The sequence below is a fragment of the Tamandua tetradactyla genome, chromosome 8 (assembly GCF_023851605.1).
Source record: "Tamandua tetradactyla isolate mTamTet1 chromosome 8, mTamTet1.pri, whole genome shotgun sequence".
Lineage (NCBI taxonomy): Eukaryota > Metazoa > Chordata > Mammalia > Pilosa > Myrmecophagidae > Tamandua > Tamandua tetradactyla.
This window is the reverse complement of record NC_135334.1, coordinates 122,147,758-122,218,610: the sequence shown is the minus strand read 5'-3', so window position 1 is coordinate 122,218,610 and position 70,853 is coordinate 122,147,758. Positions and strand designations below refer to the sequence as shown.

At 52.0% G+C, this 70,853-nt stretch overlaps 2 long non-coding RNA genes across 2 annotated transcripts; one reads left to right on the top strand and one right to left on the bottom strand.

The window, feature by feature from the left end:
- The first annotated feature begins 47,889 nt into the window (after window positions 1–47,889).
- Window positions 47,890–57,302, top strand: LOC143644909 (uncharacterized). Its single transcript, XR_013156966.1, has 3 exons — window positions 47,890–47,957; window positions 53,005–53,098; window positions 54,078–57,302. It is a non-coding gene; the product is annotated as an uncharacterized LOC143644909 (long non-coding RNA).
- On the bottom strand, window positions 57,261–59,081 carry LOC143644908 (uncharacterized). The gene is made up of 2 exons (XR_013156965.1): window positions 58,944–59,081; window positions 57,261–57,605 (listed from the first exon to the last, which is right to left on the bottom strand). It is a non-coding gene; the product is annotated as an uncharacterized LOC143644908 (long non-coding RNA).
- Window positions 59,082–70,853: the final 11,772 nt, after the last annotated feature.

Here is a 70,853-nt window from a genome sequence, read left to right as displayed (position 1 = left end):
CAAGACCCTGTTGGAGAGGCCTTGTCAGAAATCCGCTTCATGGAGACAGACAAGTCGTTTCTCTTAGAAAACAATATGCAGCGAAATGGTACCTGGCACCCTGCACACTGCGTTTCCTGTGCCGAGTGAACCAACCAGAGATGTCCTGGCTGGAGGCGTTTCATAGAGTGAGACAGACCGCAGCTCCGAAGGGAGGACTGAGGCACTGTCATTAATGAGAGCCTTTCCATGGGACAGACATGTACTAAGAACTTTATTTACATGCATAGGAGAAAATGGAAGATTAGAGGGGAAATTTATTTGCTCTAAGCAGCTAGTAGCTACCAGAGACAGGATTCACACTCAAAGCTCTTCCACTCTAGGGTGGGAGAAACCTCCCTGGAGAGGTGAGAACTTGGATGCCAGGCCCTCCACTGCCTCTCCCCATGGGGACCTGAGCCTTAGAAGAAGGAGGATCAGCCCCTCACCCCCCTTTCTCACTGCTGCTTTGAACTCTACTCCCACACGCTGCACTGAGCTGAGCCCCGACGTGCATATGGGGTGCCGCTCATTGTGTGAGCCCATGGGGCTAAATGTACAAGGCTCAGAGAGGCCCAGATATTAGCTCAAGGTCACACTGATATTTGGTGCCCAAAATTTGAATCCAGGTTTCCAGTAACTCAGGTTTTTCGGAGTCCATGGAGCTGTCCCTGGTGCTGACTCCACACCAGGCTCTGTAGTCTGACAGCATCTCATCTGGCTGGGTTCCTCCCCACAGGGTCCTTAAAGCCTCTGTTGATAGAGAAAGACACGGTGCTGCGAGGAGAAGTGATTGTCCAAGGCACACGGATGATTCCTGTGCCACTGGGGTTACCTGGTCATGCACTTTGCTGTCTCTCGATTTTGCATTTTAAATTGACATTTGAACTTTTCTTGTTTCCTGAATTCATCTCAAACGCTGTTTGAGGCAGACTCTATGCCTGTCTTTGTCACTGACTACAACAGAGTAATAGAAAGAAAATGTCTTACAAATGTATTGTATTGGTTGACTTGTATAATACTTTGAATTTTTTAAACAACCTTTTGAGCAAGACAGGGTGGGAAGTAGGGGTGAGACATACGAGACTCCAGGAGGGTAAGTGACTTTCTTAGGGTCCCCCATAGTGAGTGGTGGAATCGAGACTGGAAACCAGTCCTATTTCCTTGTCCTGATGCTCCCTGAACCTCTCCCATACGACTTTGCTGGCCAACCTGGAAGAAAGTGTGTTGGGTGCAGATCTGTCCTTGACTGGACACAGCTCTGTCCGCACCTGCTGCCCAGAGCCTGCCTGGTTCACCCGGCCTGGGCAGGTGCCCACTTCACAGCCCTGCCGGGAATGGCAAAGCAGGCAGACTGTGCACAGCCACCCGCCCCGCCACTGAACCTGGACGGGACCCGTCTCAGCAGCACAGGCCAGGAAGTCACGTGCCAATGGGCGGGGGCCACCATTTGGCCAAAGAGCCCTTCACAACTGGACACCTAGCTGCGGCCTGAGAGAAAGGAGGCTGTGGGGGCAAGATGAACTCGTCGTGAAAGATGAGCGTCAGCCCGTGCTTCCTCACCGTGGGGGCGCTGTCATCAGAGGCCATGACCCCGAAATGCTCCCGTACTCTTTCACAGGGTGTGTGGAGCCTCTTTTGGGCTGGAATACTACGAAGATATCTGCAAAATGGTTGTTCACAGGTAGTCTGACTCTTCACCACAGGTCCCTGCCAGGCATCATAGATGTCTCTCTTTCTAATCCTCATAGCTCTTTTCCTCCATTAATGGCCATCACCTCCCAAGGTGGGATCAGAGGGAATTTCCAGTGGCTGCTGTCTTTATGGGGGTGTGCTTGCATGAGTATGGATGCGTATCAGCCCACCCTTTCTCTCTTTCTTCTCTCTCTTGATTTTATCTTTCCCCTCTTATCCTCACCCACCTAATCTCTTAATCCAAGCAGAGGTGGGTGCAAACCAAACTGCCTGGTGTCCCGGGGTGGGGGGGAGCGGAGGGGGTAGGGTGGGGGAGGGCTGGGAGTGAGGAATTTCAGCGTGACCTTCTCATCTCATCCAGTCAGGGGAGAAGAGAAAGAGCTACCTCTTCCCTCCCGGCCCCTCATCCCACCCTTTATCTGTAATAAGCTCGCTTTTCCCCGAGGGCCACAGAAAAGAAGGTGGAAAATTATTCTTGTTCTGCTCCTAGAAAACCTTAAAATGCTATCGCCATGGAAACTGCTCTCGAGCAGTCATAGAGCATGCATGCGGGGGGAGGGCAAGGCAAGGGGGGGATGCTGAAGTCGGCGTGAGATGCTCACAGGGACTCCCCCTCTGCCTCCTTCGGTGCTTTAGGTGGCGTGTGATAGGACCAGGCACCTAGTCTGAAGCGTCTCCCCAAGAGGTTAGTGGGCACAGCGTCCAGCCTGGGCTGGAGGGCACTGGGGTTACTGGGGATGGCTCAGCCGCCCACCGCAGCCCACACATGCTGAGCCCTGAGTGCGTGAGTGTGTGCAGCCCTGTGGGCGTGGGAGAGAACGGGGCAGATGGACAGAGCTCAGGCCCGACCTCTGCCCTCAAAGCAACTTGCAAACTAGAGGGGCAGAGGGAACGGACACTTCTTCGGAACTTACTGCCCCCCCCCCCCTCGCCCTGCGCTTTACAAACATTTCCTTCTCAAAATCTTTACATCGACCCTGTCGAAAGGGCATTTTACCTCCAGAGGAGGGAACTGAGGCGCAGAGAAGCCACGTGACTCACTCAGGGACGAGCTGGGAGTCAGTGGCCGGGCCGGGGTTTGAGAATAGTCAGTCGGGTTCCAAAGGAAAGTGGCAAGTTACTGCTTCTGGTACTGTGCTAGGCACACCACAAACGTATACTTTTGCAGTCTTGTGAACAGGGAATTTTTACCCCCAAAATTCACAGAGGAGAAAACTGGGGCTCAGGGAGGTCGGTGCCTTTTCCCAAGGCCACACAGTGAGCAGGTGGCACAGCAGGTGTGTCCGATGTTGAAACTGTTTGTGGTCCCCCCCACAGCTTGCAGGCAGATAGTATACAAGAGGGGGGAGGGGAGAACTAGAGGGGTGGCCCAGGTTAGCCCCTGGCCCTAGAGTCCATGCAGAGTGCTCCAGTCACGGGGCAGCTTTCGTGCCCTGTCTCTAAGGCCCAGCTAACCCTGGAGAGTTGGGCTCCGAGGTGGGGGCTGAGAAGGCTCACGGCCCAGGGAATCACCTGCCTAGGGGCATGGATGGTGGCAAGGACCCTGCCCGCAAGAAAAGGCAGGGGAGTGCGGTGATTGGAAGGTGGCACAGAAGGAGCAGATTGCAAAGGGTAAAACCCCCGTAGCTTAATTGGAACAAGGGGAAGGGAACATTGTATCATTTGGAATGGGCTAGGTTAGGCTGCAGTAGTAAACACTCCCAAGTATCAGTAGCTTAATACCCTGTATCAGTCAGCCCTTTGCGGGGTAGCAAAGCACTCCAAAACAAACAACAAATATTTAATATTCCTCCTGGTTCTGTGGGTTGCCCAAGGGGTTCTTCTGGTTTGTTTCAGTTCAGACCCACGAGGTGGTGTAAGGTGGCCTCACTCACTTGTCTGGACACATGTTGGGACAGCTGAAAAGTTGGAGCCTCTCTCTCTGCACGTTCTCTCCTCCTCCAGGAGCCCAGGCTTATTCGCCTGGTGGCAGAGGCGTCCCCATTACAGAAGAAGGCAAGCCCCAACGTGTAAGCACTTTTCGAGAATGTTTGCATCACTTTTTCTAACATCCTGTTGGTGAAAGCAAGTCACGTGGCTGAGCAGGTTCAAGGGGGTGTAGAAATGAACTCCATTTCTGCATGGGAAAAGGAGCAAAGTCTTGTGCAAAGGACTTATTCATGGCACGAAATCACAGTGCAAAGTGGCATTGCAAAGAAACGAGAGGAATTATGCAGCCACCTTTGCAATCCACCATGTGCATCTCTCTCGAGGCCTGGCTGGAGGGCTCTGCCCGTGTCTTCTTGTTGCAAGCCCCAGACGGGCGGAGGCTGTCCTGTCGGGTCAGGCAGGGAAAAGCGAGTGCAGTGGATTGTACACGGGCTAGGAAAGGTCCCATCCAGGAGTGACACTGCACTTTCGGTCTCCTGTCGATGGCTAAAGCAAGTCTCAGGCTACATCCGATTTCAAGGGTGCGGTAAGCAGGGTCCTGAAGTGAGCTTGGGAAGGGGACCAGACATTTGGGGAACAACGCTAATGGCAACAAGTGTGCTTTACCTGAGATTATTGTCATGACACCTTTATGAGGTGGGAGCTATTACCTCTGCGTGCAGCTCACACGGCACCAATGCACCCGAGGTCAGGCACCTGACCCCCAGGGTGATGTGCTCCCCAAAGTGTCATGTCCCCTTCTTCCCCCCTCAGGAAAAGGACAGAGGGTGCTCCACAGACGACCAGGCTTCCCGCAAGGAGATGGGTGTGGTGACTGCATGTCATTCATTCATCGAGCCATCCCTCCACTCCATACTCAATTGTTCAAATGCTGCCATGGACAAGAAGTGTGGTGAGCAAGATGGGGCTGTTCCCTGACCTCAGGGAGCTTATGGTTTGGGGCACCCATCTGAGATCTCCACTGACCTCAAAGCTCAAGGGTCTGTAGAGTCCCAGCTTTGGCAAGGGGGCAGTTTCCGAGCAGGGGCTCCCCAAGAATCAGCAGAGCTGGGGGCACCACCTCGGCACCTGGACTGCCTGGGGAGCTGGCAGCAGCCCTTGTGCAATTCAGGAGCTGCAAACATGCTCAGTGAGGGGCAGCTGCTGAGGAGCACACCCCACGCTGCGGGGACAAGCCTCTCCTGGCTGCCTTCTCCCTCTAGAGTGGTTGCTGGGCTCAGGCATGAACCACAGCTCCCAGGGTCCAAGTAGGTGAGCTCCCTGGGTGTGCGAGAGCTTGGGAAGGAATCGTGGTCTTGCTAAGTCACCCATGGCCGGGGAGCCCTTAGTCCATGTCACTTCTTATCTATACTGGGACCAAAAGAACTCTGGGTCTCCTGGCTCAGCCTTCTGCCTTGGTCCCACCACCCTTTACAGCTCAAAGCTTGGCTGCTGCCCGCCTGCCACATGGCCATCCTGCTCCCCTGGGAACGTCTCCAAGCATGAGGAGTTCACTCTCTCCAGAATCAGCGTGTCCCAAAGCCCTCTATGATTACTCGGCAACTTTGGCCAAGAGCCCACACAACCCACACGCCACCCACCATGTGGAGCCAGCACCTGCCAGGAAGCTGGTGTCCTGGGCGCAATGACACCCCCTGCCCGTGGGGAGGGGTGCTCTGTGAGCACAGGCCTGGGCAGATGGGCCTAATCTGCCAGGCTGTCTGTCAGAGACGCCGAAGCCGCCACTCGCTCTGGCTTCCAGCAAGTACAACTATTTATAAGAGACGAGCTCTGCCAGGGACAGGGAGCTGCTGAGACATCTGCTCCCTCTGCCAGGGTGGTCAGCATTCATCGTAGGCCCCCCAGCTTCCGCAACCTGGTGGGGGAGACACTCTCCCTTCCAAACCTCTAGCCCCACCAGCGTCACCTTCCTGCCTCGCCCACCCCGCCGGGACCAGCTCGGGGAGTGGGTGGGGCTCTCCCCAAGGTTGCAGCTCCCTTGTTCTGCCCCCTTCTAAACCCAGTGTGACCATGGCCACCTCCTCTGGGCACAAAGTCGCATCTGTTAATCCCTTACAGAGTGGCCCCTGGTCACCTTCCTTCCCCTCCGAGACTGGGGCTGCGTTTGGGGCAGAGGCCATGCAGGTTTGTTTTCTGACCCCCCGAAGAGTGGCCCTCAGGGTCCTGCGCAGAGCGGGAGCCACAGAGGGCAGTTTAGAGCAGGTGGGGTGGGGTGGGGGCCTTTGGAGCAGGTGCAGAGGCCTGGGGTTGAGTCCTTGCTCTCGGGTCATCTCTGAGCCTCGATTTTCTCATTCGTAAAATGGGCATGAAAGGAATCCCTGCCTCTCGCGATGGCAGCCACACTGCCATTAGCTATGATCATACTTTTCACTGTTGAATGAATGGCTGCCTTCTGGTCTGTGCAGTTAAACGGGTGGAGCTCCCTGCGGCAGCTTCCTCACCTGTGCGGCGGCCGAGCAGTGGCGGCATCTGCCCCGCCTGCCGCGGGGGGGTGCGGGGGCCCCGGATGGGGTGTGCAGGGAGCTGTAAAGTGCTCTGAGCATTTGTTCCCATGATGGTTGTGCCAGGGTGTGACCCAGGAAGCGACATTCCTGCGAAACGGGAGGTTGGAGATGACGCGCTCAGCAGACCTCAGGAGACGCGTGAGCCTTGTGGGCACAAGGCACCTAGGGTCTGCGGTCTTCGGGGTAGATCATCTGAGTATCGCTTTTTCTTATCCATAAAAAGGAACAGCAACGTTTCCTCAGCAGGTTTCCTGGTCATCCTGGAGGCGAAGGAGAGGCTGGAGGGCCTCCTGGCAAGCTGCTTCCCGAGGAACGAAGGGTTGATGGAACCATGGACGCGCTCGTTGGTGGCTGAGCCTCTTCTCTGCGCCCTGCCCGCAGCTCATTGTATTATTTCCAACACAACAGCCCGGCAATAAAGATACCGTCGTCTTCACTTTATGTTTATCTATAGTCACAAGCTTGGCAAGTGGCAGACGCAGGATCGAACCCCCATTTTCCTGGGACCAGGCCCTGGCTTCTGTGGTCACGTAATATTCACAGCCCCCTCTAAGTTAGGACCTCAGGGCGTGTCCAAGAGGGCGAGGCCGTTTCCCAGCAGGTCAGAGGGCTGTCCGGGAGGCAGCTCCCCAGGCTGAGGTTGCTAAAGACTCCTTCGGCAAAAACCAAAGAGATCTGCCTCAGAGGCGGTGAGGAGGGGTGCGGCGGGCAGGGAGCCGGGGGGGGTGGGCAGGAATCTGGCCAGCACTTGGCAGCCGGCCTGGGGGCTGAGGAAAGGAGGGGCGGTCCTTGGAGTGGGAGGGGGAGGTAGGTACCGGCAGGTGTGACCGTGCCACCCTCTCTGCTCTCGGATGCTGGGCTTGTGGGGCCAGCCTTGGGCCTAGAGTGAGGAGGAGAGAAAACCAACAGCGGCTCAGGCCCCTAAATACTCCTGCAGCCCTGTTATCAGTCGTGCAATCCTGCACAAGCCGTGGGTCAGGTCCCTAAGGGGCGGGGGATCAGCCATGTCTCCTGTTCTATTTCTTGGCTCACTAACTGTGTCCATGACATTGGAGAGGGTTTTCTTCCTTTAGACACTCACACTGGGCATCAGGAGGATGGAGGGCTGGTCTCCTTTCCTGGTGCTGCAGTGAAGGGGGGTGGGAGGTGGGAGAGAGGGGAGGGGGTCCCAGGAGAATACTAGCTCTTCTGCAGCTCCCAGGACCAGGCTGAGGTGGAAGATTCTTGGCCGTGAGAGCTGGCTTCTGAGATTTCAGGAAAATATGATCATTATTTGGAGGAAGGGAAGGAACGCTCAGATCCTAAACAGGCACATCTACGGGGTGGTTTCTCAAAGGGGACCTTGTTTCTCTCCAGAAGTAGAAAGAAGCTCCTGGATGCAGGTAGGCGGGACTCTGGTGGGTGCCACTGAGCGCTGGATGGGACAAGGGTGCTCTAAGCTTGAGCCAGGTGCTCAGAGATCCTGGCTGATGGGAGAACTGGGACTGCTGCCCGGCCCTGAGACTGAGACTGGGCCCACCTCCTGAGACGTTTAATGTCCAAGGACAGGGAGGGGCCCTACGCATTGCCCCCAGTTCTCAAATAACCCTGAAGTGGGGTTGGGACGGCTTGAGAAGGGCCTTGGAGATTGAGTTGGGCAGCTTGAGTGCAGACAGCAGGCACAGTGAGAACAAAAGTTACTGCTTCAAAAAGGTATTTCTGGAGGCGGGAGGGCGCCCACCCCGGGTAGGGCTGGGGATGTGGGTTGCAGCCCAGTGAGGCCGGGCCATGGGGTGGTGGGTGGACGGGCGGGTGGCACTCACTTCCGCGGGCACTGTGACGCCCGCTGCGGCCGGCTGCTCACCCTCTCCTCATTTACTCCTCAGAAGAGACATGCAAGGTAGAGGCTCGCCATGCCATTTTACAGAGGAGAAAACGGAGGTCCTGACAAGTTAAGTAAAGTTCTCAGCAGTACAGAGCAGCTTGGGGAAGCTGCCAGACCCAGGTGAAACCACATTCTGAGGGATTTTGAGAGCAAGTTGAGGCAGAGGTTCTTGAACTTCAGGCCACAAGCACTGGGGAGCCGTCGTGGGTGAGCAGTGTCGGGGCCAGCAAGCTTTGGAGTGGGGGCGCAGCTGGGGTGCTGTCCGGTGCAGTAGATCAAAGAGTGGCTGCAGAAGTCCCCGTCCACCTGGAACTCAGGATGTGACCTGACTTGGAAACGGTGTCTCTGCAGATGTAGTTAGTTAAGACAAAGCCATCCTGGGAGTGCCTGCCCTAATCCGATGACTGTTACACTTATAAGAAGAGAACACCCTTGCATGGATGTGCGTGCACACACACACACACACACACACACACACACACACAGGGAAGACGGCCCTGTGAAGACACAGGCAGAAATGGGAGTGATGCAGCCACAATGTGGAATGCCAAGGTCTGCTGGCAGCCGGCAGAAGCGGGAGGAAGGGCAGGCTGCTTCCCCAGAGCCTCTGGAGTGGGCAAGGCCCTGCTGACACCTGCAGGATGTGAGACATAGAAACCTCAGTTGCCTTCAGCCACCCAGTTTATGCCACCGTTATGGCATCCTGGGACGCTGATGAGGGAGCCATGCAGGCTTTTTGAAAGGAGCGTGGCACGATGAAAGGGAAAGACAAATAATCAAGTAACACTCGCCATCAGAACGAAGATCAGGAGCATCCTTCCTTCCTCATCTGGCAGGACATCTGCAGGTCCGTCTGGAACGGGGCAGGCCCTGATGGAGAGGTCATCGGGCAGCAGGGAGGGAGGGAGCTGAGGGCATCAGTGTCTCCAGGTAGAGAAAGACGGGAAGACGGGCTTGAAGGGGAAACCCCGGGGCACGGACTTTTCTACCAAAGCCAGGGCAGGGGGAGAAAGGCAGCCAAAGGGCCAGGCCTGGCTTGGACACTGTGCAGCTGGGTCACACAGGGCCGAGCCCAGCACTGCTCTGAGCCCCCATTTTCCTCACCTTTGCTGTCCAGAGACTATGAGCCAAACCACGCCGGCTCCCTTCCATCCCCTGCCCCAGCTCTACAACCTTAGAGGCAACTGCCACCAGGGAAGACAGATCCCTCTCTCCAACGCTTTCCTTTGAAAGGGACCTTTGTACTGACCTTGAAGGCAGATGCAGCAGCTAGGAAATGGCAGGAAAAGACATTCTTGGCAGAGGAAGCGGCATGAGTAAAGGTGCAGAAACAGGGCAGTGCCCAGCTGCTGAAGACCTGCCCCTGTGGGGCCTGTAACTGCCACGCCCCAAGTACCTGGTGACGCCGGTACTCAGAGAACATTGACAGGTGGGGGCTGCACCCATTTCTTGGTTAAGATAAGTTGAGGCAAAAAGGACAGGATGTGGCAGCCCTGTCAGTGCTGCCGGTGGTACTGGAGCCATCAGGGCCAGGCTGGGAGGGTTGGGTTTGAATGCAGACACATTACTTTTGCTCCCAAATTGAAATTAAAGATCATTTCAACTCCAGATGCTGGAAATGCTGGGTTCATTACTTCCCGGAATTTTGTCCATGCTCTTGTTCTCAATTCAATTAGAGCAATTTAAAGTAATTAATTAAATTTGTTATTTGATTAATAATGATAGAATTTCAGCTAAGTTGCTGTGAAGGAGTTAGGCATGTCAGGATTTGTGAACTGATGCCTTAAGGCAGCTCCTTCCCCCTTCCTCCTCTGCCCAGCTCCTGCCCCCACTGGCCCCACGGGCCGTCTAAGGACCCCGTCTCAGGGCTGGCAGCCAGGACCCTGTGGATGGTCCTGCTCTAGAAAGCTAGAAAGAGCAGGGGTTTGGGCAATGGCAGTGCATGGTCCCAGGGGAGAAGGAGGCAGTGAGGGATAAAGCATTACAGCAGGCTGCCAGGCAGGGGCTGGAGGCTTGGAGCAGGCTGGGCAGGAGCTGGGCAGGGCAGACACGAAGGGCTCAGGAAGCGGCAGGAAGAAAAGGCCACACTTTGGAGACAGAGGCAGATGTCTGGCCAAAGCCAGGTGAACATGTCCAGGGGAGACTGGGTGCAGGCAATAGGGAAGCATTGCAGTGGATCAAACCAGGAAGGAAACGTCAGGCCAGGCTCCAGCATGAGGAGTTAGCAGGGACCAAGGTTTAAAACTCAGAGGGTTCCTAAGTAACACAAAACTCAGAAATCACAAAATCTGGGTCAGTAAATTTGATGAAATAAAAAGCTGCATGGAAATAAATACTATGAAAGAGTCAAAAGTTAAATGAAAAACTGTAAAAAACACTTAAAGCTCATATCACAAAGACTAAATTCCTTAATATATAAAGAGCTCCTACAAACCAATAAGCAAAAGGGGGAAAAAAAAAACCCCAGTAAAAAAAGAAGCCAACACTTAGGAACAGTCAGTGTGTAGGACAGGAAATACAAATGGCTCTTAAACATAGACAGCATTGCTCATTCTCTCTCCCTAGTCAAAGAAATGTAAATTAAAACTAGCCAGATACCTTTTTATTTATCAAAGTGGCAAGGCTCAAAAACATGGTAGCATAACTGAATGACAATTGTGTAGAAATAGGCCCTCTCAAACACTGCTGTTACCACCTCTATGGAGGGCAATTTGGCACCATCAAAATTACAAATGTACATTTTCTTTGACCTAGAGATTTAACTTCTAGAATTTATCCTATAGATAATACTGTGACAACCTGATGATAAACAACTGCACAGCCCATCGAGAGGAATGATGGCATATCCAGGCAATGAAGTACGTGTCTCGCCACGAGAGAGGACGTGCCTTCACTCCTGCTTTGGGAAGATCACCAAGACAGGCTGTTGGGGGAAAAAAGCGGAGCAGTGTGTCTAGCATGCTGCTGTTTATGTGAAACGAAAAAGACTACATAGATAAGCATGCTGTTTGTCTTGTAAAGGCGCAGACGATTCTAGAAGGATCCACCAAGGCCTGGGAGCAGTGGCTGCCTCTGGGGAGGGGAACTGTGTGACTGGGAAACAAGAACAAGGGGGCTGTGCTGGTTTGAAAGGATGTATGGACCCTAGAAAAGCCATGTTTTAATCTAAATCCCATTTTGTAAAGGCAGAAAAATCCCTATTCAATATTGTATGTTTGAAACTGTAATCAGATCATCTCCCTGGGGGTGTGATTTAATCAAGAGTGGTTGTTAGGCTGGATTAGGGGATGACATGTCTCCACCCATGTGGGTGGGTCTTGATAAATTCCTGGAGCACTATAAAAGAGGAAACATTTTGGAAAATGAAGGCGATTCGGAGAGAGCAGAGAATGTTGCAGCATCATGAAGCAGAGAGTCCATGAGCCAGCGATCTTTGGAGATGAAGAAGGAAAATGCTTCCCAGGGAGCTTCATGAAATCCGAAGCCAGGAGAGAAAGTTAGCAGATGATGCTGTGTTCGCCTCCAGCTGAGAAAGAAGCCCTGACTGTTCGCCATGTGCCTTCTCACTTGAGAGGGGAACCCTGAACTTCATCGGCCTTCTTGAACCAAGGTATCTTTTCCTGGATGCCTTTAATTGGACATTTCTATAGGCTTGTTTTAATTGGGACATTTTCTCAGCCTTGGAATTGTAAACTAGCATCTGATTAAATTCCCCTTTTTAAAAAAGCCATTCCGTTTCTGGTATATTGCATTCCGGCAGCTAGCAAACCAGAACAGGGGCTTACTTTTCTTTGTAGATACTCTTTATTCCTTTTGAATTTTCTAACACGTATATGTGTTTCTTATTTAAAGGGATAAGTAAAATCACAAAAGAAAGACCAATCCAGGCAGGCAGTGGCATGTAGGGATGTGAGAAGGCTGGGGTCAAGGTCAAAGTGATCTTTAGGTACAAGGGAGGTAGAGAGGGGCTTAGTCGAGCCGGCTTCTGGGTGAAGCTGCAGATGCTGGCCTTCTGGGAGCTTCGCGGACAAGGCGTGCGCTCACGCTGTCTCATTCGTCCTTGAACAGCCCGGGGGGGAGGCACAAGTATTCACAGTTTGGGGGAAATTGAGGCTCAAGGCAGGGCTCAAAAACAGGTGGAAAGTATCTACATGTATAGGTTCCCGGGGCTTCCATACAAATTATCCCCAAACTGGGTGGCTGCAACAATATAAATTTATAAATTTATCCTCTCCCAGTTCTGGGGGCTTCAAGCCCAAAACCAACCTCGGAAGGCTCTAGGGAAGACGTTTCCTTGCCTCTTCCAGCTTCTGGCGTTCCTGGCTTGGAGATGCTCCGCTCCACCATTGCTGCCTTAGAGCCGCCAGAACCTGCAGTGACCTCGCCTGAACTAACCGCATCCACCAAGACTATTTCCAGATAAGGCCCCATCGTGAAGTTCTGGGGGGGCGTGAGCTTTTGGGGACACGATTCACCACTGCACTCAATAGCCCCGACTGCCGTCCCCCCAAACCTGCCAGCGCTGATGGTGAGAGTGGGGTGGGCTTCTGGGCCCCATCCGCTCTCCATCCCCCCTGGGCCTGCATGGCTGCTGCACCCCAACTTCGCCTTCGAGTTTGGGCGCTGAGCTGGGTGCCTGTGGGGAAGGTCAGGTGGGTGGATGTTTTGGTTTGTTAAAGCTGCCAAATGCGATACACCAGAAATGGAACAGCTTTTAAGAAGGGAGTGAGTTAAGTGATGTGTTTACAGTTCTAAGGCCATAAACATGCCCAGACTAAGGCATCCAGGTAAGATACCTTGACTCAGGAAAAGCCGATGGGTCTGGAGGCCCTGCCAGCTGGGAAGGCACGTGGGTGGTGTCTGCCGGTCCTTTGGCTTCTGGTTTCAAACAGTTTCCCAGGGGCATTTTCTTTCTGCATCTCCAAACATCTGAGTTTTGTGTGGGCTCTGAAACTTCCAAAATGTTTCCTCTTTCAAAGGACCGCAGTAAACCAATCAAGACCCTCGTGAATGGTGGAGTCATATCCCCCTCTAATCAAAAGGCCGCACCCACAGCTGGGTGTGTCACATCGCCATGGAAACAATCCCATCACAGTTTCCACCCTTAATAATAGGGCTGGCCCCACAAATTTGGATCAGGATCAAAATATGGCTTTTCTGAGGGGTACATAATGGTTTCAAATTGGTATAGCAAGCAACTTGGATTTCCCTTCAGAGAGAGGGTGGCAGATCTTGGGGAAGAGGCACGTCCCAGGACGGCCTCCAGGAGGGTCTCTGGGCTGAGCTGACCCTCGGCCCTTCCCCAGGGTGGGCAGATGGCCAAGTGGACATCTGGAGGGAGGTGGTGCTAAGTGTGCAGGGGCTGGAGGCCTGGGAAGCACCCCGCAGGAGGGAACCCCATTTCTGAGCACTCCAGGGGTCCTCTAAGCCTGGAACACAGGAAGATGAACTTTGGATTCTGTCTGGAAGATGGAATAATTTCCCCTTCCTCTGATGACGGAGCCGGGCCCAGGGAGTTCTCTTCAGCATGTGGCAAAGCCGCTGGTCACCCCAAGGAGGACAAGGGCAGCTGCTGACATGGTTGGAGGGACCCCACAGCCTCGCAATCTCAGCTGTTCCCTGCGGGGCCGTGTGGGAACTTCACATTCCTTTCAACAGGGGTGATTTCCAGGCGCCTCTGGGCTCAGCGGCTTCACCCTGACCCAGAACAGGAACTTACTGGCCAACAAAGGAGCAGAGAGTAGGTGCTGTCCAGCAGTGGACAGGGCTCTGAGGGGATGCGACAAGGGGTGGGCTTTGATGGCATGATGCGGTGGAAGTACCTGAGTCTGTGAGGCAGGAGACCCTGCTCCAAGGCTGGCTTAGCACTCCCTGGCTGCTGGATCCTGGGCAAACCCCTTTTCTCTGGATCCCAATTTCCACATCTACGAAACCAGCCGTTTAGGCCAGATGGCCCTTTGAGCTGGGGGGAGAGGTGCTTAGGGGATTTCATCCAAACTGAAGGAGTACTGCAGCTGGGGTGTCAGGGGGACAAGCAGGACGGCTGCCTGGGATGGATGAACTCATCCCCTGCTCTGCACAGCGTTTGTGGCTTACAGAGAGCCTCTCAGCTCTTCCCACTGGGGCCGTGCAACAGCCCAGCACACCACACTACCCCTTTTCCAGACAAGAGCTCAGAGAGGCTGAGCAGCCTGCCCAAAGTCAAGCGCCTAGAAGGCAGGGGTCTGGGATTCAGACCCAGGTCTGAATGGCATCAGAGCCCAGATGCTTCTTTCCCTCATGCCACAGCACCTCCTCTTTGCCCATTTTAGTTCTTGGTGGAGCATAAAGGGGCCTTGTCAAGCCCCACCTCTGGGACGTAGATCTCATCTCTCAGCCCTTGCTGTGTTGATGGCTCATCAGGGCGGAGCTCGGTTGGACCCTCCAGCGGCCATTTCCAGCTCACGGGGTTCCAGGTGGTGGCAGCACACCCCCTTTCTGCTCTGGCTGAGAATCATCCCTGCAGGGCTTGGGATAATTCTAACTTCAAGTGCATCCTTCTTCCTCCTGGGCTCTCATGGCAACCTCAGGGTCTCTTATGCTGGCTTAGGCATGGCCGGGCCAGCCACATCCCTTTCCCCCGATTCCAGGCTCTACAAAAGGGTGCAGATCTGTCTGGGAAACATTTCTCCTGCCCACAGCCTGTTCAGTTCACAGTGTGACCTCAACTGCCATCCTTTCCCATCACCTGCTGTATCTAAGACAACCGACAGCTCCTACTGGGCAGTGAGGGGAGGGCGAAGGGAGCAGGCGGGGCCAGCCCAGCAGTCCCAGCTCCCTGGCTGAGGGAGCCACCTGTTCTGTCTGAGAATTACACGGCGGGAGGGAGAAGGTTCGGCCTTTCACAAAGCACAGGGAGGCTGTGGAGGGCCAGCAGACAGAGGCACTGGAGAAGACGCTCCTTCACAGGCCAGGGCCCCGGGTTCTGGCTCTCCCAGTGACCGTCACAGAGTGGCAGGCCAGTGTGGATGTAGAATCACGAGACCTGGTTTGGACGGCCTCCTTCAGCTCTAACTAGCCACACGAAGTTATATAGGTTCCTTCACGTCCCTGAGTTTCTGCACTGATTGCTTGGTGGGCTCACGGGGGGCTGAAATGGAATTAAATGTACTTTGTAAACACTGAAGCTTTAGTGTTGGGCTCTATGGTGAGAGAGGTTGGATTTGAGTCCCAGCCCTGGGGGGAGACGCGGCCCGATGACTTTACCTGTCTGTGCAGGCTGCTTTGCTGTGTAACCAACACCTCTCAACTCAGGGGCTTAATGCAACAACCATTTATTTAGCTGCTGGTTTTGAGGGTCAGCAAGTATAGCTGGGCTCAGCTGAGTGGTCCTTTGGCTGGCCTGGCCCATGCATCTACAGTCAGTTGGTGGGACCAGCTGGTTCACTAGCCTCACCTGGCGTGATGGGAGCTACTGGAACCACTGGGCTTCTCTCCGCGTGGTCTCTCAGCCCCCAACGGGCAAATCTTGTTTATGGGTGGTAAAAACAGCTTTAACAGCAGCGAGAGAACAAGCCCCAGTGTGCAAGCACTTCTCAAGTCTCAGCAGGGATTCTGCTTGCTTCTTTCTTACTGCTCAAGCAAGTCACCTGGCCAAGACCTGAGCCAGAGTGGACCCAAGAGTATGGCTACAGGGAGGCTTGGACAAACTGACGGTCATTATCACAACCTCTCTGAGACTCAGTTTCCTTGTCTGTAAAATTAGCATAATATTGTCCTTTCCTTAAAGGATCATTGTGAGAATTGAAATGAAATGAGCTAATGGATGTAAAACGTACAGCACAGCTCAGAACCTGGGAAGGTGAGCCACCAGCGGAGTGAGCCGAAGTTAGTGTTGCTTTCAGCAGGAGCTTTGAGTGAGGCTATTTAAAATGCCATCCAGCAGCCTCTGGGCTTATGAAGCAGCCTGCATCCTAGGAGACAGCTGGGGACCTGCTTCTCCACTCAGAGGAAGTGAATGGCGCTGTGGAAAGGGCCAGCACCCCCCCTTAATCCCCAGGTTGCAGGGGAGAGGGCAACCGTGCAGCCCCTGATGGAGATTTGGGCTTTGGATCTTTTCAGAGGTGCTTCTTTGGATCCTGCAGCTCCAAAGAGACAACTCTGCCTTCCCCCTCCTCCTGGGCTCAGGGGAGAAGGTGGTCTGGACATATGCCCACCTGGGGCGGTCAGTTCCGGGAGAAGCTCCAAGCACCTGTTAAGCTGGTGTCCCAAACCCTTTCCCCACCCAAACCCATTGCATCATTAGATAACCCTACACTTTGTGTGCATTGCAATATTTTGTCAGCCAAGACCAACATTTGCAGGGAACAAATAACCTTCACATGTTGAATATGTGCCATTTGGGTACGGGCAGTACCTGGCATGCTGTCTGGAAGGGGGCTGGGGTCTGTGATGTCACCAACAGCCAATCAGAGTCCCTGGACAGTTGTCATGACTCTAGACAAATAGAAGGGTCTACCGTCTTGGTGAGCAGTTTGTCCCTGGGATGGGGCGTTGACTCTGTCAGACAAACTATTGCAAACACAGGATTCTTGCAATTGCTTCTCAGACCCCAGCTTTGAAACACAGGTCTGGGTCGACCGCCTCACTTCTATGGTTCTGCGAGACCAAGAAAGGTGGGGGGTCATTTCTCTATCCACCTAGCCATCACCCTCCCCTGTGTGTTAGCCTTTGTCATAGACACGGGCACTAAGACGCGAGCCAAGTTAGGTGCAGCCCTGCCCGCATGGAATTTATGGCCTAGGGAGACAGGGATGAATTGATCACAAGAATAGATGTAAAATTATATGACCAGATGATTTTTTCATTTTGAAATATTCATCTTCCTTCCCTCTCTGGTATTTCCTGTTCCTTCACAGGGCAGTTGAACTCAGAACATTCATTGCCTCGGGGGAGAGATGACCCAGTGGAAGTCAGAAGTCAGTTCTTGCCTTTTGACTGTGAAATGGAAAGAACCAGGCAGGAAACCAAAGACTTGGAAGATGCAGGGTGACCCGAGTCCCCAGGTCGGATAAGATCCCCTGGCTGGCAAAGGGAGCGATGGAGAGGAAGAAGTGAGCGGGGTCGCAGGCAGACCCTGACTCCCCCCCCACCCCCAGGGTGAAGTCTGGGGAGACCCCAAAGAGCCCAGCACGCCCCAAGGCAGCGGGCACAGCCCCAGAAATCACTTCCGTGTGGCGTCCCCAGGTGCGGCTCTTAAGGTGGCCTTGAGCCTCCTGACGCCAGCCCAGGCCTTCCACTGCCTTCCTTGAGCCCCACCCAGGGGACCCCGGGTCCTGGGGTGACCAGTCCCTACTGCCCCCAGCAGCTGGGCCTGTCCTGAAGCACTGGCCGGCCTGCATGACTTTCGTTTGGGGGAGGAAATGTTCCTTTGGATTTTCCTTCTTCTTTTTTTTTTATAAACACAAGCACATTAGTCATTCTGGCTTCTTTAGCTCCGCAGCACCTGGCATTGTTTTCTGACAACCGGACATGCCATGGCTGCTGCTGCCCGGCCTCCTGAGCCTACCCACGCTCTCGCTCCCTGCAGCGCCCAGGCCAGGTACCGGGAGCGGGGATGGGGGCGACTGCCGGCGCTGGTTTGACTCTTTTTTTTTCTTTTAAATATTTTTATTGAGAAATCTTCACACACATACAGTCCATGCATGGCGTATAATCAGTGGCTCACAATATCATCACTTAGTTGTGTATTCATCACCAGGATCATTTTTAGAATGTTTGCATCACTCCAGAAAAAGAAATAGAAAGAAAAGAGAAAAAACTCATACATCCTATACCCCTTTCCCCTCCCTCTCATTGACCACTAGTATTTCCATCTACTCAATAGATTTTAACCTTTGTTCCCTCTATTATTTGTTTATTTATTTATTTATTTATTTATTTGGTGCATGGTCCGGGAATCGAACCCAGGTCTCCCACATGGAAAGCGAACATTCTACCACTGAACCACCCGTGCACTCTGTTTGCTTTTTTTTGTCCATATTTTTTCCTCATCTGTCCCTACCCTGGATAAAAGGAGCATCAGACAAAAGGTTTTCACAATCACATAGTCACATTGTAAATGCTATATCATTATACAATCATCTTCAAGAAACAAGGCTACTGGAACACAGCTCTACAGTTTCAGGTGCTTCCCTCCAGCCTCTCCACCACACCATAAACTACTAAAAAGGGATATCTGTATAATGCATAAGAATAACCTCCAGGATGACCTCTCGACTCTGAAATCTCTCAGCTGCTGACACTTTGCTTGGCTCGTTTCTCTCCCCGCTTTTGGTTGGGAAGGTTCTCTCCATCCCGTGACCACAGGGCCCCGCCTGCCTGAGCCGTGGCAGGCCTGGCCGGGCCCTGGACGCGTGTGGGCAGTACTGTTCCCACTGAACGGGTTCCCTCCTTGGTAGAACAGGGACAGGTCAGCAGGGTTAGTCCACAGCACGATGAGAGGAGGAGCAGAGGACAAAATCTCATCCTCACGACCATGGCCGCGGGTCCCTGTGCCCTCCCGGCCACGCGCGGACCCTCGCTCAGCCTCCCACCCCCTCGGAGGCGGGCACGACTGTTATCCCCGAGGAAACTGAGGCACAGAGGGCTCAGGGGAACTGCTGAGGGCTGCACAGTATTCGGCAAAGCCGGGTGGCAGACGCAGTATCCTGCCTCTGCAGCCTGCCCCCAGCCTCCCTGTAGCCCACGAGCGCCCCTCGGGGAAAGGAGCCGAGGCGCAGGAGGGGCGGGCATGGGACGTCACAGCACCCGGGCTCCGAGACAGGAAGCACCACGGACGTGTAGTCGGGGACAAATGGGTCTGAATCCGCAGAAAGAGGCGCCTGAACTTACCCGAATGGGGTGCTCTCATGGATAGCAGGTCTTGAGGGGCTGGGGTGAGGGGAGGGGAGGCGAGGGGCAGGGATTAGGAGCCCCTCGGAGCTCGGGGTGCTCCAGCCCGAGGCCACCACCACTGCCCACCAGTGGCCTCAGCAGCGGATCTGAACCTCTGCCTTGTCCAGAGAGGGGTTTGGGCCCTTGGAAGCAGTCAGCCGCGCACGATGCAGGGTGCTCGCTGCAGCGCTGTTTCCGAGACTGAAAGCTGCAGCAACACAACTGCCATGGAAATAGAGGGCTGGTTAGGCACGCCGGGGCTCTGCTTGACTCTGGAACGGAAGGTGGCCATGAGATTGGCATTATAGAAAAGCATCTAATGGTGCGGGCAGATGTGCTCAGGGGAAAGTTAAGAGGAAGAGAAAAGCAGGTTGCAACATACGGTGTGCCATTTGACCTCAATTTTGTAAAAACATTAAATAGCCTGTGCATACCAGTTAACTCTGGGATGGGGGATTATAATTTATTTCCATTTTCCTTACGCTTTCCTGCATGCAGTTCCTGAGTTTCTTGTAAGAACATGTCCAACTGTATAAACAGATCATCTCAGGCGCTGCCATCAATACTCTCTCAGTAGAAGGGAGGGCGGGGCCTGGTGGGAGGGGGGCGGGAGGGGGCGGGAGGCTGCCTGAGCCCCAGCTGGAGGGAGTGCCAGGCCCACTGCCCCTCCAGGGCCTCTGCGGCCGCAGTCAGCCTTGGGGTGCTCTCCCAGGCAGGGCCTGAGCCCTGGGCCCAGCGGGGCCATCCTGTCCTAGGGAAGGCCAGGGGGCACAACTGCTCCCCTGTTCCCGGGAGCTGTCTCCCGGGGGTGCCCACTGACGGTCTGGCCCATTCATTAATTCACTCAGCAAAATGTCTCGAGCACCTCCTGCGTGCCTGGCGCCATTCTAGGTGCTGGGTCCACAGGGGTAAACAAAAAGAGCAGCATTCTTGCCCTCCTAGAATGTATGTTAGGTGGCACAGACAATGAGCAATTGAACAATTATGCCTTGGGTGGGGCTGTGGTTGAGGAAAAGCCAGGAGGGGGCAGGGGGCTGGGAGGAGGTGGGGGGGGGTGCGGGGGTGGGGGTGGGGGTCAGGCCACAGCCTCCTGGAGGGCGAAGGTCAGAGCAGGCTATTGTTCTCAGGAGGAGGGCCCGAGGCTCCTGCAGAGGGGCCACCCGGCCTGACCGAGGCTTAGCAGGGTGGCCGGTGGGGGCAGGCAGAGGCTGCTGCTGTCCCCCAGGGAAGAGGTGATAGGGCTGCATCATGGGGAGGGGGGCGGGGGTGGCGATAAGACGCCACAGATTCTGGATGTGTTTTCTCCCGAAAATTCTTATTTCGAAATAATTTCAAACTTACAGGACAGTTGCAAAAATAATTCAAAAGACCCATAGCAAGAACTCTGACATATCTTCCTCCAGATACCCAGATGCACCAATTTCGTCATTTGCTGTGTCATTCTCTCTCTCTCTCTCTCTCTCTCAACCATCTATGTATCTATTTTCCTATTTTTTAAACATTTGAGAGTAGGTTGCATGCATCCTCCTCCTTGAATACCTAATACTTCCAAGTACATTTCCTAGGAATAAAGACATTTACTTGGGTAATCACACTAAGTACAGTTATCAAGTTCAAGAACCTTTTTAGCATTGATACAACCTCGTCCATATTCCAATTTTTCCTAAGTCCCGATAATGTCCTTTGGGCGTTTTCTCCTCATTATTCAGCGCAGTCCAGGATCGTGTGTGGCATTTGTCACAGTCTCTTTAGCTGCTCTTCTTCTTTTATAGTTGTGGAAACGTGTCCAATTCCAGCTTTCCCGTCCCAGCCGGGGCCGAGCACTGCCCCGTGGACGGCTCACACTTCTCCGGGCCCCCAGCTCTCCCCAGCTCTCCACCCCTGGGAGGCCTGTCTGAGGGGAACCACTCTGGCTCCTGGCAGGTGCTGGGGTGGGGGGAGGGAGGATAGGGTGGTGGGCGGTGGACACTGGGAGGCCTCGGGTCCTAGGGGTTTCCCTCTTTTTGCTTCTCTCCCTTTCTGGACCCTCTCACTCTCCCTACATCTGCTTTTTCTGCTAATACAGCTTACATAGTGCTACCCCCCCCCCCCCCCCATTAAATCACAGAAAAACACAGACTCTCTCCCATGGGCTTTGGGGAGCTGCTGAGAAGTGCAGTGTCACAAGGAAATCAAACCTCTTCATCTGACACTCAAGGCTCCAATCTGGTTCCAAATTAGCACCCGCAGTTTCCCCAGCAGATCTTCCTGCTTACACCAGGGCCCTCTCCTCACTGTTCCACAATAGCCATAGACCTGCCTTTCTCAGAACCTTCGCTCTGTCTGGAATACTTCTCTTTCTTCCTTCTCAGACACCGCCTCCAGGTAGTCTTCCACGATTATCCCAGCCTTGCCTTTGAAGCTCCTGGGTGTGGTGTCAGAAACAGGCAGAAGGAGAGAACTCAATTTTAGTTTAAAATTAATAAAAAAAAATTGCTCTCTGTTTTGTCCTAGGTGCTATGATTGGGAACACCCAAAAGGAACAAATTTATCCAAAACTCAGAGAGCTCTCACAGCCTCAGGGAGATTGATCAAGAACCCCTATAGCATTATGTGCAATCTCAGCATGCCTCATACAGGCTGGTCCTCTTGGCCAATTCCATTTCCCCTTTAACTTTTTATTGTGGCGGATTTCTAACATACAGAAGTGGAGAGAATGTGACAGCTTGTACGCTATCATCAGCTTCAATGAGTATCAACGTATGTTCAATCTTGTTTTATTTCTACAGCCACCCACTCCCCTCACGCTGCTCTGAAGCAGACCCCAGACCATAGAGATGCTCTCCACGGTTAGCTCAGCATGTGTCTCTACTATTTTTTTCTGCAAAGCAATGATACTATTATCGCCCTCAAAATTAACAACCAATCTTTAATATCATTAAATATCCAGCGATGGTTCACATCTCAATTTGCTCCACATGTCTTAATTTTGTTTATTTTATAGTTTGCTTGAATCAGGATCCAGATAAGATTGGTGTTCTAGTTTGCTAGCTGCCGAAATGCAACACACCAGAGATGGATTGGCTTTTAATAAAAGGGGATTTATTTTGTTGGTTCTTCAGAGGAAAGGCAGCTAACTTTCCACTGAGGTTCTTTCTTACGTGGAGGGCACAGGATGGTCTCTGCTGGCCTTCTCTCCAGGCCCTGGGTTCCAACAACTTTCCCCGTGACTTCTTTCTGCATCTCCAAAGGCCTGGGCTGAGCTGAAAGTGCTGAGATGAGGAATGCCAAGCTGCTTAGCTTTGCTACATTGCGATCTCTCATTTAAGCACCAGCCAATTAAGTCAAACATCACTCATTGCAGCAGACACGCCTCCTAGCTGACTGCAGATGTAATTAGCAACAGATAAGGTTCATGTACCATTGGCTTGTGTCCGCGGCAACAGAACTAGGTATGCTCACCTGGCCAAGTTGACAACTGAATCTAACTATCACAATTGGTTATGTCTAGGGCTTTTTTAATCTGTGAGTTCCCTCTCTTTTTATTTTCCTTGTTGAAGAAAGCAGACTTCTTGTCCCTTGCATTTGCTGGCTGCGTCTCCATGGTGTTGGTTAACACATTCCTCTGTCTGCTGTGTCACCTCTAAATTGACAGTTAGATGTCTAGCCTTGAATAGATTCAGATTTGGCTTTTTCAGCAAGGCGACCTCATTGTGCTGTGTGTTTCCGCCAGGAAGTGCATGTTACCTGGCTGCCTCCAGTCTGGGATGCTGGCCGTCCCAGCAGCCTAGCTCCATTAATTCATTAAGGGCTGCAAAACTGCGAAATTCTAATCCTTTCTTCCTTTCTTCATTTATTTACTAGAATACTTCTAAAAAGAGGAGAGCCCACTCATCTGCAATTTGGGTACTCTGTGGTACAGTTTGTACGGGAAAATTGGGACAGATACTTGCTTTTTTCTCTTTATTTGCCAATTAATTACCTCATAATAGAGTGATGTTAACAGTTAATGCATACAGATCACCAAACGTTTGTATAAACACTATCTCATTTAAAATTATTACAACAACCCTGAGAGGCAGACAGGGCAGATGGTGCTATTTTTTATATTTTAATTATATTTTGCCGATGAGAAAACAGAGGTCCAGAGTTTATCAACTTGCTAAAACTCAGACAGCTTCTAAAATAACACTCGCCAACACGCAGGGAGCCCCTTCTCCTCACCACACATGTTCTCGGGCTTCTGCATGAATCAGCACCTTTCCTGCTTGCAGCTCTAAGGGACAGGCAGGCTTGGTGGCTGTGGGAAGCCCAAGACCCAGGGAAGTTAATTAACTCCCTCAAAGCCACATGGTATTAAAAGTGAGTAAATATTTATTGAGCACTTGCTGTGTGCTGGGTGCCTTCCTAAAGTTTAAAATCACCAGGATACAGCATTCGGCCCGCTTCTGGGTGGTGGGTTCCTGTCCAGTGCAGGCACTGACCGAGTCAGGTCCTTGATTGTGTTTGCTCACTGACTCTTCATAGCCGTCTGATGTTAACTCCATGTCACAGATGAGGAAACTGAGGGTCAGAGTGGCTGGGTTGCAGGCCCTGAGGTTGGCAAGCTTGCATGTGGATGAGCTGGGTTCTGAGCTAGATCTGCTCTGCATCTCGGGGTCTCCGCCAGGGCAGAGCCGGGGCTTGAGCCTGGGTGTTTTCATGTACCTTCCTCTGACCCCAGCATGAGCAAGTAGTCGTCTCCCTGCTTCCTCTCCAGCCTCCTGCCACCCAGCAGCCAGAGAGAAGCTGCAGCGTTTTGTGTAATTGACAAAGGAGACAGCTGACAAGGAAAGGGAAGAAACCTCATTATCTGGCCAAAGAATTAGTGGTTTCAGTGACTTCGGATGTCCTCAGATGCAGCTGCCTTCACCTCTAATTGCTGCTCTCGGCAACTTCTCTCCCAGAGCTGGGATATTAAGGCCACATTAAGGCCGCTCGGCTGCACCTCGCACTGACCCCGGGCCTCGGCCTGGCCGGGCGGGGGTGGGTCTCTGCGGCCGGGAGCTGTAGGGAGCCCGGCCTTGCCCTCTGCGGCCACCTCGGTGCCCCTCAGACGCCACCAGGCCCCGAATCCCGAGGGTCCGGAGAATACGTACAGACGCGGGCTAATGCCGCGGGGGTGGGTGGGGGGCGGCGGCCCTGGGCTTCCTTATAGGGCAGCACCCCTCCTAACGAGCCGCCCGGCTGCTGCCTGCGTGGGAGCAGGCCCCGTGCAGAGCGGGGGAGAAGACAGGAGGCGGAAAAACAAGAGTCCAATTAAACCCTCAATTCGAGCGGAGTAAATGAATTTGACTTGAGGTGATCAGAAAGGAGAAAACTTCTAATTAGACTCACGGCAATCCGGGGGGCTGCGCATGCCCGCGCCCCCCCCCCCGCCCGCCCCCGCCACTTTCTAGATAAATGTTAAGGATGTGAATGAGGTGGATTTAAAATCCATCAATCCCAGGCGCTTTCTGCTGATGGGGTTTAATGGTGGCTCACCTGGCCCTCCTTTGTCAGGAGCTCCCACCCCCCCCGAGGGGAGGAAGGACCAGGATGGGGAGGGGGCGTGCGGAGGGGGGGGCCCTTCTTCAGAGGCCCAGAGAGCATTGGGCTCATCTGTCCATCAGCACACTGGCCCGGAGATTGCAAACTGGAGATGCTTGGGCAAACTCTGGTGCACACATGTGTTTAAAAAATTTGAAATGCATGCCTGGCACTGCAAAAATCTGGATATTTCTCGTAAATATTTGGATTTCCTGGTCTATTTTGGAAAATCAAAGATCTGTCTGTGCTGGATGCAGCTGCCTCAAGGAGAACAGGAAGCAGAGCTGGGCTCAGCTCATCTCCCCGTCCGCCTCTTCCCTCCGGGCGCGGTCACTCAGCCCCCAGCCGTGAGAGCTGGCGCTCTGACCTCGGCTAAGGAGTGGGCTGAGGGTTCTGGCTCACCCCGGCTTCCTGCAGGCCTGCTCAAACGCCACCTCTTCCAGGACGAGTTTCCCAGCTCCCCAGCAGGGATTTGCTCCCCCCCACACTGGTTTCTGGGGTACGCTAGTCTGTGGTGGTGACTCTTGCTGCCCTCTGGGCTGTGAGCTCCCTAAGAGCAGGCACGTGATGGTTTGGGGGTACAGGCACTCCAGAAAAGGCCACGTTCTTAAAGCTGGCCCCTTCCTGGGGGTGGGACTCTTTGATTAGATTATTTAGGTCAAGGCTGCCCCAGGCGGGGTCTTAATCCTCTTACTGGAGCCCTTTATAAGAGCGCAAAAGACAGAGAGAAGGACAGGAGCCAAGAGAGAAGGAAGAGAAGCTGAGAAAAGGACGCAGGAGCTCAGAGAGGAAGCCACAGACAGGGCAGCCAGAGCCAAAAGCCGTGAAACCCGGGAGAGAAGAACCGGCAGATGCCGCCCTGCGCCGTCCCGCATGACAGGGAGCCCCGGGTCGCCAGCAGCCTTTCTGCAGGGACAAGGTCCCGCTGCTGCCTTGGTGTGGACATTTTCACGGCCTCAGAACTGGAAACTTGTAAGCTAATAAATCCCCACTGTTAAAGGCCAGTTTATTTCTGGTCTACTGCATTACGGCAACTTTAGCAAAGTAAAACCAGGCATCAGGTTTGATTTGCCTCAGCTTCCTGCACGTTTCCAGCACAGGGCCTTGCCCAGGAGAGGCATCGGGGAGTGCGGACGGAGGGAAACCTCGCGTATCCTGGGGTGAGACCAGCCCCGGGCAAACACAAGTGCCTCAGGCCACCCTTGCCCAGACACCCCCCCCACCCCCCCCACCCCGCTTCTTCTGCGTCCCCTTTCCCTGCCTGTCATGGGCCCCAGGCGCACTGGCTGGAGAGCAATCACAGAAGATCACAGAAAGGTGTTTGGCAATTAACACATCCCCACGGCCAGGGCATTTGTCCTTCAAAGGAAGAGGAAGAGAAGCTTCTTAACACAACAGCAGGATGTGGTAACGGGGGAGTTTCAGGCCCACGGAGGCAGGTAGGTGCCCGGCCCAGGGACTCAGCAGCTGGCCAGTGACAAAGCCAGCCCATGGTTTGTGTTGTAACTAATCTACCTCCCCGACTGGGCTCTGGCCCGTCCATGCACCCACGTGAAGACTTGTCCACAGATGTCCTCGGCAGCGTTGATCACGGCATATTGCCGAAGCCTGGAAACAGTCCACATGTCCGTCAGCGGTGAGCGGAGGGATGGGTGCACCGTACCCGTGCCAGGGGATGCTGCTCGGGTGGAGAGGAATGCACCGCCGCCGCCTCCTACGACACCGTGGCCCCCAGACACGCTGTGGGGAAGAAGCCACCCGCGAGAGGCCACATAGTGTATGATTTTATTTATGTGAAAAGTCCAGAAAAGGCAAATCTGTAGAAACGGAAAGCGGATTAGTACAGGGGGAGTGGGAGAGGGATTAACATAAACGGGAGGAGGGATTTTATGGGGTGATGAAAACATTCTAAAATTGATTTACGATGATGGTTGCGCAACTCGGTAAATGTACTAAAATTCATGGCGCTGTGCATTTGAAGTGGGTGAATTTTATGGTATGTAAAGTATTCTTCCATAAGGTAGTAAAAAAATACGCTGTGTGCAGGGTGGTGTGAAGCGGACGAGAGGCACAGGTGCCAAGTTCACTCCCCAGCGGGGGCCCTATCCGTGCTGGCTCTGAGTTTCCCCCTTTAGAACTGTTTTCGGCCAGGCCAGTCTCAATGGGATAAAGCAGCTTGTGATTTCCCTTTTTCCTTCCTCAAGGCGCTGGACCAAGGACACTGTTTAAAGCCCTTGGCCTCATCCTTCTAGGCTCCTTTAGCTGCTGCTTCCTGTCAATCTTGTTTATTTGAAGGCTCCCGCACCTGGGACAATGCCGGCACATGAGTAGCAGCCAGTCTGTGAATGAATGAAGGAGTGCCTGGGTTGATTTTTTTTCCTAGTGCCTGCTGCCCTTCCCTCCTTCCCCCTCCCTCCTCCCTCAGTGCCCCCTCCCTGTCTGCCTGTCACTCTTTTGAGAAGCATTCCCTGAGTGCCCACAAATAGGTGCCGGGATGGTGCTGGGGTAGGGTGTGGGGTTTGGAGATGAGCTGGGCAGTCACAGCTCCTTACGGCCCTCTGGGACTTGAGAGGGAGGTGGACATGGGATCAAGGCTCACAAGCCCGAGGGGAAGGGCTGGGACAAGAGTGCCCTCCACCTTTGGCCTGGCCCGTCGTCCCCTCCAGCCCTGCCTCGGACCGAGGGACTGGCTCTCCTCAACCTGGATTTCTCTTTTGCCTGGGGAGGCAGACAGGTGGGGTCATTTATGCATGCATCCATCCTACTCATTAGTCCTGGGGTCCTACTTGGTGGCAGGCAGTGTCCTAGTGCTGGGGACACAAGAGAGAACACAGCAGACAAGCATTCTACCTCCGTGGGTTGTTTCCCAGTAGGGGAAGAAAGATGACAAGCAGTAGTAACCACAGTAAGGAAATCAGTCAGGAAACATCTGACGTATCTGCAGAGAAATTAAACAGGGGAGGGGTGGCAGTGACAGTTTTAAAGAGGGTGAAGCAGACATTTAGAGTGAGCGTGCTAATATCTGGGCAAGGAGCTGCATAGGCGCAGGGAACAGCACGTGCAAAGGCCCTGAGGCCAGAAGCTGCGCAGCCTGTTTGCGGTGCAGCCCGGCCAGTGCAGGGAAGTGCGGCGAGGCCGGGGAGGTAGGCAGGCCGGGTCTGGGCCACGGGGAGGCCTTGGGCCTGCGTTCTATGTGGCTGGGAGGCCGTTGGAGCATTTTAAACAGTGGAGGGACAAGATTTGGTTTATGCTCTCCAGAGATACCCCTGGATGTTGTGTTGAGAACAGACTGTGCTGACAGCAGCAAGGAATGTTTCTGAAGGACACAACTCCAGTTCAGCTCATCTAATCTCACCACACCATGAGGTGAGAACGACTGTCCCCATTCTAGGGAGCAGGGCAGCTGGGCCTCAGAACGGCAGTTCGCTCATGGACACAGGGGCTGTGAGTGGTGGAGCTGGGGTTTGAACCCAGCGCCTGCTCCCGTGGGCTTACCCATCGCCCGCACTGCCAGAGGCTGCTCTAGCAGGTGAGAGCAGGGCTGTGAGTTCCCACAGACCTGAGTGCCAAGCCTGGCTCCCCTTGACAGCTGTGTGGCCTCAGGCAGGTTACTTGACCTCTCTGTGTCTCAGCAGCCTCATCTGTGAACTGGAGATAATAATTCTAGTCAAAGAGACCGCCAAGATCAGACAAGGTCACGCAGGTAAAATTCTTTGTGTGGCAGGGTAAGAATACATGGTGGCTTTTTCCTTATTAGCTGAGCACTTTGCTGCTTGGTCTGCCTCTCCTGCCCCCAGCAGGGTATTCGGTTCCCAGTGAAGATGGTGTCTTACTGGGGGACCTCGGCCCATCCCTCGTTCATGGCCTCAGCTTGCCCTCCTGGAGCACAGAGGGCCCCGCCGGCTCACCCAGTTGGCTCCACAGTCTCACGGAAGCCCTGCATCTCGCCTCCCCTCCAGCTCCACCTTATGGCCCCGAGAAAGTGGAGCGACGTGTCGAGAAAAGGAAGCCCTGGCCAAGCCTCCAGCCCCTCACCCCAGTCCCCCTGGCCCCACTGCCGGGGAGGTGGCCAGGCCTGCCTGGGCTGGAGATCTTTACACCTTTGCATGTGGGGGGTCCACGCGCCCTGAGCCCTGGACCACAGCAGTCATCATCAACCTTCTTTGCTCAGTGAGGGGCCGGAAGAAGGAAGGAGACCAGCGGCCAGGCAGACCCACCAAGAGGGGTGGGGGCAGTAGCCTGGGGTTCCTGGGAATCAGCCCCAAGGACTGCGCTTGCATTTGGAAGAAGGAGACTATCCCTGGAGATGGCAGTTGCTGTTCTAGTCCCAACTCTTGCTTCTCAGAGGAGTCGGCGAACTCTTTGAGCCTCAGTCTTGTCATCTGAGAAATGGGCATCATGTCAGTCTGTTCCCGCTGGGGGCCGCTTGGCATGCAGCTGATGGGAAAGGTCATCCTCTCCTGTAGCACATCATTCTGTCACAGCACTGGTCACCCCAGCGTTGGCCATGGTTTCCATGTCTGTTTCTCACCATCCGGGGAGCCTGAGAAGTCTGGACCTGTGTGTGATACATCTAGTATTGCCTGCGCCAGGCACACAGTCAGTATGGTACGCAGTTGGTGTTCAACAGTTGGTTGCTGAAATGAATGAATGGTGATAAAAGTTTGCCACTGAGTACTTGGTTTTCTCTCTCCTATAAATTGCTGTCAGGGCTACACTTTGGCAAAATTGTGAGATGAATGACATTTGCCTCTATGTGCTGCCCATTCTACTTTCCATCTCCTTCTCTCTCCTCATTTGTTTCCTTCCATCCTCTGCAAGTATCAGCCAACTGTCATGGAGAAAATGATCAGTGTGTCTAACTTATACTAAAATGAAAATGACTGATAGGACCACCATTCTTTGCATTTCTGTAATGGGCAATTGCTAATCCATAGGAGTTGCCAAATTTAATGGCCCAACTACAAGTTGCTGAGTGTTCCTTTATAGCATTATCTGCTGGTATATACGCCTGCCCCCAGAAGTGCTTGTTCTACTTTCAGCTGCCTTTCAGAACCAGAGTCAAATGGAGTAAATTTGCCCCTTTTCACATCCTAGCATTTCCCATAAATACTGACCTCTAGATTTCCTGCTTCCTGAAAACGCTCAGAATGTCCCTTCCTCTGCCCTCTGAGGTCGCTTTCCCATCCAAGGGCATTCCGTACAGAGAAAGCATGATTGGCAGGACCCTGAGCTCAATGAAATTGCAGTTCTTCCCTAGCCCAAGTTCTCAAAGGTCCTTCAAGGAACAGCTCTGTGGTGTCCTAACTGTCAGCATTAGCTAAATAACAATAACTAACGCTTATTGGGTGCTTGCTCTATGCCAAGCTCTGTTCTAAGGAGCTTTTCATGTATTGCCCAATGTAGTCTCCTCTGCAAGGCCACAAAGTAGGCCCTGTCATTACCCCATTAAAGATGGGGAAACTGAGGCACAGGGACATTTTCCTATGTACCTAAAGTTAAATAGCTAAAAGTAATGGAGGCAGGATATGAACCCAAATTGTCTGACTAAACAAACCGTCAACCATTGGAGTCTGCTATACATCTGACCCTGCAGCCATCGCATGCCTCAGGTCCTCGTGAGCGTGCACGCGCACGCGCGCACACGCACACACACACACACGTGCGGTTTCCCGCTTCCTGCCTGCTCCTGTGAACCAGGCAGTAGCAGCATTAGGAGACTCGGCTTCAAACATCTGCTCTACGAGAACCAGGCACCTGTGGTCCTTGCTCATATGACTTGAGCCCAACCCTAGGCTTAGCTCATGCTCCCTTCTTAGCCCCAAATGTCCTACCTTTTCTGGCTTGGTCAATATTTACTCTTCCTTCAAGATGCAACTCAGGCTTCAGCCCTTCCAGAAACCCTCCCTGGAAGCCCCTCCTAGGGCTGTCCAGTAGACCCCTGGGCGTCCTCCCTGAAGGCCCCTCCCATATGGTCCCCAAATTACCTCCTTGAGGACGGGGAGCTGTGTTTGATTCTCTTTTGTTCCCCAAGACCCAGCACGGGGCTGACCCGTAGTAGCTGCTCAGTAAATGTCCACTGAATTGATCTGGATCCTCTAGCCATGGAAACATGGAAATGCCACTAATCCTCCAAGCCTTTGCTTTCTCATCTGCGCATTGGGAGTGATAACAGCCACCCACTTTAGCCGGCAGGGCTCTGTGATGCTGCTGCGTGAGGTGGATTTACGAGGCTCTTTAAGCCACGAGGCCCCGCGCACGTGTAGCATGTCACAGAATTGATGGTGATGCTTCCCATCAGGAGCTCTGGCTCAGCACCAGCGCCCTGAGCCCTCTGGGCCTCAGTCTCCTCCCCTGTAGCAGAGGCCACCTCCACCAGCTGCACAGGCGTGCTGAGGCTCAAACGAGATGTCACGGTATGCTGTGAGTCGCCCAGACGGAAGGATGGGTTCTTTCCCATTGACAAATGACCAGAGGGTAACCTGCTGCAGTGGAGACAGAAAAGCTAGAGCCCCAGGCAGAGGCTTCTCACTCCTTCCCTTTTGGGAGGCAGAAGAATGAAGAAGGAAACAGAAAGTGAAACACCGAGAATCAGCCTCTGTGTTCCCAGCATCCCCAAGCGAGGGCAGATGACACGCATTCTGGGAAGCTGTGAGGGTCCAGAGGCCCGCTCGGGCCAGAGGAGCCTCAGCAGGGAGCTCACGGCCGCGCAGGAGGGGCCGCACAAGCAGAATCGCCCCAAGTCCCGAGAGGCCAGGCGAGTGCCCTGCTGCTGCCTGCCTAAGAGCTGGGCGCCTCCCCTCTCTAAGTCCTGAGACCCCCTCCCTGACACATCGCCTCCCCCCCAGAGCTGCTCCTGATCCTTGTGTGTACTGGACATGACAGAACTTCATTATAAAACCAAAGAAATAAGGCGCTTTTCTAAGTGTTTTGGAAACGTCAGCTCATTTCATCCCTATAAGAACCCAACGAACTCCTATTATTGTCATCCCCATTTTGCAGATGAGAGAATTGAGGCCCAGGAAGGTTAGGTAACTTGCTCAAGGTCACACAGCTGGTGTTATGGACCAGGTAGACTGGGTCTGGAAGAGGCATGTTCGTCCAAACATGGACAGAAAGGACAGGTCAGGCCTCAAACCCGCCTGGCCTGAGTGAGGGACGCTGTGCCTTGGGGGCACTCACCAGGCCCAGGGAAGGGTCAGGGCTCAGGGGAGTGTGGAGCCTGTGGTGGCCTGGACTCCCTGGCTAGAGTGTGACCCACTGTCTGACGAGCCGGGGCCTGGCCAGCAGCAGAAGTATTAGCAGAGGTGGGCGGGAAGCCTCCCCTGAGGACAGGCCACACCCGGCCCAGATCAAGACCTGTGCTTCGTGAGCAGCTGCCGGCCCCTCTCTGCCTGCCTTGGAGCAACTCCGCTCACCCAGCCACCCCAGCTCAGGGCCGGGACGGTCTTCCTTCCCCTGGCCCGGACCCTTCGCCCTCCGCTCTGCCATTCCCATCTGCCTTTCTTATCTCAACTTAGACCTTTCCCGGGAGTGATTTTCAACCTGTTGTAAACTTTCAGAACCTCTGGTCCACCTCGCTTGTAGCTCTTAATTTCATTTGTAATTAAGTGATTCATTGTGTGCTTGTACTTTTTAAAATCGCTTACAATTGATACGCGACTGGTACATGTGTAGAGTGTGAACTTGGATGTTTTGACACATACATCCGCTTGTGAAACCATCACCGCCGTCAGGTTAATGAGCACGTGTGTCTTTCCCAATCTCATGAATTCTCTGTAACCCTCTCCTCCCCCACCCTCTGCCCGCCCCTCCCCCACCCCACTCCCTGGTCAATCAACAGTGGATCTGCTTTTCGCTTTCTGGTTTTTGCATTTCCTAGAAGTTTATATCACCCGAGTCCTGCAATAGATATACACTTGATTTTTTTCTTGCTCTGGCTTCTTTCACCTGGCATAGTTATTTTGAGATTCATCCACATTGTTGCACATTGTTGCATGTATCAATAGTTTGTTTTTATGGATGAGTGGAATTGAACGGAATGGATGTATCACAATTTACCTATTCATTCACCTGTGAATGGATAATCGGGTTGATACCAGGCATTGACCATTACAAATCAGGCTGCTATAAACATTCTGGTAAAGTCTTTGTAGGACAAATGCTTTTATTTCTCTTCAGTAAACACCTGCAAGTAGCATGATGGGATCACACAGTGTGTATAAAACTGCCAAACTGTGTTCCAAAGTGATTGTACCAGTTTCCATTTCCACTAGCGGCTTAAATTTGCATTTCTGTTCTGACTACTGATGTTGAGCGTCTTTTCATTTGCCTGTTTGCATCCGTATATATTTTTTGGTGAAGTGTTTCTTCAAATATTTTGCGCCCCCTGCCTTTTTTGAGTTAGGATCTCATAGCTGTGATTTTACGGACCTTCCCACCACTAGACTAAAAGCTCTATGAAGGTAGGGACCGCATCTGCTCTGCTCCTCGTTATAGACAAGAATGCACGGCCTAGCACAGTGCCAGGTATACAGCAGGCACTCAGTAAATGTTTCTTGAATAAATGAGTGAATGAATGAATGGAGGGTATTTCTGGGTACGACTGGAGTGAACCAGATTTGACAGCAGCAGGGTCAGGAGAACCAGAAAAACCTGGGCGGGCGTTTTAGAGTCAGTGGTAGAGGGCAGAAACCAAGAGGGAAGGGGATGGAGGCCCTGGGGCAAAGGCTGGTGCCTCAGAGCGTCCCTCCAACCTGGCTCAGGGCCCGCTAGGGTGACCAGAAGCGCTTTCAGTGAGATGACTCCACATCCAGTGTCAAGGACCTCTGGGCCCGTTGCATGTCCCAGCCTAGCTCTGTTTGTTATCAGCATCTCCCTGGAGACCTGGAGCTTCACCCTAAAGGAAGACTGGCTTGCTAATGGGGGAGATGGCAGGGGGCAGGCTGAGGGCAGCTTTCGTCACAGCTGCGGCCTCTGCTTGCAGCTGGATTGAACAGTCTTAGACTTGGAACATAAAATGGTGCTGCCTCGAGGGCTGAACTGACCCTGTAACAACACAATTGAAGGTACAGAAAGCTTCCTGCCGAACAAGGCAGGAGCTCACGGGGGAAGCCTTCCAAGAAGTCTGAAAGCTGGGGGCTCCCTCTCTTTCCTTCCACTCCTCCCTCTCCCCAGAGTCTCAGGCTCACAAAGGGCAGCCTATTTAGACTTTTAGAGTTATTTCCAAATAAGGTTCTACAGTAAGCACTGGGCTGTAAGTGGTAAAAGCATTAATGAGTTAAAAGCAAACATTTCTTACAGGCCACAAGCTGTGTAACTCTGCTTTACCATCTTAATTTTTACTAGATGGTGGTGTAGGTTGAATTATGTACTCTGGAAAAAAACATGCCCGTAATCATAATCCATTTCTGTGGGAGTGAGCCCGTTGTGATACGGCCTTTTGAAGATGCTGCTTTTCAGTGAAGCGATGGCCCAGCTGAATGAGATTGTGCCTTCAGCCCATTCCCAGGAGCTTTAGGAAGAAAAAGGCACGAGGAAGAGTGGGAAGCTGATTCAGTGGACTCTGGGAGAGAAAAAGAGGACAATGTCATGTGACAGGAGGGCAAAAGGACCCAAGGATTGCTGGACAGCTAGCATGCTAGTGACGGAGAGGAAGCAAGCTTTCCAGCCTCCACAATTGTGAGCTAATAAATTCCAGTCGTTACTCCAGCCCCTGTGTGGTGTCTTTCCTAGCAGCTGGAAAACTAAGACAGATGGTAAGTCTCAAAACACGGAGGCCTCAAAAGTCAGGTCCCATAGGCGGGCAAAGTAGTGATATAGGGAGATGGGGAATTTAGTTAGTCCTCTGGGAAAGGTAGAAGATAGCCAGAACAGTCTGGAACATCTAACTGTATGGGGGCTTCTGTGGCCGCACACACAGTGTTCACCTGGTCTGGAACACGTGCAAGGACCGAAATCACAGCACAGAACTGCAGGCAAGTCTCCGCAACTGTGGGGGCTGCCACCCTCCCCCACCTTGGAGACGTTTCCCTGTGGGAAAAAGAAGAGGTCTCTTCTAAGAGCAAGGCGAGGAGAGCTCAATTGTGGACTTAATTAACAAATTTGGACCACTGAATACAAGCTCTGAGTGCAGACAAACCCAAAGCAAGCACAAAAGGAAACCCAAGGTCTCTCCTGGAAGAGAGGAAGTGGGGCTGACTTTGGAGTCAGCTGAGCTCAGAATACTGGAAAAGGGCTGGGCCCCAAGAAAGGGGCACACAGAGCCGGGTACCAACTCTGGCTCTTGATTGGCAAAACTTGGGGTTTGGGGACCAGCTCTGAAAAGGGGTTGTTCCTTTTTTTAGCAACCATTAGAGAAAGCCTCAGGCATTTTCAATTGTCAGCAATGACCCAGGCAAGGGTGAAGTTCAGGTATGCCTGAGAGATAAAGTAACTAGTAGGTGAAGGAGATAATTTCTTAAAGGGTGTATCTTCCCCAAGAAAAGGGAGAGCAGGGCCCAGCACAACTGGCTGGGAATTCAGAAACAGCTTAAGCCCTTCTTCTATGTCAGGCTCTGTCTTAGTCATGCCCCTGGCCAGGACAGGGTCTGCTGAGAATTAAAGGCACGGCACAAGTGTACACCAGTGGGGCATTGTGGGCTGACAAGTGCCACCTGCTGGGCAAGACAGGAAAAGCACAGAGTCTAGAGGCTTCGTAGGAAACCCTGTCAACCTGCTGGGTCTCACTCTCAGGGAACTTGACTCTGATTACACCCACCTCCTCACACTTAGGCCTGTTTTGTCCGGGAAAATCTCATGGGGTCAATCTTATCTGGGGACTCCTTCCTCAGAAAAGTTTCCATATAGGAAGAACCAGAAAAACAAGAGCTGAAAAATTCTGATCAGTTAAACAGAAGCTAGGCTAGAGCTCTAGAATAAGTTGAATTGAATGTCAAAAAACTGATAGAGAACAAAGCCAGCCAACATAATAACCCTATGTAAAAGAGAGAAAATGATCTCTGAAATAAATTAATCAAGGAAATCAGATGCCTAGACAACTCAAAAAATTATGAAGCCTGAAGATATGGCTCAAAGGCACAAACTAACATTTCAAATGAGATACAAGAGCCAAAACAACTAATTAAAGATATTCAAACAAAGTTTCTAAATCAAGTCAATAAGTTGAAGGAAGATATGGCAAAAGAGACAAAGGATGCAAGGAAGACATTGGGCAGACATAAAGAAGAACTCAAAAGCTTGAAAAAACAAATGGCAGAACTTACAGAATGAAAGGCACAATAGAAAAGATGGAAAACACAATGGAGACTTACAACAGCAGACTTGAACACAGAAGAAAGGATTAGTGAACTAGAGGACAGGACATCTGAAATCCAACATACAAAAGAACAGATAGGGAAAAGAGTGGAAACACATGAGCGAGGTCTCAGAGACTTGAATGACAGCATAAGTGGATGAATATACATGTCATGGGTGTTCCAGAAGGAGAAGAGAAGGGGAAAGGAGCAGAAAGAGTAATAGAGGAAATAAAAACTGAAAATTTCCCAACTCCTATGAAAGACATAAAATTTTAGATCCAGGAAGCATAGTGTACCCCAAACAGAATAGATCTGAATAGCCCTACTCTGAGACAGTTACTAAGCAGACCGTGGTCAAATGTCAAAGACAAATAGAGAATTCTGAAAGCAGTAAGAGAAAAGTGATCCATCACATACAATGAAAGCTCAGTAATACTATGTGCAGATTTCTCAGCAGAAACCATGGAGGTGAGAAGGCAGTGGTATGATATATTTAAGACACCAAAAGAGAAAAACTACCAACTGAGAATTCTTTATCAGGCAAAACTGTCCTTCAAAAATGAGGGAGAATTTAAAATGTTTTCAGACAGACACTGAGAGAGTGTGTAAATAAGAGACCTGTGCTACAAGAAATATTAAAGGGAGTGCTACAGGCAGATAGGAAGACAGGAGAGAGAGGTTTTAAGAAGAGTGTAGAAATGAAGAGAGAGGGATAAAAAAATAAGATGCGGCATATAAAATCCTAAAGGCAAATGGTAGAAGAAAGTACTGCCTTTACAGTAATAACAGTAAATGTTACTGGATTAAACTCCTGAATCAAAAGACATAGACTACAGAATGTATGAAAAAAAAAACAAAACAGGACCATCTATATGCTGTCTACAAATGACTCACTTTAGATCCAAGGACAAAAATAGGTTGAACATTGCAAGGTGTTAAAAATGGGATGGTATATGGAAAAAATATAACCAAATGCAAACTAGGGTCTATAGTTAACAGTAACATTGTAATATGCTTCCATTAATTGTAACAAAGGCAATAAACTAAAGCTAATTGTCCAGAGCAGGGGGATATAAGGGATGGGTATGGGATTCTTTTTGTTGTTCTTGTTGTTTCTCCTTTTTATTTTGTTTCTACTTTTTTCCCCTCTTCCTCTTTGTGGAAGAAATGGAAATGCTCTCATATAGATTGTGGTGTTAAATGCATAACTATGTGATTGTACTGGGAGCCATTGATTCTTTACATAGGATGGATTGCATAGTGCATGAATAAAACTGTTTTAAAAATAAACAGAAAGATGTAAGTGCTGGAGAAAATGTGGAGAGAAAGAGGGGTACCTATTCATTGTTGGTGGGGAATTAGAGTGGTGCAGCCCCTCTGGAGGGCAGCATGGTGGTACCACAGGAGGCTGAGTACAGGTTTGCTGTAAGATCCTGAAACCCCATTATTAGGTGTATTCTTGGAAGAACTGAAGGCAGGGATACAACATTTGCACACTGGTGTTTATGATGGCAGTATTCATAACTTGCAATGAATGATGGTGGTCTGAGTGTACGTTGACTGATAAATGGAATGACAAACTGTGGTGTGTACACACAATGGAATACTGAGTGGCTGAAAGAAGGAATGAAATTGTGGGGCATGCAGCTAGGTGAATGAAACTTGAGGACATTATATTGAGGGAAATAATGCAGAAGCAAAAAGATAAATATTGTAAGTCCTCACTAATATAGACTAACTGTAATGTGCAAACTCTGAGAATTGAATTCGAGAGCATAGGTTATCAGGGGAGAGTATATGGTCAGAGATTAGACAATCGACAAGTAAGGAGTACAGTATGTTCAATAAGCCTTCTGGAAAGATTCCAGATTGTAAGCTCTTATAGCAAGCACATCTACTCCTGAATTTTAACTGTTATTTCTAAATTCTGAGATGCTGAGCTCTTTGTGTATTACCTTATAGCTCTCTGGAACCTAGGGCATCTGTGTGGCAGCTGAGACTCAGAGTTAGATTTCTGTAGCTCTGAAAGTGAGCATTACTCCATACAGCAACTGCTAAAGAAGCTGAAAAGGAGATCAGACTTCAATTAGTTGTATGAATGAGGCTGATCTGGTTAGGACTAAGGTAAATCAGAATACAGTGTAAAGGATTATATTTACTGCATTTAAAAATTTCAACATCTGTGTGAGACCAAAGGAAGAGATATTTATTTGGTATAAAATTTATATTTTCTGTAGCACACTATCTACCTGTATGGTCAGTTTATTCAAATAATATAATTACATGGACCTTTGAAAAGGGAATAAGATCTTGTTATTTTGTACAGGTGAACATAATACCCCAATACATCCCAGAGTATCTGGGCAGAAAATAAAAAATTATATATGTGTAAAGTCCCCTTGAGGGACTGGGGAAAAATGTGGAACTATTAAACTTGCCCACCTGGTATTCTCACAAGTATCAGGGACTCCCAAATTAATGAGCTAAGCCCTCAATTGTATTAGTTAGGGTTCTCTAGAGAGACAGAATCAAAAGGGAACACTCGCAAATATAAAATTTATAAATTGTCTCATGTGACTGTGGGAATGCAGAGTCCAAAATCTGTAGGGCAAGCTGTGAAGCTGACAATTCCGATGGAGGGTCCGGACGAACTCCACAGGAGAGACTCGCCAGCCAAAGCAGGAAGAGAGCCTGTCTCTTCTGAATCCTCCTTAAAAGGCTTCCAGTGATTAGACTGAGCATCACTCATTGCAGAAGACACTCCCCTTGGCTGATTATAAATGGAATCAGTTGTGGATGCAGCTGATGTGATCATGATCTAATTCTATGAAATGTCCTCATCGCAACAGACAGGCCAACACTTGCCCAACCAGACAAACAGGTACCACAACTTGGCCAAGTTGACACATGAACCTGACCATGACACTCAATCTTGGAACTTCCCCCCGTGAAACTTATTCTTGCAAAGGAGAAGCTAAGCTTACTTATAATTATGTTTGAAAGTCCCCCCAGAGAATGTCTTTTGTTGCTCAAATGTGGCCTCTCTCACTAAGCCAACTTGGCAAGTGAACTCATTGCCGTACCCCCTATGTAGGACATGACTAACAGAGGTGTAAATCTCACTGGCAACGTGGGACATGACTCCCAGTGATGAGTTTGGTCCTGGCATTTTGGGATTGAGAAAGCCTCCTTGACCGAGAGGTATAAAATAAATGAAATAAAATGAGGTATCAGTGGTTAAGAGATTTCAGATAGAGTTGAGAGGTCATTCTGGAGGTTTTCTTATGCTATATGTATATATATATTCTTTTTTAGTTTCAGGTGTATTAGAACAGCTAAAAGGAAATACCTGGAACTGTTGAACTGTAATCCAGTAGTCTTGATTCTTTATGATGATATATATGTTATATGATGCATAACTATATGTTATATGATGTATAACTATATGCCTATATAACTTTCATGGTGTGACTGTGTGATTGTGAAAACCTTGTGACCGACACTTCCCTTAACCAGTGTATGGGCAAATGAGTAAGAAAACAAAGACAAATAAATATAAACAGTAGGGGAAATAAGGATTATGGGATGTTTTGGGTATTCTTTTTTTTTTGTTTTTTGGACTAATAAAAATTTCTAAAATGATTGTGGTGGTGAACACACAACTATGAGATGATACAGTGAGCCACTGATTGTACACTTTGGGTGATTATATGGTATGTGAATATGTCTCAATAAAATTGCATTAAAAAAAAGGACTGAGGGACTGACCTGGATTGAAGAACTCCAAACAGACACGAGAATTAAATGTAACGAGTATTTCTGGATGGGATCATGAACCATAAATGAAAATGAGATATTGATGGGAGAGTTGTTGAAATCTGAAAGAGATTGTGGATGAGTGGTATGTTGTGTCAAAGTGGATTTCCTGATTTGAAGTATTGTACACTGGCTATGTAGAAGAGTGTTCTTGATTGGGAAATACACACTGGAGTACGTCAGGGTGATGGCATATCATTTCTGCAGTGTGCAAATGGTCTAAGAAATTAATGATAATGGGTCCAGAAAGACAGAGAGTGGGTGATGGAGTGAATACAAAAGACGTAATCATTGGGGGAATCAGGGGGACAGAGATACAGCAGTTTTCTGTACTACTCTGGACAATTTTTAGGTTTGAAATTATTTCAAAATAAATAACCACCAAAATAAGAACGTTCCCAATAAAAAATGTCAGGCCCAACCTCCCTGGGACTGAAGGCCTGGAGAGCGGAGGCTTTCCATGCCTCTGTCCTCACCCGCGATCCCTCGTTCTCCTTTCTCCAAGCCCCCAGCAGCCCCAGCTCTGGAGAGGATCCGGGAGGCTCTAGAAGAGCAGATTTGAGCCCAGGCACCCTGGCAGGCAGTGTGGACCCAGCAATCACTACAACCTCCAGGCAAGTACAGGGAAGAAGGAATAATTCCTATCTTGTTGATGAAGAAACCAAGATGAGGTGAATAACTGTAGGTATTAAAGCTACTTCACCAAATATTTCTGGCTCTCTGTTTTCTGGCACGTGGTGGGACTGCATTTCCTGGCTCTTCAGGGTTGGGTGGGGCCATGTGGCCTTTTCTGACCCATGAGTTGTGAGCCGAAGTGGTTTGTGTCACTACCAGGCTGGAGCATTTAATTGCAGATTCACCTTCCAGCATGTTCTTTCACTAGACCATTGCAACCAGCATCAGAGGGATTGCCTGTGGGGGCCTCTGACTCATGCAGGATCAGTTGCAAGTGTCGGGGGGAGTTAACACCCACAGAGCCAGCCTGGATCGATGGGGGACGGGCTGAGGACAAAATGCTCCCTGGAGACATCTCACAAGGCCCCAACTCCATGAGGCATCCTTGAACTCGATTTCCTTCCCTGCCTGTTTCTCTGCTGGCCCTGCCCTTTGGTTCTGAGACACACAATCTACTTACACAAGCCTTTGTTTTGGGCATCGCCCTGGGGGAGCTAGGCTAATACACTCCAGTTTTTTCTAACACTGGATAGCAGGTTGCCTGTTTGGATGGAAGGACAAGACTTTACACTCATCCAGACTATGTGAAATCTGTTCCACAATGGTCTGGTATCTGTACAAAGGCGGCAGTTGGACCAGAGGGCCGTGTGGGTTTTATTTCCTAAATAAATAAACAGAGAGAGGGAGAGGGTATCTCTTTCCTCTGGTCACTCAAAGGTCTCCTAGAGTGCCTGACAATTATTGTCTGCTTTTGAAGGCCGTTGGCACCTTCCTGATGCTTCTTTTTCAAGCTTGATCTGAAAATTAAAAAAATATCCATGTGCAACTCCAGTTCCACTCATTCCCTTCCCAGGTCTCTGAGCTTGAGGACAAATCAGTCTAGAGTTTTTGTTTCTCAGCAGAATTGTAAAAAGGACAGTGGGATGGCAGCTGGCCGGGAGGCCTGGAGGAGAGATGCTACCTGCTGTGAAGGAAATGGAGAGAGGGAACATACCGGGGTTGGGGAGCACTTCTCCCCTGCAGTGGGAGTGGGGAGCCCCCTTCTCTCCCGTGGCTGCCTGGAGACGAGGCGGGGGAAGGAGCCCGTGGGCCTGCTGGGCCGTGGCTGGCTGGGTGCAAGGAACAGCAGGCCAGGCGGTGTGGCTAGTGGAGGCTGAGGGCGCTGAGCCCCGTGCCGCCCTCCCCCGAGTCATGCCAGAAAGGTCAGCCCTGGCGATGCCAACCCAGGGAAGGTTCTTCAGGTCTGCCAAGATGCAGACCGGGATGAACGCTGCAAATATTTCTCGGCCCAGATGGCCGCGGGGGCGTTGAGTCTCAGCCCTGCCGCTAGGAGCACAGGACCCACCACTTAGCCTCACTGAGCCTCTGTTTCCTCAATGGCAAACATGGGCGTCATGATGCCACCTCCCAGCATGGTTAGAAGGACTAAATGATAAAAACACAACGGCAGATACCAGGCACACTAGAGTACATGCTGGGCATCCCTTTTACATGAAATTGTAGGTGCAGCAGACCTAAGCTGCAGCACCTGGCAGCAGGCCCGTGGCTGTCCATGGCCAGGCCTGGGGGGGTGGACCGCGAAGGTGCTCAGGGAACTGGCTGGTGGGATGGAATAGGATGCGGGTTCACGGGTGTGAGCATTTGCAAAACTCATCAAACTGTATTCTTAAAAACAGGTGCAACTGGTGTTGGGACAACCGGGTACCTGTATGCTAAACAACAGGGTTGAGCTTTCTTCCTCAAACCACATACAAAAGTTAACTCAAAATGAGCCATTGGCCTAAATGTAAAAGCTAAGACAATAAAATGCCTAGGAGAAAACGAAGGGGTACATTTCCCTCATCCTGGGTTAGGCAAAAGTCTTTAAGTATGACACCAAAAACACACGACAAAAGAAAAAATAGATACATTGGACTTCATCAAAATCAAATACTTTTGTGCTTCAAAGAACACCATCAAGGAAGTGCAATGACAAGACATAGGAAGGAAGAAAATATTTGGAAACCATGTATCTGATAAGGGACTTGTATCAAGAATATATAAAGAACAATTACAACTCAATAATAACAAGACAAATAAGTCAATTAAAAATGGACAAAGGGTCTGAATAGATATTTCTCTGAAGTAGATATACAAATGGCCAATAAGCACTTGAAAAGATTCTCCACACCGCTAGCCATTAGGGAAACGCACATCAAAACCGCAACGAGATGCCACTTCCCACCCGCCGGGATGACTCTCATTAGGAAGACATGATTACCGGTGTTGGTGATGCGGGGAAGTTGGAACTCTTGTATATTTCTGGTCTGGCATCTCCTCAACTGATTAAGTAGAGTGACCATATGACCTGGAGACTCCACTCTGAGGCAGAGAACTGAAAACATATGTCCACAGGACAATGAGTACATGAGAGTTCACAGCAGCATTATTTATAATAACCCAGATGTCCATCAGGCAATGGTTGGTAAAGCAAAATATAATTGGGATCGTTCTAGTTCACCAGCTGTTGGGAAGGCACAAAGTGATCTCTGCTGGCCTTCTCTCCAGGCCTCTGGGTTCCAACGTCTTTCCCCGGGGTGATTCCTTTCTGCATCTCCAAAGGCCTGGGCTGAGCTGTGAGTGCTGAGAGGAGGTATGCCGAGCTGCTTGGGCTGTGCTACGTTGAGTCTCTCATTTAAGCACCAGCTAATTAAGTCAAACATCATTCATTGCAGCAGGCACATCTCCTAGCCGACTGCAGATGTAATCAGCACAGATGAGGTTCACACGCCATTGGCTCATGTCCACAGCAGTAGATACAGACACCTTCACCTGGCCAAGTTGACCCCTGAACCTAACTACCACAGGGATGTTATTCCACCATACAAGGGAGGGGAGTATTGTTACGTGCTACGACATGGAAGAACCTTGGAAAGGCTGGCTAAGTGAAAGAAGCCCTGCACAAAAGATCACACACAGTGTGGTTCCACTTACATGGAATGTCCAGAGCGGACAAGCCTGCAGAGACAGCAAGGAGAATAGTGGTTGCCAAGACTAATTATTGTGCCCTTACAACAACTTACCATCATTCTTACTTTAAGATGGAGAAACTGAGGCATGGAGAGGTTAAGTGGCTTGGCCAAGGGAAGGAGCCGGGTTTCCTGCACAGTCACACACACATAAAGCCTCCCAGGTTGGTTAGCTACAGTGGAGGTGGCATGGGGGGGGTTGTGAGCCACAGAGATGCCCTCCGCTCGCCGGGCCATGGTGAGCTGGCATTGGGGGTTCGGTCTGTTTGTGGAGCCTGTGCCGCGTGCCGGGATCTGGTTAGGCACCGAACTCACAGCCCCACCTCACCCCAAGAGGTGGACATCGCGGCTTCCCCATGTCACCGCAGAGGCAACGCAGGGGCTGGGGGACTTGCCCATGGTCACTCATTGTGCTGCTGGCCCCATCGTCCCAGGGAGGGGGGCAGGCCTGGCTCGCGGGAGCCATGGAGGGGCGTCCGGACCCGCAGGTGGCCCTGGGGGAGGGGCCGAGTCTGGGCGAGGCGGCGTGCTGCTCAGCTCAGCCTCAGCTGGCTTCGTCCACCCCGTCCGTGCAGCCAGAGCAGCTGATGGCTGCATGGATTTGAGTTTCCCTTGGTGGAGTCCCGTCCAGCACAGCCTCGGAGGCCTGGCCGGGCGGGCGGGCGGCTGGTTGAAAGGTTTGCTCACGCCGGCTGCCCAGGGACGGCTCCGCTGCGAGAAGCCTCCCCACTATTAGAGCTATTTTTAAAGTGCTTCTCTCTCTCTGAGGGTCTTCCCATTTTCTGACGTCTGTTGTTTCTTCCTGCTGATTGGACAAAGTGGGGGGATTTCAGAGAATTCAGCGGGAGGCAGCTGTGTGACCCTTCATTAATGCCACTGCCACTCAGCATGGAGCTCGGAGGCCACGCTGGGATTTGTCCCCACGCTCAAGTCGTGTTCCAGGGGCTTCAGTTCCATGATCCAGTGACCTCCAGAGAGAGGGAAGAGCAGCGAGGCAGAGACCCCGAGGGGACAGGGAGAGGCAGAGGTGGAGTGAGAGGAGCGAGAGGGACAGGCAGCCGCAGAGCCGGGCTCTATTAAAGAGACACAAGAAAAGGCAGACAGAGAGACTGAGATGGGTGCGGGTGTGCAAGGGGCCACAGCGGGGCAGACACATGCGAAGCCAGAGCTGTCACCCTGCCAACTCCAAGGGAGCCCCTGGAGACAAGCCAACGGGGGTCCCAATAGAAGACCTTCACAATGGACAGAACTACAGCGCGAGAGACAGAGACAGGGCAAAGAAACAGGGGAACAAAGACAGACACACACACATGACAGACACCAAAGAGGGACAGATACCCATGCTCAAACTCAGAGTGTCGGAGTTTAAAGAGCCAAAGAGACACACCAGAGAGAGACATGGAGACCCATAAAGAGACAGAGATGAGAGGCAGAGAAAAGAGAGACAGAAGAAGGGGGTGACACAGGCCTGACCGGCCCAATCTCCCGCCAGGGCTCCCCTTTTCTCTTCCTTCCATGGCTGCATCCTTCTCTCAGCGTCAGAAGCAGTGGTGAGACCCAGCTGTCCAGGAGCTCTGCTTTGTGTCTGTTCTGAAAAGGCAAGGCAGAGGAGTTGACACGTGGTTGCTTTTGGCTGCCATTTTGGTTTCCGTAAACCTAAGTGTTGCCTCAGTTTCCCCGAGAGCTATTCCTCTCTGAGGAGGTGCCCGTCCTCAGGGGAGGGCAGGGTCCACACCACCAGCTCCCAGCCCTCAGTGCTGCCCCGGCTCTGCGCCTCAGGACGAAAGCTGGGCCATCCGCCTAGCAGTTATTCTTTCCCCCGAATTCCCCCCCACCGATGGAAGACGCCATCCACCCACCGGCCACAGCAGAATCCCGAGTGTCCGCCCGACTCCCCTCACGGCCGACCAGCCACACTCTGCCCTCAGTGCTCCGAAGAGCCCCTTGACTCGAACTGTGTCCTGCGCTGCCCTGTTGGCTGCGTCACCCTCACCCCTCACGCGGGCTCCTAGGGCAGCCTCTTACCTGCGCTCCCTGCCTCTGTCACTTCCTGGGCCAGCTGGTCAGCCTTCAGAGCGATCTTTCTAAACACATGGCGGCTTTCTGCTGAATTCAAAACAATAGTTTAAACCAAAATCATGAGGCGATCCCACTGCCTACAGTAAGACAAACTCCAAACCTTACAGTGGCATTCAGGGCCCTTTGCAATCTTGCTTCAAACTCCTCTGCTGCCTCTTCTCCTTTCCCTCTCATGTACTTCCTGCTTGGGACTACATGCCATCCCTCAAACTCACCATATGCTTTCCTGCCTCTGTGTTTGTCCGTGCTATTCTCTGTGCTGGGAATGCTCTTTCCCCTGCCTTGACCACCTAGAAAAACTCCTATGCATCCTTCAAGACCCAATTCATATGTTACCTTCTCCTCTCTGTGATGTCTTAGCTCCAGAAAAGATAAATGGTGCCTCTATGTTCCCATAGGACTTCGCAAATACATAAATTTGAAAAGTTGTCATGTACTACTTGGCATCTTGTCTCTGGAAATCACATGGCACCTGAGAGCATGGGGTCTAGACTCAGAGACCTGGGTGTGCATCATCACTTTACTGTTTACTAGCTATGTCACCTTGAATAAACAAAGCTTGGAGCTCCAAAATGCAAGTAATAAGAATAACTAAATCACAGGGTTTTTGTAAGAATTAAATTTTTTTAAAGAAAGCTTTTAATTTTAGTAACATACGCAGCTCAAATGTCCCCAATTTATCCTTTCAAGTGTAGAATTCAGTGTGTTAATTACATTCACAATATTGTGCCGCCATCACCAACTTCCATTACCCCTACTTTTTTATCACCTCAAACAGAACCTCTGCGCTAATTATGCAATAATTCCCCCTTCCCCCCATTTAACATTTAACTTTAAAATTGAAATGAAATTTACTGTAATTCTCAGATGGTACCTGGCATACAGCCAGCGCTTAATAAATGTTCCTTCTAGACCACTTTTTGCTACCATTTCTGTCTCTGAGAGACTGTTTGCCCTTTGAGGGCAGGGACTGAGTCTCTGTATCCTGGCACCCGGCACAGAACCTGTAACACCCCAGATGCCCTTACGGGTGAGAGTGAGCTCCGTGTCACCTGCATCAGGCAGCCAAGGCGGGTGGATAGCTGGGTGGGGCAGCCAGGGGTGGCGAGTTCCCTGTCTACCTATTCTCATATCCCTCTCCTACGGGTGTTAACTGCCCCCTCCCCACAAAAGACCTCTGTCCCTTTATTTGGCTCCCTAATCTGGCTGTCTGGTTGCCGTGGAAACCAGTGGTTTCACACAGGACAAAGCACAGGGAGACTCAGCAATAGACAGAAACTTGCAAACACATTATGTATCATAAAAAGAGAACCTGGGAGGCTGTGGGGTGCAATAAAGGTTTCACTGCCACTTGTTTAGGAAAAAAAAATTAAAATCTCCACAGGCTCCAGCTGGAAAAGGGCTTTGCCACCATATTTATACATTTTCTTTCATTTTTTGTTCTTGTATTGTTGATGGATTTTTTTTCTTGGAGGCAGATCGTAGCAAAACACAACCCAGGAATGCTGTTGGGCATGTCAGCCCTGCAGGGCTTCTGTCCTCCTCAAATGTCCTGTCATCCAAGCATCTTCTTGCTCAGATATCTGAAAAACACAAACTGCACATGTGACTAACCCGGCTTTCCTTCCTATTGCCAGGCCAAGATGAGGCCAGAGGGAATCAGAGAACACTCTCCTCTCCCCCTCCCAAGAACTCAGGCCAGTGGAAGCCTTCTCTTAGTTTATTTGGATTATTATTTAAAATCCTTGGATGGCGGGAGGCTTCCACTTTCATCCAAGGGGTAAGAAAGTCCAGAATTATTCTCAGGTTGAAAACATCAAGAAAACTAGAAAAAAATGTGAAACAACTGTTTTCAAACTCTGAGAAACAAGCAATGCACAACTGTGAATCCTGAGAGAAGGGGAACAAATGAGGTGAGAGACCTAAGACTGCCTGTGCTGACTGCCTGGGGGCAGTTTCCAGACTGTAGAGCAGGGAGAGGAAATGCAAACAGAGCCCAGTGGACTCTGAATTGAGGAGGCAGAGACTGGAGTTTGTGGAGGCTGAGGTGGCTAGAATTTACAGGACCTAACAGAGAGGGAACAGATGGAGGGAGAGGGGGAGGGGGAGTGTGCTGGTTTGAAAGGATGTATGGACCCTAGAAAAGCCATGTTTTAATCAAAATCCCATTTCGTAAAGGCAGAATAATCCCTATTCAATACTGTATGTTTGAAACTGTCATCAGATCATCTCCCTGGATGATGAGATTTAGTCAAGAGTGGTTGTTAAACTGGATTAGGTGACGACATGTCTCCACCCATTTAGGTGGGCCTTGATTGGTTTACTGGAGTCCTATAAAGAGGAAGCATTTGGGAGAACGGGAGATTCAGAGCGAGCAGAGCAGAACAACCGCCGCGAGAAGCAGAGTTCACCAGCCAGGACCTTTGGAGATGAAGAAGGAAAATGCCTCTCGGGGAGCTTCATGAAACAGGAAGTCAGGAGAGGAAGCTAGCAGATGATGCCGTGTTCGCCATATGCCCTTCCAGATGAGAGAGGAACCCTGACCATGTTCACCATGTGCCCTTCCAGGTGAGAGAGAAACCCTGAACTTCATCGGCCTTCTTGAACCAAGGTATCTTTCCCTGGATACCTTTGATTGGACATTTCTATAGACTTGTTTTAATTGGGACATTTTCTCAGCCTTGGAACTGTGAACTTGCAACTTATTAAATCCCCCTTTTTAAAAGCCACTCTGTTTCTGGTATATTGCATTCTGGCAGCTAGCAAACTACAACAGGGAGAGAAGGAAATCTTCAGAGATCTTTTCAGGTATTTGTCTGAATACTAATTTGTCAGGTGAAACTCCCTGGAGAACAGGCTGAGCCGTCCCAGAGCACGCAGGGCTTGTTTAGGCCCCACTGTCCTGCGTGGGCAGACCTCACAGCACATGGAGCAGCAGACGGAGTGAGTCCTCAGAAAGGCATTACCTTAGTATTGGGGCAAAATTTGGCTTAGACTAGAGGCTGCTTTGGAACTGCCCTAAAAAAACAAGACCATGAAGTATCAAACCGATCCTAAATGACTTAACTGCATGTCAGAATACAGTTCAAATTTCTTCAAAGGAATCAAGCACTCCAGAATGTAAAATTAACCATGGCTAGCACCCAATAAGACCTATGAACAGAGAAAAACCAATCAATTGAAACGGACCCAGGAATTACAGAGATAACGAAATTAGTCAGAAGTGGTGTTTTAAAAACTAGTATGTTCCATATATTCAAGAAGGTAGAGAAAAATATGAATATGATAGATAGAGAAATTAAAAATAGGACCCAAATGAATTTTTAAAGATGAAAAATAAAGTATATGAATTGAAAAATACGCTAGATAGAATTAATAGCAGATTAGAAACTGTATTACATTAGTGGATTTGAAGACAAAGTAACATAAACGATCCAAAATACAACACAGGTTTTAAAAATACTAGGAGGAGAAAGAAGAGGAGGAGGAGGAGAAGGGGGCATGAGTGACATGTTGAAGTAAAGAAAAGGAAAAGAGGCAGAACAGAAAACAACTTTGAAGAAATAAGGACTGAAAAATTTTCGAATTTGTTGAAAACTATAAGCCTATAGATCTAAGAAGCCCAAGGAAACCCAGACAGAGGAGACAAGGAAAATCACACTAAGACACATAATCAAATTTCTGAAAGTCTGGGATAAAGAAAAAAACGTCAAAAACAGCCAGAGGAAGACACGTTATTTATAGAGGAATGAAGAACGACAGCAAATTTCTCCTAAGAAGCAAATTCATAAGGCAGTGGAGTGGCATCTTTAAACCACTGAAAAAAATCAACTTAGAACACCATACCTAGTGAAAACATATTTCAGAATTGAAGATGAAATAATGACTTTTTATGACAAACAAGAGCAGAGAAAATTCATTGCCAAACTATTGGTGCCGTGGTTTGCTCCCCACACCAGCAAAAGCCTCACGAGTCCCTTCCTCTCCCTTCTCCCAGATCTGCGTGCAGATGTCAGTGTCTGCTCCAGGAGCTGAATCCTGGGGCCGAGGGGGGCCTGAGAGTCTTTCACTCTCACCGCTGTCCCCTCCAGGGACCTGGGATTAGGAGGAATGCAGGCTGCTCCCTGGACCCTGCTCGGCTCTAGCTGCAGTTTGGAGAGAACGTGCACACCTGGGATAAGATGCTCATTAGAACCTATAAATCCGCTGCCCTGAATTTGTGATGACCCACCTCCAGTGGGGGGCTTCTCCTCAGTCCCAGGCATCTGCATCGGCTGGCTGGAGGAAGGAGGAATTTCTCCACCAGACCGGGGCCAGACGCACAGTCTGAAGAGCAGATGGGGGGGCAGTGGTCTCTAGGAGGTGTCACATTTCATTTAGTAATGGATGTATTTATTAATTTCGAAAAGAGGCATCGAGTGCCTGCTATGTGCAGGGTAGCGCTCAAGCGCTGAGCCTGTGGCGGTGAACCGGACAGCCCCAAGATCGTGGGCACGGAGCCTCCATTATAGTGGGGGAGAGATGGGCAACTCGTAAATAAACATGCAGTAAGAGTTGTGGGAATAGTAGATCAGGGTAAGGGGAGTTGCCGCTGTTGACAGGCTGGTCAGGAACGACCTCACCAGGAGCTACTTTGGAGCACCTGAAGGAAGTGAGGAGCTGGGCCAAGCCAGCGTCTGAGGAAAGACTGTCCAGGCCAGGGGGAAGCAGCTGCGCTGGTGGAGTGGCAGCACGGCTGGAGGGTTGGGTGGGCAGCAAAAGGCCAGTGTGGCTGGATGAGGTGGGCCGGGCAGTGGGATAGTGTCACTGCCATGGACTCCACCGGCAGCTCTAAAAAACATCCCAGATGTCCCGTCCACTTCTAACTCCAGTGCCTTCACCTGGATTCAGCCACTACCTCTTCCCTGGACTAGCCTCTCGTTCCCCGGTCGCCCTCCCCTCCCATCCACCTCCCACACAGCAGGCAGCGTGACCTTGCTGCAGTCAATTGAATTATTGCTGCTAATTTTTCATTTCACCCCTGTCCTAATTATATACGCTTTGTGATGTGAATTATCAGCCCCTCCCATTAGAATAAGCACGGTGTCCCTCCTTGTCCCAAATGTTGGGCTTGGCCGTGTGCCTCGCTTTGGTCAGTGGAATGTTAATGGACGTGATGCAAGCAGTGGCTTTAAGTGTGAGCTTGTGGACTTTGGTTGGCTTTTCGTAATCTGCTGTCTTCCTGAGGAGAGCATGCCTTGGTAAATACTGGCCTAGGAATGAGAGACACATGGGGAAGACCGAAAATCGACTGTCAGCGTGAAACACAGCTAGCTGACCGGCAGGCTAGTGAGGGGGAGAGTTAATCGCTGTCGAGAACTGCTGAGATTTGGGGGTTGTCATGCAGCATTACTGCAGGAGTAGCTGATGGATACACTTGCCATTGTACTTAAGATAGAATCCAAAGTCTACGCCATGGACTACAGGCCCTCCCTTACAGGCCTTAACTGGCCTGCTTCCGACCTCGTCTCGTGCCATCCCCTCGCCGTGAGACCCAGTGCCCAGCCAACGCAGCCCCTGTCTTGTCCTTGGCTACCCCACTCTCTCTCCCACTCCAGCCCTTTCACATGCTGATCTCTCTGCCCAGCATCTCTTTCCCCAGATCTCTGCTCAGCTGACCCTTTCTTGTTTTCAAGTCTCTCCTCAAACTTCACCATCTAAGTGACGATCTAAAACAGCTTCCCAGCCAGTCTCTATTTTTCCTTCAGAAGACTCACTGCTTGTCAAAATTATTTTTTAAATTATGTTGGCTTGTTTTTCTTCTCTCTTCTCTTAATATGTAAAATTAATGAGAACAGTGACACTGTTATGTTCAACTGTTTTATCCCAGTTGCCTAACATAAATCCCAGTAACTTGGTTCTTTGAAAAAGTTATTAAATTGATAAACCCCTGGAAACACTGAACAAGAGTAAAAGACAGAAGGCAAAAATTACCACTATTTGGAATGAAAAGGGGCCATCACTACATATCCTACAGACTTAATAGGAAGATATTATGACCAGTTTTACACTGATAGAGCAAAAATTGTAAAGAAATGGAAAAATCCCATGAAAATTCAATTCACCAAAATGAAAACAAGAAGAAACAGAAAATCTGAATAGTACCATATCTATTAAAAATTGAATAGTACTATATCAATTAAAAATTGAAAGTACTATATCCACTAAAAGTTTAAAATATTTTCACAAAGAAAATATAAGCCTGTATGGCTTTACTGGTGAATTCTCTCAAACGTTTATGAAAGAAGTCACAAATTCTTCCAGAAGATAGAAAAAAAGAGCACTTCTCAGCTTGCTTTATGAAGCCAGCATCATGTTGATAATAAAACCTGATAAGAACGTTGCAAATCAAATCAGTGATATATAAAATGAATACTATATTACAACTGAGTTGGTTTATTCCAAGAATGCATCATTAAGATGATCATAGAGTTTTTTTCTTTATTCTACTGATGTTGAAAATTATAAAGATTAAATGTTAAACCAACCTTGCATTCCTGGAATAAACTCAGACTCAGAGAAGAGTCTGTCCTTCCTCTTGACTCCCACTCCAACCACTGTCCCCTGGTTTACCCCACTCCAGCCACATGGCCTCCTGCTAGCATGTCCCTGCCTCGGGGCAGTCACACCTGCTCTCACTGTTCTCTTGACAACCACATGCCCAGCTCCCTCCCCTCATGTTCTCAGGACTTACCATCTCAGTGAGCCTTTCCCTGCCTAGCCTTATCTAAAATTTTTATCCCAAGTACACTTTGACCCTTCCCTGCTTCAGTTTCTGTCCTTAGCACTTATTACCATCCTACATGATATAATTTTATTTATCTTGCTTCTTATATGTCTTCCATAATTAGGGCAAATGCTTCCTGTTTTAGGTTTGCTAAACCTGATGAAATGCAGTATACTAGAAATGGGTTAACTTTTACAAAGGGAATATATTAACTTACAACTTTATAGTTCTGAGGCCATGAAAAATTTTCCAAATCGAGGTATCCACACATGCTTTCTCCGCAAAGACTGATTACCAGCGATGCTCAGCTCTCCTGCTTGGCCACACACACAGCGCCGTCGGCTGAGCTCTCTCCTCTCCCGGGTTTCATTGCTTCCAGCTTCTGGCTTCCAAGGCTCACTCTCTGCTTCTTTGGTTTCTCTCTGTTTTCTGTGTCTTCTCTCAGCTTCTCTGTGATTTTCTTTCTCTTCTGTCTCTCTTAGTTTCTGCATGGATCCTTCTGTTTCAGATTCGTATGAGGGTCTCCAGTAAGGGGATTTAGACCCACCTGGGGCAGCCTCAACCGAAATAACCTAATCAACGAGTCCCACCACATAGGTCATGCCCACCGAAGGGGCCTGCTATAAGAGCAGGATCTTTCTGGGGTACAAACAGCTTCAAACCCTCACACTCCCTGAGGCTAGCTGTTTGTGTCTTGTTTTGCACTACGGTATTTCCAGCATCTAAAACAGTTTCTGACACAGAGTGGGCATTCTTAATGAAAATTTTCTGAGTGAATGAATGAACTTGGTGTCCTTCACAGCAAGAAACACACACAGCAAAAGCTTACTGAGGACCTACTATATTCCAGGGACTGCAGAGATGAATCGGACCCCATCTCTCTCCTCCACAGGTCCTGGGGGAGGAAACTGAGTGGGGGCAGGGAGACACAGATCCTGGAATGATATCAGATCAGGATAAGAGCTGAGAGAGAAGCAACGGACAAGGTAGGTGGGCTGCTACTGGAGCCAAGGACAACCCTCATGCTCCAAAGACTTGGCCAAGACAAGCATATCCCCCCGACTCCTCCCGAGACAATCTCCCCCTCCACCAGAGCCTGCCACCCCTCCTTCTTAAAAAGCATTTTTTATTGTGAACTATACATACAAAGAAAAGAAAGGAAGAGCAATGATTTTCAGCGTATACTTCTAGCAGCTACAGAACAGATTTCAGAGTGTGTTATGGGTTACTATTCGACTAGTTCTGATTTTTCCTTCTAGCTGCTCCACAACACTGGAGGCTAAAAGAAATATCGATAAGCGATTCAGCAGCCATACCCATTTGTTATCTTATTCTCTCTGTTATACCTCCTTCTTCTCCTTTGATCCTTCTCCGAATCTATAGGGAACTGTAGGCCTAAAGTTCATTCTGAATTGTTCATGTTGTGAAGGGGTGTTGACACTAAAGGGAGATGTAATTAGTTTATAATCTTGGACAGGCTGGTCCCTCTGGGTTTCAGGATGTATCTAGCCTAGGAACCCTCCAGAAATATTAGGTTCCAGGAAAGCAAATTTAGTGCATGAAACTTTTGTAGAGCCACATGATGTTGGTTGGGGATTAGCAGACCATGGCAATCAGCACTATCTAACTGAAGCTTGTGTAAGTGTAGCCTCCAGAATAGCCTTTTGGCTCTATTTGATCTCTCTTAGCCATTGATGCCTTATTTTATTATATTTCTTTTCCCCTTTTGGTCAGAAAGTTGTTGATCCCATGCTACCAGGGGCCAGGGACATCCCTCGGAGAACTGCCCCACATTGTCAGGCAGACTTAAACCCCTGAGCGTCATGTCCTGCGTAGGTCGGGGGAGATGCCACCCCTCTTGACAAGCACGTTTACAATCTGCTAACCTCGGCTGGTTTGAATGAGTTGAATTGTCAGATCAGGTTTTGTTGTCTGAAAGTCAATTTCTATCTTTAATTCTTCCAGTTGCTCCATGGAGCTGACAGCTCCCCTCAGGGCGAGATGTGCCCCAGCCAGGGGAGAGCCTGGGGGGAGGCGGAGAAGACCTTCCCCAGGAATGAGCTGCTGACAGCCTGGCCTATTGTCTGTCCTTCCATTCTCTACTCTGAGTATTTGCATGGAGGCAACGCAGCAGCGGCTTCAATGTCTCCAGGTCAGTTCCCGGCGCTGAAGTTCCACCTGAAGTCCTCATCCTCTACCCAGGATGCCACAGTTACTTCCTCGGCAATCCCTGGGGATAGCAGAGCGTGGAGGAGGAGTTGAGGTGGGGGACTCAGAGCCCCTTCCCCAGCTCCCCCAGAGCTGTGACTGCGCACGAGGGAGAAGGGAATGGCGGAGATGCGGCAGCCCCCTTGCTCTCCCTTTTTCAGTGATGGTATTTGATGCTCTTGGGATGTGGTCTGCAGGATGGATGGGCATTTACAACACTCAGAGAGCAGGGTGCTGTTTAGTTTGCTAAAGCTGCCAGAAACACAATAGCTTTTAAAAAGGGCATGTATTAAGTTGCAAGTTTATGGTTCAAAGGCCATGAAAATGTCCAAATTAAGGCACCGACAAGAGGTAACCTCCACTCAAGGAAGGCTGATGCCATCCGGAACACCTCTGTCAGCTGGGAAGGCACATGGTGACATCTGCCAGCTTTCTCTACCAGCTTCTTCAAATAGCTTCCCCAGGGGCATTTTCTTTCTGCATCTCCAAAGGTCTCCAGCTGGGTTGGTGCTTAAGTTTTTCCAAAATGGTTCCTCTCTTAAAGGCCTCCAGTAAACAACCCCACCTTGAATGGATGGAGACATCTCCATATGAACCATCTCATCGAAAGTCACCACCCACAACTGGGCGGGTCACATCTCCATGGAAACAATAAGAAAGATCTCGCGCAGCAATACTGAATGAGGGTTAAAGGACATGGCTTTTCTGGGGTACATGACAGTTCCAAAACAGCACAGGCACCTTCTGCATCATTTCTTCTTCATCCCTAAGGCCCTGTACTTCTCAAGCATTCAAGCGCACACTCAGTCAGTCAACAAACATTTATCAAGCATCTATTATTTGCCTAACCCTGCTCTAGGTATAACAGGTCAGAGGTGGTGCCTGCTCCCATTAACAGTCTAGAAGGGAGATGAATCAAATACTCTCGCACACGGTATTCTATTCTAACTGCCATGCAAACAAGTTCTATGAAGGAGATTTAGGGAACAAGGGGGGCTATTATAAGGGAACCTAATCTAGTCTAGTCATTCCAGGAAGGCTTCCTGGTGGAGGTGGCACTTATATTTAAGTAAGAAACTGTGGGCAGGAGCTGATCAGGAGGAATTTGAGAGAGCAAGGTGACAACTCCAGGCTGAGGGAAAAACAGCAAGTGCAAAGGCCCAGTGGCAGGAAGATAAACCTGTGGAGCTTGTAAAGCTCAACTTGACCTAACTCCTCTCTATTTCATAGAGGAGAAACCTAACAGGAAATGACATGTCCAAGGTCACACAGTGAATCGGACAGGACTAGGATTTGAACCTGGAGTCCCTGTTCCCTGTCTGCCAAGCTCTCTTTTTAAACTGTTAACTATTCGACCTGCTGGCTCCAAGCTGCTCCCAATTTCTTTCTTGGATCACAGGGAATCTGACTTGACTCCTCTCCCCCCAGTCCGTAACCCCGGCTGCTTTATCTTGGGTGTGGGCCATTGTGGAATGTGTGTCAGAGGGTAGCAAGGGAGAGGAAACATTTGTCCTTGAACACGTGTTGTCCCGTGGCTGTGTGCTGACACGGGGCGCAGGGGTGAGGGTGTGTGTGGGTGTGAGAGCATCTCACCAATCCCTCCTGTCCACCACACTGCTGTGGCCCTGGGTGGCCCAGCATCAGTTCCCTCCAGCGAGGAGAGTGGGAACCCCGCCGGGAGACTTGCCAGAGCAGTTCCTGAAGGGTTTCGGGGTCTCAAAGGTGGAAGGGACCCCCAGCAAAGAGCAAACCCAGCTTGGGCTCCCCCGTCTCTCTGCCATTCCTCCTCTGCCTCTCTCACCCCACCTCACCCCACCTTGGAGCCAGACTGAAACGAAACCACAGTTTTCTGGGCTTACCCCAGTCTGCTGAATTAGAACCCCTGAGTTGGGGCCTAGGAGTCTGCATTTTCAATAAAACTCCCCCAGGTCATTCTGAGGCAGTGCTGGGGGGTGGGGTGGGGTGGGGGCTCGCAGGCTGTGCCCCTGCCAGCTCCCTGGAAGCCCCACCCTCTGGTTCTGGAGCGGCAGGGTGGTGCCTCCCCGTGAGCCCAGGGTGTCTGCAATGCCCATGACTCTGGTTGGGGCTGATTTCCTGCCCCTGCATCACTCACAGAGTAAAGCAAAGCCGCACGATGGACAGGAAGGTCCCAGGGTTCAGTCTTCGGCTCCCTCTGTCTCTGTCATCCCCTCTCTGCCTCTCCCCACCTTGAACCCTTTGTCTTTCCTCTTCGCCTTATCTCTCTGTATCTCCATCTCTCTGTCTCTCCACTCCCTCCCTCTCTGTCTCTCTGTTCTCTGTGCCCAGGTTCATTGATTTGGAGGCTCCTGGGCCCTCCAGGTCTGATACTGACCAGCCGTCTGTCCCCTGCCCCCATCCTTCCTGCTTTCAGTTTCCAGCCCTGACTCTGTCATGACTTATGGGCTCTGAGCCTCCCAGGCCCCACCTGCTCACCTGTCCACAGGCCGCACCTGCTCACCTGTCCACAGGCCCCACCTGCTCACCTGTCCACAGGCTGCACCTGCTCACCTGTCCACAGGCCCCTCCTGCCGGCCCACAGGATTGACGAGGGATGGAAACGAGAGCCTCAGTTCCACCCCCACCCCGGCTGTAAGGTCTGGGCATGCACTCCTGCCCATCCGCTGCCTTTTCTCCCTGTCCCAGCCCCTGGCTCAGGAGTTTCTCCCCGGACGCGCCCCGTGAATGTTTGGTGACGAACTGAAGGCGCGACTGCTGGGTGATTGCAGGAGACGTTCGTCAGGCTCTCCAGGACCCAGAGCTGTCCGAAGACATTCCATTAAATGACATGGAAATTAAACGACGAGCCAGCCCGGGGGTGCTGGAGGCGGGCGAGGCGCGCAGAGGCAGGGGTGTCACAGGCTCTCTTCCAAATGTGTTTCCCCTCACGCGGTGGCGCCCAGTGGGCCTTGGACACGCAGCTCTTTCCAAATCAGTCTTTAATAATTGAGTTGTACAAATTGAGCCTGATTACACTGTATCATTGCAAACGCACTGCTGTACATCTGAATGATGAAACTGGGATCAAAAAGCAATACGGAATAGATGCTAAGCAGGCTGCGACCCTCAAATTGCAATCCCCTTGAGCACCCACGCAGGACGTTTGAAGGGCCAGTCCCTCAGCTTTGGGGGTTCTCGAGGCCTGGGCCACCTCTCCCTCCTTTCAGCCGCCGGCCCCTCCCGTAGGCAGGAGGCAGAGGAGGGCAGGAAGGGTTCGCGACAGCCACACCCGCGTCTCCTGGCTCTTGAAGAAGCACTAAATGAAGGCTGGTTGAGCAGACAAATGTCAGAACTGGGGGGTGCTGGAGGTCAAACCACCACCCCCCTTTGGAAGCCCAGAGAGGGGAAGGGGCTGTTCAAGGGCCCCCAGTGAGCTCAGAGGCAGCCTCTGGGGAAGCGCCCTCCTCACCTCTCGCCTGATGTCCCCTCATGGGCCGAGTCTCCGGGGCCAGGCCACCTGGGTGCAGACCCCTCTGACCGTCAGCTGCCCTGACAGGGGCTGGTCCCAGGGACGCAGTTCCCTCTTCTGCAAAGTAACGGCAGTGCCGCCTCCCCGGGGTGTGCTGAGCTCCCCACAGGGGGGCTTCCCTTCCCCTCCAGCAGGAGGAGCAAAGGCTCAGAGGGTTCAGGGTGTCTGCCAGGGACACTGGGGGGACGCCGGGGGACGCCTGCCCCCTGCCCGCCCCTGCCGCTCCCCTGGCCTGGTTGATGAGGGCAGAACAGCAGACTGCAGCCGGCCAGCCTCTCTCCTGACAGGGCTGCCCCCGCATCTAAAAGCTCCCAGACAGGTAAGCTGGTTCACAGACCTGCGAGGCCGGGGCTGCTGTGAGGAGAGCCACCCTGGTTCCCCAGGAGCGCCGAATCCCAGAGAGGAGCGCGGGATACAGCCCGAGCGTGTTGCAAGGAGGCTCCCGCTGCCTCTTGCTGGGGGCCAGGACCCCTCCTCCAGGGCAGTGACGGCCCCTTTCCCAGTTCCTTCCTCTCCACCTGCTCTGTCTCTCAATGCCAGAATGGGGGGTTCTCCCACTGGTGGGCCGTGGGTCCGCTCTGGCCAGTGGACGAGTCCGGGATGACCCACCCAGTGATTTTTCAGAAAGAATTGAGCCAGTGTCCAAAAGTCAGGGGATTTCTTAGGTAAAACAAAAACCAGCAACTAGATTCTACCTTCTCTTTAAAAAGTTATGGAGACTTGTTGCAACTCAGCACCACCTCTCAGCGATGTGGGCTGGGGGGAGCAGTGTCCCCCACGGCGGGCAAGCCATGCTTTCTCCAGCTCCCACTGCTCCCCCCCCCCCCCGTTTCTGACGGCCCAGCCCTTTCGTTATTTACATCCTGCCTGTCCCTCCGCATCCTGCCTGCTCCCCCGCATCCGAGCCGCACAGCCTGGCTCAGGGCACGCATTGCCTCTGAGGACACCAGGGCCCAGAGAGGGAGAGGAAGGCGCCAAGGTCACCCAGAAGGCTCTTCCGGGGGGGCCCCCCGTGGCTGCCCCAGGGCGCCCCTGGCTCCCACCCTCCTTCCCTGAAGCCTCCCCCCACCCCACCCCCGCAGGCAGCTGCCCAGAACGCCTCTAAAATTCAGGCCTGATCTCATTATGTCACTCACTTCCCAGCTCTGAGAAGAAAACACCGTCCTGGTCTCAGGTTGAAGTCGAACCTCCTTCCGATGACATTGAGGCCCCTTCTCTGGGCCCGGCGCCCTCCGGCTCCTTGCCTCACTGGTCGCCCTGTCCGGTCTTCCCCAGCAACCCATCCCACCGGCCACGCGGTACTATTTGCTCTTCCCTGAGCACAGCCACGCCCTTCCCTCTGGCCCACACACTGCTCCCCTCCTGCCGATGAAACTCTGCTCAGCCTTCAAGGCCCAGCAGCACATCTCCTCCTCCAGGAAGCCTTCCTTGACTCTCAGTGCCCACTCTGGGGTCCCCGTTCAGTGCTGACGATGGCCTCCCCTCCTTCACCACTAGGTTCACCTGCCCACCCCCACGTATCACCCTGTGTTCTGGCCCCAGAGGAGCTGTTTTTCCCATATTCCCCTGCTTCCTGTTAATAATAACATTTACTGAGCACTGAGTGTGTGGCAGGCCCTTGAATATATTAGCTCATAAATGCTTTCCACTCCTTTGAGGAAGATGGATCTCCCAGTCTGCCCAGATGGAGAAACTGAGGCACAATATGGTTAAAAGCATGTCTAAGGTCCTGCAGCCTGTAAGAGGCCACGGCAGGACCCAGCTGGGGTCCGGAATCCCAGGTCCCACCCCCATGCTGGGGGGAGGGTCAGGTCAGTGGTCAGGGCAGGGCGGGCAGCTCCTGAGGCATGTCTCTGAGTTTTGAGCTGCTTAGGCCCACTGTACAGCCCCACGTCCAGCCTGGACCCCTCCTCCCTCGTCATTCCTCTGATGGCAAAGCCCAGAAAGTGCTTTTGTGGGTGGGGCTGCCCCAAACAGAGTGCTCTACTGGAATTTCTCCAACCAGCCACCTGACCTCCGGGCCTTTGCACCTGCTGTTCTCTCTCCCCAGGCCTTGCTCCCTCCTGCCGTCCCCCCAGAACTCTGCCCTGTCCTTCTAGAGGAAGCTCAAGCGCCACTTCTTGGGAGGAGCATCTCCCAGGTTGGGTGTGGAGCATCGCCATGGGCTCCCCAGGCAGGACCCCACCCTCACCTCTGACCTTCAGCATCTGGCGGCTTAGCTGGCCGCCCCTAGGCTGAGCTCCCCGCTTCCAGTTTCCCGGGGGCCTGTGGACAAGAACCTCTTGGGGACTCAGACAATGCCAGGAAGAAGGGAGAGAGGGAGGAAGGAAAACGGGTTTCACGTCACCTACTGTCGACTCCAGATTCCTTCCCATCTGGGTCCTGCCTGCCTCTCTGCCCTCAGTCGGGTTCCCCACCGCCGGGCGCCTGCCTCGGCCCCGCTGAGCTCCCTTCTGTTCCTCAGGCAGGCCGAGTCCTTCCTGCCCCACGGCTCTCGCCCCTGCTCCTCCCTCTGCCTGGGGGGCCCTTCCCCTGCTCCAGTCATGAATTTCTCCTGGTCATTCGGGTCCCCACCTCCCCACTTGTTCCGCTGGCGCGGTGACTCACCCCGCGTCTGCTCTGTGTCGCCCCTGCTGGCGCACGAGCCTCAGAAGGGACAGGCTTCCCTCACCTGTCTTGTTGGTGGAATCCACGGCACAAGGTCCCGCACAGAAGTGCTCAACAACGATTTGAGTGAATGCAAAAAAGGGAGGGCCGAAAAGCGGGAACAAGAGAAAGAACGAAGGGAGGGAGGGAAGAGGAAATAAGAAAAACAGCACTAATTCTCCCAGCTCTTGCATGTTGCTTGAACTTGGGCCCAGGTGGGGGGGAGGGGGGGGAAACAGGAATGGGAGTGGAGAGGGCAGACATCTCCCTTCACCCTCCAAAAGGCAGCATCTGCGCAAGAGCCATCGTCAGCAATCGCACTGGGTCGAGAGTCCCTGCCCCCCCCAGCCCCCAAGGACAAGGCCCTCTAATGAGGTGGGTCACTGTTGATCTCAAGGGTGCTGGGAAGGATGGAAGAGGGATGCGCGAGCGGGTGGGGCCTGACCAGAGGTGGGACGGAGGAGGAGAGGATCGGGGCTCCAGGGGGCAGGGTCCTAGTGCCCGGGGAACAGAAGGCTCCTATGGGAGGGGACGCTGCCCCTGCATGGAGTCCCCGCACAGCAGCCTTCCTACTGCCTGGAAAAATACAGCTGACCCCGCTCACCCATCAGAGTGAGGAGAGCAGCACTGAAATTAAGTACCAGGAGAATTCAAAGTCACATAAAACTCCATTTAGGGATTACGCAGTCGCACTTCACGGTGAAGCCATCCTCTTGCATTTATTACGGCCACTGAGCATTCGCTCAGGACCTCTCACCTGCAGGTCCCCAGGCAGGCAGCAGGTTGCCCAGTGGGTGGCACACGGCACCACTGGTCTATGAGCCCGTTCTCCGGGTCGTGGGAGGAGGGGCGCTGCTTGTCTGCTCCCCATCAGCCCAGCGGTGCCCCACCCCCCCTGCTATTGGTCACAAGGAGAGAAGGGAAGGCACGACGAGGGTGCAAGCCAGGCCACCCCTCTGCGGAGCAGCTGTGGGTTTGCGATGTGGGTGCAGACGTGCCAGGCCGCACGGGGCAGCCGGCGCAGGCAGCGTGCAGAGCAGGCGTCAGACCCGTGAGGAGCCTCGGTGGTGGCTTGTTAAGCTGCTGGAATACAATATACCAGAAATGAGGTGCCTTTTATAAAGGGAACTTGATGAGTTAAAGTTCACAGTTCTGAGGTTGTAAAAATGTCCCAATTAAGGCACCAATAAGAGGTTACCTTCACTTAAGAAAGGCTAATGCCATTCGGATCACTGCTATCAGCTGCGAAGGCATGTGGCTGGCATCTGCTGGTCCTTGCTCCCGGTTCCAGTGCTTCCAGCTTCTGGTGCCAGTGTTTCCTCTCTAACCATCTGTGGGCCTTCACTTTGTTCCTTCAGGACACAACTCTGGGTTCCGACTTGCTCAGCATCTCATGGAAAGGCACCTGGCGATGTGTGCTGGGCTCTGTCCTCTCAAGATATCTGCTCTCTCTGTCAGCACTCCAAGCATCTCCAAACATCCGTGTCTCTGTCAGTTCTGAAGAAAATGTTCTCCAAGCATCCGCACCTGCTCAGCTCTGAGCTCTCTCCAAAATGTTTCCTCTTTTAAAGGACTCTGCTAAACTAATCAAAACCCACCCATCTAACCAAAAGGTCACACTCACATCGAGCACGCCGCAGCTCCCTGGAGATAATCTAATCAGAAGTTTCCACCCTTTGATACTGAATCAGGATGAAAAGAAACAGCTGCCTGCACAAAAGCGGGTGAGGATTAAAGCATGGCTTTTCTGGGGTACCTGATCCTTTGAAACCGGCACAGTGGTCCTCGGGCCTGTTGCTCTCCGGATGAGGACAGCGAGCCACAGAGGGTGGAGGGACTCGCTGAGGGCCAGCGTCAAGTGTCAGGGGTGGATAGCCTCTGGGGTCCATCCATGAGAACAGTCTTTCTGGTGCTGTGTCGATTGCAGGATTTAGAGGCCACGCTATGTGGTGGGATTTTGTTGGGAGAGATGTGTGACGGAGTGGAGAAGCACTGGTTCAAACCCTGGCTCCGCCACTTTCTTGCGGTGTGTGCTTGGGCAAGTGACTTAACCTCTCTGTGCTTAAGAAGCTTCACCTGCAACCTGGAGATAAAAATGATACCATCTGCCTCCTACGGTTGTTGTCATCATTTGGATCTGGGCCTAGCACACAGTGGGGGCTAAATAAGTGTGTGTTAGTGTTCTTGCCTTCCTGGCATCTGTTTACCTTTTTAGCAGCAGCTTGTTGAGTGTCCTTTGGGGAACTCAGTACCTTTGGGGAGCTCCTCCACCACCTCCTCCCTGGATCTCCAGGATGGGTGGTGGACTCAGACCAGGCCATAAAGGCTGAATCCCGCTGGCCCCGGGGGCTCGGTTGCAGTATCAAGAATGGGCACTCTGCCCACTGGTCCTGCCAAGCTGGTAGGGTGTGAGCCTGGAGCCGCTGGAGCCCTTCCTGTCACTACTGGAGACTAGCAGATGTGAGGATCCAGCCAGAGGAAAGCACAGCTGAGAGACGGGCAGGGCGGGGGAAACACAAGTCTGGGGGTAGAATTTGGGCACCTGAACCCAGCCCTGCCTGGAGGCTCTGAGCCCCGAGGGTTTCAGTTCCACGAGTTAAAACTGTTCAAGTCCAAGGCCCCTTGAATTGGGTTTCTGTTGCTTGCTGCAGGGTTCTGTCTCATACCACTCCTCTCGCCTGGAGGAGAGTCCGAGCTCCAAATTTGTGCAAAGCTCTGCAGGACCCGACACTGCCGCTGAGCATTCCCCCAGCCCGACCCGCGTGCTTCAGCTGCACCCATGCCCCGGTGTGCAGCCCGCGCCCCTAGGCCCGCCTCCCTGCCGCCTGCACCCATGCCCCGGTGTGCAGCCCGCGCCCCTAGGCCCGCCTCCCTGCCCCACCAACGGCTCTGCCGAAGGTGACTTTCCCTCTTTGCCTGCCTGGAAAACTGCTCTTCATCCTTCAAACTCCTTTGCAGGAATCACTTTTTCCTCTCCCTGACTCCCCCCGACCAGGCATTGCCTCCACTATCACCATCAAACCCGGGGTGTGTTTATATATCGCTCCTTTTCTGGGTTGGGGTGGCTCATGTGTCGGTCTCCCCTAGAGAGATGAGAGGCTCTTGGTTGCCTAGTGCCCAGCTCGGCTCCTGGTGCCTCGGTGGAGCTGGGTAGAAGAGGCTGAACTGAGCAGAACTTTATCAGAAAGGCCCTAAGCAAACGTGACCGGCTGGTATGTCTGAACACCAACCCCAGGGCCCGAACACCTCACATCTCTGGCCGGTGGAGGTTTCTGGAAGATGACTCTTCTGATACGCCTGCTTCGTTCCTGACCAGGTGGAGAACACTGGGTCTTCATCAGAATTCCCTCGCCTGGGTTTAAAGCCCAGCTCTGTCCCTTCCTCGCTGTGTTACTCTGGGAAGGATCATTACCTTCTCTGAGCCTCGGGCTTCTTTTATGTTGTCAGGTTGGACTTACCGACGCGGTGTCTGCAAGGGGACTGTAGAGTGCCTGGCGCACGGTGAGCACCCAATAAACGTTCGGTGCCGTTATTCACGGCCGAGAAAATGAGGCAAAAATTTACGAGAACTTTGACAGGGACCTTTGGTAACTTTCCCCACAACTATTTCATACTAAATGGCAATTTACGTGAGTGTTTCTGTGTCGCCCTCTTTAATTGATGTAGCAGCACTTCTGGAAGCTTCCTGCCTCCCAGGCCCAGGGATGCCGTTTGAAGGTGATTAGCAAAGATGTTTGTGGGCATTTTAGGAAATGTTGAGCACCAGGCCCTCAGTGAGGAGCATCATCACACCATTCGCATGGGAGAATTAGGTTAGATTTAGATCATTTCGGCTAGTAAGTGCCATGTTGTAAGCCCAGTCTCTCCCAGGCTGGGTGGAAAAAAAGTTCAGGGATGGAGGACCTCATGGCAAAGCTGAGCGTCCAGCTGTTGCCCCCTCCCTGGCCTCTGGTCTCCTGCCCCGGGGTGGGAAGCGTCACCCCCCATCTTACACCATGAGCCCTGGGAAAACTGCCTGTACCTACAGGACTGCTTCTAGGGACTTCATGGCTCACCTAAATGGGCCCTGGACTGTCTCACTTCTCACCAAGTGCTCAAGAAAACCTCCTGGGCACTGGGCATGGTGATCAGTGTGTCCCCTTATTAAACTGCACCCTCCATGTGAGAAAGGTTCTTTGACTAGCCCCATTTTACATATAAGTAAACAAGGCCCAGAGAGGTGAGCTGACTCGCCCAAAGTCACACAGCTTTGCAGCAGGGGGCAGAACCCAGGGCCGCCTGGCTCCAAGGCCTGTGCTCCTCCCATACCACAAACCCCTGTGTCCTGGGGCTTCTTGTCCTCTAGCCACTCCCCAGCCTGACTCCTTTCCAGGCTCCCCTCTGCCAGTGCTGGTCGAAGACTCCAGCAAATCTTCTCTCCTGGGCAACATACAAGTGACCACTTCTTGCTGTTTTCAAGCTTTTGGAATCAGCTTCCGACAGGGCCTTTTCCAGGAGGAACACAAATGTTTCTAAGTAGAAAGACAACCCATCCTGGGGAGAAGCAACTCACAAATTCATATCCTACTGGTGATTTATTCAAAGGCTGAGGGCATCGTATCACAGAGCTGCAGGTGTCGCGGCCCCTCTATCACCCGACAGCGGGGAAGAAGCCAGCCCCTCTGTCCTGGCTCTGTCACGCTGACGGGCCGGCTGGTGATAGAAGACGTGACCCTGGGCTGGCCTGCTGGAACACACTCTCTCTTTCCCCATCTTTCCTCCGGATGGACGGGGCTCTGAGGGTCTAGAGGGGAGCAGAGGGGGCCTAGCGGGGAGCAGAGCTAGGAGACGGAAGTGGCCTGGGTCCCTGACTGATGGCACAGAGCAGGGATCCCCACCTCCATTGACCTGACTTGGACTTAGGACACAAATAAGAAAGAAACTTTTTTTGGATTAAGTGCCTTAGGTTCAGAGGTTATTTGTTACAACCGTTCTCCTCCTCCGACTGCTGTGCTCTCCACTCACAGGCTCTGGATTTCTTCCTCATTCTGCTTCTCCCCCGGAGCCCCGGGCCTCACGCTTTCTACTCTCATCTCACCCTACGGTAACTCCTCTCCTGCCCTCCGAGGCCCAGGAGCTCCTCTCGGCTTCCCTAGGCCTCTGGGAGGTGACGATCACCTCCAAGCAGCATGGCAGGCAGGAAAGGGCAGACAAATGGCTCTGGCTCAAGAGCTGAGCTTTTGGTTCCAGTCTCGGCTCTACTCCTAATTGACTACACAAATGAGGGTGAGCGCCTCTGCCTCTCTGGGTTTCAGTTGCTCCATCTATTAAATACGGGAGACAGATTTTTAACCTTTAATAGTGGCAGTTAAAGTGGATTCAATTACTAAAGAGACCCACAGGACGCAAAATGACAATGCTTACAAATCTACAGGTTCTTGCAGGAGAAGGAGCCCATGTGTGGCGGCACTCAGGTAAAGCTCTGCATCGGCTAAAGGCTGCTTCCCAGAAGGATGCTGGGCCGGGTGCAGGCTGTCGGCTCCTCCTGGGTAGGGCTGTGGCCAGAAGCCCCCATGCCGGGCATGTCCGTGGAGCACCTGGGGATAGAGACGTCTCCAGGTCCTGGGCAATTCCTGCTAAGTTGCCGGCCTCAGCAGCAGAGCCCTGGGGGCTCACCAGGACCAGGGCTCGGTTTGCTAAACCTGCTGGCAGGTGATACACCAGACACGGTTGGCTTCTACAATGGAGATTTATTAGTTTACAGATTACAATTCTTAGGCCCTGAGCGTCCACCTCAAGGTATCGACAGGATGATACCTGGGCTCTGAAGATGGGCTGCCAGCATCCAGGACCCTCTGTCCCATGGGTAGGCATGTGCCCGGCATCCTGTGGTCCTCTGCTCCCAATTCTGTGGCTCCCGGGGCTCCTGTGGCTCCAGCGACTCCTGGGGCTCCCGGGGCTCCCGCGGCTCCAGCGGCTCCCGTGGCTCCCGCGGCTCCAGCGGGTCCAGTGGCTCCCGTGGCTCCCATGGCTCCCGCGGCTCCAGCGGCTCCCGTGGCTCCCATGGTTCCAGCGGCTCCCGGGGCTCCCATGGCTCCCGCGGCTCCAGCGGGTCCAGTGGCTCCCGTGGCTCCCATGGCTCCTGCGGCTCCAGCGGCTCCCGTGGCTCCTGTGGCTCCCGCGGCTCCAGCGGCTCCCGGGGCTCCCGTGGCTCCCACGGCTCCAGCGGCTCCCGTGGCTCCCTCTCTCAGCTTTTGTGGGCTCTCTCTGCACTTCTGTGGTCCTCTCCTAGCTTCTCCAGGGCTTTTCTCTCTGAGCGTCTCTCAATTTCAACTCTCAGCTTCTGTGTGTCTCATCCTCTCCTAAAGGACCCCAGTGAGAGGGTCAGAACCCTCCCTGGATGGGTGGGTCACATCTCCATGGAAACAACCTGACCTAAAGGCGCCCCCCACCTAGGTCTGCACCCACAGGATGGGTTGAAAGAACACCGCCTTTTCTGGGGTGCGTGAGGCTTCACACCAGCGCACGCGGGTACGAGTCTCCCTCTTATCAGCAGACGGTGATGCAAGCCGGTTCAAGCTGTCCTGAAACAAAGCGACCCTGTGAATCAGCGTGTCTTGCGCTCTGGCCAGGGTGAGAGTCATGTTAGCAAAACTGCTCACAGCCTTGTCCCTCAGGCAGGGCCTTTTTTGGGCAGAGCAATCATCCTCAGCTGGATGGCAATCAAAACGCTCACACAGGCTCCAAGCACTGGTAATAACCAGTCAACAGACAGCTGGACACCACCGCCAACTTCCTCGTGCTTTTTATTAACTTTACAATTATTGTTATAAAGTTATAATTATTGGGCCTCTCTGAGCTGCAGATGTCTGTGCTGTATGGCCTGCACCTGCTGGGTGATTAAGAATTGTCATGATCTATCATTAATCAAATGCAAATTTTCTTCGGGCCAATTCTCCTCCACAGGTGCAATGTTCTGAGGGGGTTTTGATTCCATCTCCCAACACATGCTTGTAAGGATCAGCCCTGTCACGGGTTTGATTTGCTGCTACGGTATTCATTTCACCTGTGACTCCCGTAGTGCACCCTAAATGCGGCGGCATCACAGGCGCTCTGCAAACACAGTCGCAGCGTCAGGCTCCCGTGGAGTTACGTGGAGTTACGATGGGATCATTTTGTCCCTCTCCACAGAATCTACCTTTCCTACACACCACGTGCTATTTCTTGTAGGCGTGTGGCTTGGAGACCACGTCTCCACTCTTTCAGGGTTCAAAACCCGTCGTGGACACGGCCGCACCCCTTTCTTGGCTCCCGGGAGGTGGGCCCAGCCACGGGGTTCCGAGAGGCCTTCAAGCGGGACCCCGGGTTCGCCAGTCCCAGGAGCCCGACACGGGAGGAGGAAGGGCGCCAGGTCGGATGGTGCCCAGAGCGGGACTCGCACAGCGTGGAAGCCCTGCTGCTCAGAGCCCCGGGAGAGCAGTCCTTCCTTCTTCTGGGGCACGTGGCTCGGTCTCAGCCACACTGATCTCCCAGCAGCCAGGCCACGGCAGGACAAACCGGCAGCGCCAAGGGGAGGCCCAGCTAAGCCCCTGGTTTTGCTGAATCATCCTGGCAAATGCCAATGCTGGCCCAGGAAAGGGGTGACCCACTGCCTCTCTCAGGTAGGGGTGGGGGTGGGGGGCTGTGCCGCAATCCCAGACCTCCTGGCGGCGACAAGATACCCCAGGACTCTTGCCCGCCAATCCCCTTGCGCCATGCTCTGAGCAAGCGCTTTCCGAATACCTCCTGCACCCCTGGCCCTTCCACCCAGCATTGCTGAATCCTTAGGTCTCACACCACGTGAGAGGGAGTGAGTGCCAGACTCAGGTGTTGTGGCCCCAACCTGGGCTTCTCACTTCCAGGATCAGGATGTCCATGAGATTAGGACTGACCCTGGTACCAGCCTAACCTGAGCCAGAACCAGTGGTCACCCAGGGCCTGGGCAACCTCAGAGCGAGTGGAATGAGTTCCTGTGAGGGCTCCTTATGCATCTCATGCTATGCCACTGCTTTCTGGTGCCCAGTTTTTGCTTACCGAGCCCTTTTCTAAACGTTTACACTTCACAATAATACTCTGAGGTGGGATGGGTGCCACACTCTCCCGTCTTACAGACAAGTCAGCTGAGGCTGTGAGAGGTTGTGACCTCACTGTGAAACAAGGGCAGGTCCAGGGGTCTTTAGGGCAACCTCCCTGGTGCCTGGCCTAGCAACTTCCACATTAGCAGGCCCTTGAAACTTTTTGACCAGTGAATGAATAAATAAGGTGCAGATTTCCCATTTTTTTTATACTTAGCTTTGACCTGAAATGCTCAGGTCAAAGATTGTGCAAGAAAAGGCTATAGAGATCATTTGAACCCCTCATTCTATAGAAGAGGAGACAGAGGCTCAGAGAGGGCCAGTGGCTGGCTCAGAATTACATAACCAGTCAGAAAGAAAGAGCGAGTTAGACGTCTTGTGACAGATCAATCTCAAAAGTTTCCCCAAGTGGGAACAGTGATGCTGGGCCAGAGAAACATGCTTTGCAAACAGCCTCACTGAGCAGGGGGGCAGGTGGGTAGGGGGGAGACCTCTCAGGAGCTGCCTGTGCCGAAGGGAGGGGCAGTGGTGGGGTCCAGTAAGCCTTTCAGTGGCTCAAGGAAAGGCGAACGGGGAGGGGTGGAGGGGAGTGGGAAGAGGGGCTACCCCCACTAAGGGCTTCACTAAGCAATGTGCAGTGATCTCAAAGCTGGAAGGAGCCCAGAGCCAAACAAGCCGTCCTGCCCACTTCGCTCCTGCGGACAGGAAAGGGGGAAACGCACAGCCCGGCTCTCACGAAACTGGCGGTCTGGGGGGGGCAGACGGACGCGCAGGGAGGCCCTCCAGTCTGTGCCCCCCAGTCCTTTTGCTTTCTCTCTGATTTCTGTTTTATGTGCCATTTATGGTCCCCACTCTACTGCCCCTTCCCTCCCTCCTTCCTTCACTTGGTCTCCCTTGGCCCCACTACCTCTGCTCTCACTGGCCTCCAGCGTTCTCTTTCATGCCTTGTATCTCTCAGCTCGGCCTCTGGCTCGGCCTTCCTTGCCTCTTCCCACCACCTCCTGGCCTCTCTCTCTCTCTCATTCTCTCTCTCTCCCTCTCTGTCTCACTGTCTGCCCTGTCTCTTCAGTTTCTCCCTCTCTCTCTGACCCCCAGCTCGTCTTCTGTCTCTCACAGTTTCTTGCTACTTTTCCCTCTCCCTCCACTTCTCTCCCAGACCTGAGCCAGCACCTCCCTCCCTGTGTCCCGGGCCAACTCCTTTCCTGGGCCCTCTCCCCGCACCGGCCAGCCAGCTGTGAAAGCACCCACCTCATAACCCAAAGGCCAGGATGGATGGGAAAATAAATTCCTGATTAGTGTTTTAATTTTAAGGATCTTTAGAGGGGACTAAAGAGCCCGGGAGGCTGGTGGACAATATTAAAACCATAAATTCTCCATGGGAGGGGAAGAGAAGGGCAGAAAGGAAAGCAGAGGGGAGCAGACGGGCTGGGGAGGTAAGGCACGGAGGAATGGGGAGGCTGGGAGGAGATGGACACTGCCGAAAGTGTGGGCCCCCACGTCTCCTCCCAGAGCTGCCCTCAGAGCCCTGCCCACCCCGTGCCCACTGACCAGTCCCCCAGCTCCCTGTGTAGGAGACAGAGGGCCTGGGTGCAGGCCGTGAACTCACCTCTCCACGCTGGTGGCACGAGTGTTCGGTCACCTCGGTCATCAGGACAGGCTTAGGGTGGGGTGGGGTTACCTGCTCGCGCCTAAGTCCTGACTCTACTCTGTGCCTCAACTTCCCCATCTGTAGAGTGGAAAAGACAGCTGCGCAGAAGACTGAAATGAGACGATGCCCGATTCAGGCTTAGAACTTAGAACCCATGCTGTTGGCTGTTGGCACCCCTGACTCTCACCCTTCTTTACAGATGAGTAAACTGAGTCCCAGAGGTCCAAGCCCCTTGCCAACAGCCATGAGGGCTGAAGGGCTGGAGTCAGGACTCAACTCTGAAGCCCCTGGGACTTGCAGTTTTGGGGTCTACTACAGGGGTAGGGCTGCCAGCACGTAGGGTGGTTTGGTTTTGTCGCGTCAGCCCAGGATCTGTGGGCCCCGTGGCCTGGTGGCGGAGGAGGTGGTCTGCCCCGAGAGGTAAGGCCCTTAGCCCTGGCTGGCAGCCACTGAGTAAGTGTGACATGTAGCCTCTGGAACCTTCTGCCTGCCTCCATTGTACGTTCTCCCTCTCTTAACCTCTCCACTTTTTCCCCCTTCATTTTTTGGTCTTTTGGGTGACCCAGGGAGGAAAGGGCACCGCGTCGCCCAACTCCAGGGGGCACCGCACACCTGGAGGGTGGGGTGGGGTGGGGTGAGGGGTCAGGAAGCCGCTGCGG